The following is a 72,089-nucleotide window of genomic DNA, read 5'->3' as shown; positions in this document are numbered from 1 at the left end:
CTTTTGTTGGCAAAGTTTCCTCTTTCCCTCTGTGTATTTCTGAGGTTTCTTCTCCTCTCAACTTACAGTTAGAGATCTATCACTTTTGTACCGAAATTGGAACTCTTTTCTACTACTACACCAAAGAGTTCCAGGGGAAGGATCTTCCATATGAGAATATATATATATATATATATATATATATATATATATATAATATTATATTATATTATATATATATTATATATATATATATATATATATATATATATATATATATATGCTTCACATAGGAGGGATGTATACACTTTAGGGGGATACTATATATTAAAGGACCAGGTCACCTCTGGGACAACCAGATCTTATTTTATTGTTGATCAACACAATTCTGAGTTAATTTTTGTGTTCAATCTGTGTTTTTAGATATTTTAGTATTTCAGCCGATTTCAGCATGCTACAACTGGTCATATGATGCAAGATGCATCATATGACCAGTTGTAGCATGCTGAAATACTAACATATCTAAAAACACAGATTGAACACAAAAAATATTCAGGATTGTGTTGATCGTGTCCCACACAACAATAAAATAAGACCTGGTTGTCCCAGAGGTGACCTGGTCCTTTAAGCTTAACTACAGGTCTTAAATTGTCCATTTCAGATTGCCTTTTGTCGCTCTGCTCTAATTTAAGGTGTGTGTGTGTGTGTGTGTGTGTGTATGTGAAAGGAGCTCAGGAGAGATGGAAAGAAACCGTAGTAGTCATAATAATTAGGTAGGTTAGGCATGAGGTAGCCCTGAATACATGACTCTCATATACATGAGAGTCATGCTCGAACTTTAACATGAGGACCAGTGGGTAATCGAGCCCTCAACGGTTTGCGCTAGGAACATCAGATTTCAAAAATAAAGTGCTTACCCAAGCCAACTCTGCTAACGATTTGACGCCGCACAACGTTCATTACACGCCGCTCCCCGGTTGTTGAGTAAAAAGCATTTTTGTCCGAAATTATTTTGTTTTCCATTGGACTTCCTCGCTTATCCCAAATGATGATCCAACCTGCGCCTCACTTGTGCCACAGCGCCCCCACATGCTTGGTAGGTGTATTTCGCTGTAACAGGTAGGTTTTCACAGCTTCACTTGTTATAATTCTTAGCTTCTTGATTCTTTTCCCTTCTCCTCCGGTGTTTGCGCTCATGTGTCTCTCTCAAGTAGTCAAGTCAACAAGTGAGAAGATGTTCGGCCGCAGGGCGTGCACTACAAGACAATGTGTTTAGATTCAGTTACAGCCGATAGAGGGCGCAGTTGCGCACTTTGGGGGTAAGCGAGGAAATGACCCGGATGTCCAATGGAAAACAAAATAATTTCGGACAAAAATGCTTTTTACTCAACAACCGGGGAGCGGCGTGTAATGAACGTTGTGCGGCGTCAAATCGTTAGCAGAGTTGGCTTGGGTAAGCACTTTATTTTTGAAATCTGATGTTCCTAGCGCAAACCGTTGAGGGCTCGATTACCCACTGGTCCTCATGTTAAAGTTCGAGCATGACTCTCATGTATATGAGAGTCATGTATTCAGGGCTAGGCATGAGGTCTACTGTATGCATTTATATTTCTCCTGCCTTCCGTCTCCCCTGTACGTTCTATGCACGACTACTCCTTGGAACGTCAGAATACACCAGGGACAAAGATGCGAAGTTGGTGCTGGGCGACATGGCTTCAAATCAATATCATGATTAATTCAAGTTTTTGTTATGTGGAAATGGCAGATCTACATGCTTACACAACACATTCCCATGCAATACGCTGAGAGCTTGTAGATCAGCTATTTCCGCTACTTTAAGTGGATAATCAGACTAATCAATTTGGTCCGATCGTTTTTTTCGTGTTGATATACAAGAAATGTATATGTATATATATATATATATATGTGTGTGTGTATATACACAGTACACATACATAGACACACACACACACACAAGAAAACAATAAAATTGTTATTCTTTTTAAAGCAAGATTAAGTCTTATTGGTTCATAATATTGGCTTTCAATGTATTTTCGGGTTAATTGCCCAGCCCTACGCCGTAATAACATGAAAAATACCTTTAACACTTAGATATAGCTCTACTACTTTTGATATTTAGAGCAATCAATTGAAATGTGCACAATAAGTAGAAACAAGCGAACCATCTAGGTTAAATGCGATCCTAGTCACACAGTTGTCACATAGGTGTGTTTGATTAGACTTACTGGTGACTTCCTGTAGAAAGTCCAGACAGGGCCGGCTGATCCCCGACATGCTAACAGAGACGGCCAGTGGCGTCTGGCCCTCATAGTTCCTAGTGGTGGTGTCTGCCCCGTATGTGTAGAGCATCTGGGCGCACTGCACGTCATCCCTGAGGGCGGACAGGTGCAGTGGCGTCTGACCGTCCTCCAGACGCCCCAGGTTGGTGTCCGCTCCCCTCTGCAGAAACATGCGGCAGTACGAATGGTTGCCTTTAATGACGGCGTACCGCAGCAGGAAGCCATTCTGAATGTCAATGTTTGCGCTGTGGTCCAGTAGGATCCGCACGCAGCTCGAGCGCTCGCGGATTATGGCGAGCTGCAGCGGGGTGGTCCCTTTGTCGCTCAGGGGGTCCACCTCTGCCCGGAATTCCAGGAGCAGACGGACGAAGGAATCTCTGCCGTAGTGGGCCGCCACGTGAAGGGGAGTCCAGCCGTCGTTGCTCTTGGCGTTGATGATGTCGCCGCGGAACTCCGACTCCAACATGAGCCGGGCGATGCGGGCTCTGCCGTGCATGGCGGCGTAGTGGAGCGCTGTGAAGCCGCCTATGAAGTCCTTCACTGTAGGGTCAGCTGTAAGGAGATGAGGAGGTTGTGTCAAAAAGAATTACGGGGAGACCAAATTGAGGATTCATGAAAGGTTGAAACATGATTGAACAGCATCTAAGATCCGATATTCTCTCATGATAAGTTTAACATTTTTAATCATAGCTTATTTATAGTGTGATATTAAGATTACAGGTCAACTTCATACTGCTGTCAATAACCTTTTTTTAAAGTCATCAAACTTGATATCCTGATATAGTGTGCCCTCTGGATGTCATTATGCACTACTGCGTGCACTGTACTGGCTGCAAATATAGATTATTTTCTTGGTGATTATTCTATGGATGATATATTTTTCAATAACCCCATTTGATTGAAAAAAATGTTTTTGGCTAGTTTGTAGGCTACAGAACATTTCTCCCACTCTTTTACACCTGTAAACTTGTTATGCAACATTGAATCCATAATATTAGAATATTACACGTGAGCAAGGATTTATAAAACAGAAATGTCAAACTTCTGAAAGGTTATGTTAATTTATGCACTCAGTACTTGGTCTGGAATACTTTTGAACAAATGTCTTCATCAATGGGGCGTGGCATGAAGGTGGTCAGCATTTGGTGCCGAGTTATGGAAGCCCAGGTTTGCTTTGATAGTCTAGTCTGAATCTAGTGTCTCTCATCTTCCTCTTGAGAACACAACACAGATTCTCTGTGGGGTTCAGGATAGGCCAGTTGGCTGGTCAGGTTAAGCCCAGTAATACCATGGTCTGTACACCAGTTACTAATAGTTTTGGCTTTGTGGGCAGGTGCCAAGTGCTCCTCGCTAAAGGAAATTGTTAACCCATTTAGGCCTGAACACATTACGACGCAATATTGTATGCTTTAAATATAAAAAAATAGCAGATATACAAGCTCACAGCGCGGCACCGAGTGCCGCGCTGCGAGCTTGTAGATCTGCTATTTTTGAAAAATCGTGAAAATTAGAATTTTGACCCGATTCTATAAGTGTCTTTTGAATCCTTCTAAGATTTTTGGAAAAAACCTATGTTTCTATTGTCAGCAATCTGGCCAGCCATCGTCAAAGAAAAGGTCCTTTTCACTTAACTGGAGCTCAGTTAGTATGTTCTCGAGAGACTACTATGTCAGTGGTGCTCAAACCTTTTCATGTGAAGGACCCCCAAAATGATATCTATTTGGCCACGGACCCCCGTTTCAAAATATTTTGTTCCAGGGACCACCCAGAAGCAAAATTTGAGTTACAAACGTTCGCTTTAAAAAATACATATATTCAAAGATTTGCACACATTTTCACGACTTTTTCAAAAATAGCAGATCTAGCTTGTATATCTGCTATTTTTCACTGGTTAAAGCATTCAATAATTCTAGGCCTAAATGGGTTAACAGACAGAAGCACAAAGTACTCTAAAGTCCCCAGGTATTACTGGGGTCAACTGACCAGCCAGACCTGAACCCCACAGAGAATCTGTGTTGTGTTGTCAAGAGGAAGATGAGACACTAGACTCAACAAACACACTACAGATGAGCTTAAAGTGATAGTTCACCTATTTTTGACATAAAGCTGTGTGAAATACTTGCCATTAACTCATTCAGAGCCCCAGACATTAACGGATTATAATGTCCAAAGTGCCTCCTTCAGGTCCCATTCACTTGCGTTGTCTTATTTTGAAGGCCAGAAGTCCACCGCGCAATCACTTCCGGTCTGACGTCATCGGATCGTGCGCCGGAACCGATCCGTGTCCACGTGGAGTTGTGTAATGGCCGACCGGGAGCTTTTATAACTGTGTAACATAAGCGAGCATCTGCCTCCATCCTAGCTTCTAAAGTGTAGTTTTGAGATAATGGACATTAAAGATGAGATCCCCCGTCCACCTCAATGTTATGGATGGGACTATTTTGTGCTCGTGGAGCCGTGATGATGCGAAATCAGCGACGGATTTTGTCTCCGGACCGCCGGTCATTCTTCTCGGTAATGTACTCGCTGTTACAGTAATCTATTACTTTTCCCGAGATATCCCGTGAATGGCACTACAGATACTCGAGTACATTTCGCGAGACATCTCGCGAATGGCACTAGATGAGTTAAAACAGTGGTTAAAAATGTATTAATTGATTACCAGAGTCCCGTGGTCAGAGTTCTGGTCAGTTTTAGATGAATATTAAGTAGTTCCAATGGGGTGGGGGCCATTTGGCGTGGCCCAATCATTGAAAATAAATTAATTCACAAAACTAGCGTCATTTGTATTGTTGGCCTATTTCTACCATATAGAGCGAGGTTTCGTTCTGATCAGCTGACTGCAAAGCACCTTGTTTTGGGGAAATACGTTGCAGCGGCGTAGTGATACTGGACACAAAAAATAGTACCATTTGACAGAGGGGTCAAAGTTGAACGAAAGTTGGTCTATTTGGTAGAAATAGGTCAACAATACAAATGACAAATGTTTTGTGGATTCATCTATTTTTAATGATTGGGCCATGAGCCCCTGCCAAATCACCGGAACTACTTTATATTCATCTAAAACTGACCAGAACTTTGACCACGGGACTCTGGCAATGGATTAATACATTTGTAACCACTATTTTAATGGCAAGTATTTCACACAGCTTCATGTCAAAAATAGGTGAACTATCACTTTAAGGCCTCTATCAAAGCAAACCTGGGCTTCCATAACACCTCAGCAGTACCATAGGCTGACCACCTTAATGCCACGCCCCACCGAGGAAGAAATGTGTTCAAAAGTATTCCAGACCAAGTGCATACATTAACATTACCTTTCAGAAGTTTGACATTTCTGTATTATAAATCCTTGGTTGCATGTAATATTCTAATATTTTGAGATATGGGTTTTTGATTTTCATAAGCTGTTTGCCATAAAAAAACTAAAACTAAAAGGTTTTGAATATTTCACTGCATGCACAATGAATCTAGAATAAATGAAAGTTTAAAAAAAGTTTTTTTTATGGATCTGTATATAACATGCATCTTAACTTTATGTTCTGAAATCATCACAGGGATTGTCTGTATGGACCTTGACAGGAGAACAGAATTGTCACTCTTTCAGACTGGTAAAACACTGCCCTCTAGTGCAAAAAAGAAGAACCCTAGAATAAAAGGGGTCAGCTCACACAAAATACAAAAATCCACATTTTCCTCTTTCCCAGAGTGCCATCAGATAGTTTCAGTCAGTGTGACATGCCAATTTCGGAGATTTCTGCCATCTAATATAACTGAGCTCAATGGCATTTGCTTTGTGGTGTGCAAAGCCCCAAAACAACTTGCATAATTATGACAGAACTTGTTAACCATTTCATTTCAATTCAATTTCATGAGCCAACTGTCCATCTCTGTGAGATTCTGCAGAAGGAAGTGAAGGAAGTTTTACTGAGAACCATTTTCTACCCAAATAAACTTGCCAACCGTCAAATTTCAGCAATGAAGTAAACAACTGAAACCTTTTTCTTCCCCTAAATTTAGAGTAGCCAATAATTTTTTACCCCCTTTTACCATCCAATTTAGTCGTTATGCCAATTACCGGTAATTCTTCCCCCAAACATTTGTGTTGTCAGTTGTCACTGCTGTTGCATCCTACTGACTCACCTTCCAGTGAGGAGCCCCCACCGGGAAGACGTTGAGTCTTCGCCCTACTCCTCCCACCCAAAACTCCCCGCTGACAGTTGCCGACCCAGCCTGTGGGAGTACATGCAATGACCAATATCGCCCACGTGTTCGGGGGAAGGGAGGAATGCGAACACCAATTGTGTTGGCATTGATGCAGAACAAAGCTGGATACACGAGCGGTGGATTTGATCAAACAACTTCCGCGGTGGTGGGCAGGGAGCCAGGGACTTAGCCACTGCGCCACCCAAGCTCCAAATGAGCGAACAACATTTCATTGAGGAACTACTTTCTATCCACATGCACCTGCCAACTGGTCTTTCTCTGCAGAAAGGTCTAGAACAGGGGTTTGTCTGCATGTTGGTCAATACGTATTTATATCTAAGCATGAGGAGTATCCATCGCGCCTCTAGCCTAGTTCAGGCCGGTCCGGTGCATCTCAGAAATAGGACTTGAATGTGTAGAAGGAGCGTACTGGAGCAAACGCAGACCTTTTTTATTAATACAGGGTGCAGGCAAGAGTGACTCTTGCCTGCACCCTGTATTAATAAAAAAGGCTCTAAAAGTCTGTGTTTGCTCCAGTACGCTCCTTCTACGTATTTATATCTGTTCCTCAAAGATCCAGCCGATCCAAACAGAGCCTTTTTCGAAGCTGCTTCAAGCAGCCCACTGTGGAAGCACAAACCCGTGCACTGACCTCCATGCTCCAGAAAGACCCGGACACATCTCTCTTTTCCTTTGGCAGCAGAGAAGTGGAGCAACGTCCAGCCGTTGGCATCGCGGATCTTAGGAGAGTATCCCTGCTCCAGCATTCTCCTGACTGTGTACACATCTCCCGCCGCCACCGCAGCTTGGATCTGCAGCTCCTCTTGAAGCTCGGGGTTCCTTCTGCAGTGATGGTTCAACATCCTGTCACATTTCGTTAGGGGAGGGTTCGTCCACATCTATCCTCTGGTTGGAAAGAAGGAAGGCCCAAGAACACATTTTTTTGCTTTAGTCCAGTTTCAGTGAAGTTAACCCATTTAGGCCTAGAATTAGAAGGATTCAAAAGACACTTATAGAATCGGGTCAAAATTCTAATGTTCACGACTTTTCAAAAATAGCAGATCTACGAGCTCGCAGCGCGGCACTCGGTGCCGCGCTGTGAGCTTGTATATCTGCTATTTTTGAGCGGTGGTCACAACGCTCCTATACGTGGCCGTGTGTGTGGGTCTGTCTGTCTGTCTGTCTCCGTGTCTGTCTGTAGCCTGCAGTAACCTTTTCTGACCACACATGTTAAGGGAGGGGCGCTGTTGCACACACACGCGCACACACACACACACACACACACACACACACACACACACACACACACACACACACACACACACACACACACACACACACACACACACACACACACACACACACACACACACACACACACACACAAGTGTGATTTTTCAATAGTTAAAGCCTAAAATAATGATACACAAAATGTGTACCCGTTCTAAATGGGTTTTTAATCCTGGCCCTGAATTGAGGGTGTGTTTTAAAATAGCTGCAGCAGTTCAGACATGACTGAGCAGAAAGCAAACCTAGGAAGATGCATTAATGTGAAAGGTATATAAAGTGAGCAACATTTCTTACACAGTTATGGTAACATTTTCTGACAGCTGAAATTATCCTGCACAAACATTTTCACATCCAAAGTAATGTTAACAATAAGGTAATTTTATCATGTTAATCACTTTAAGAACTTAATGCATTCCATTATTCTGCATGCCAGTCTAAAAGCCCATTCCCACTGGAACAGATAAATAGATAAAAATATATATTTCTCCATTCAAGTGGATGGTAAAATACTGATAAAAAGAATATATCTGTGACCGATATTTTTTATCAGTATCATCCACTTGAATGAAGAAAAAAAAAAAAATCAGTTTATCTGGCCCAGTGGGAATGGGCCTTTAAGGCCCGTGCACACTGGGCCGAGCCCGGGGCCGATTCCCCGGGGCCGATTGTCGGGATGATCCCCCGGGAAAATCGTTCGGTCGGCCCCGGACTCGGTCTTGGGTTTGTACGGTACCCCGACACGATCGGATTATGTTAATGGGATTTTTATGGCCTCGGGACTCGTCGGAAGCTCTCCCGAGAATATCAAAAAAGCTTGATATTCTCGGGTCATCGGGTAGGAATCCTTTACAATTATTGTCGTCTGAATGAGCACACGGGACTGCTTCAAATTATATGAAGCCAGATCCTCCTGACCTCCTCCCTTTTTTTTATGCTGCGCAGAGTGTAGGCTATTCTGTCACCTCACAATAGAATAGCCTACACTTTTATTATTATTATTAGCCTACTTACTTTTTACTTTAGCCTACTTTCTCCCTAAAATGTTGTAATCACTTGTTCAAAAACGTTATAGCCTATAGCGTTCTTTTTTTCCCGTTTTTTCTTCTGCGCAGTCGTTTGGCGACAAGGCATGCAGTGTAGGCCTATTCTATCACCTCACGAAAGCCTTTCCCCACGACAACACTTGGGGATATATAATATATATTTTTTATATTTATAAAAGATAATATATTGGGCTATCATCATGGTGGTTGATGATGCTACTATGCCACATTATTCATATAATGTAATACTCAAAGTCAGAGACATTCCATTGCATTCCTTTTTTTTTTTTTACTTTTACTAGCGCCTCTCGTGCTGTCAGTTTGTTCATTGGTCCTCAAAGAGGACCGCCAGTCCTTGGGGAGTTCCAGGGGGTCCCCAGCTAAATGATATTGAGGAACCTAGGCCTGTCCCTATTCTATATGCTTGGATGAGGTGGTGGGACAGTAAAAAAAAGCGAGAGGTTAAACTTTTTTTTTTTCTGCGACTGCACGCAGGTTTGGACATTCATAATTGCTATTAGCTGATTAAGCTCATGTCTGTTTAATGTCTGGCTGGTTGCCGTTAAAATGCTGGTTGATGCTATATGCCACATTATTATTCATATAATGTCATCATACTCATGCATTGTGAGCTTGTAGGCCTATCTGCTTTTTTGGCTATCAACGAACGCGAAGATGGATATTACATGAAAAAGGTTCACGACTCAGCCTAATATATTAATAAATTAAAAGGGTTCTAAATCGACCTATACAAGTGCTACTCTGACAGTGTTGGTTGAAGGCGCTTAAGGTGGGACAGTCACAGACTGAGTTCAAGTTTAAACCTCTCTTTCTTTTTTTGTGCGGAGAAAGGCTCACTTTGATGTAATGGGCAATTTCCTATATTGAACATGCACACCTGCAAGCATTCTCAATGATGAGAAGCTTGGACACTTTTGAGAGCGGACCACCACCTGGAACTGTTGTGCTAATTATTTATCTGGCCTAGTTTCGCGCAATGATGTAATGATTAATTTGAGCTCCATATAAGTGAGTTCCAACCTGCATCTTCGAGGTGGCTTTTGATGGCGTTTCACCTCGCTAAAAAACCTCCATGATTTTCACCTTCAACAGATTGGCAGCACTGCAGGACTCATTGCATATGCAAACAGAAGGTAATAAAATGGATTTGCGAGCATAGCCTAATTACAATGCGTGTCTCATAAAAAACAATATATATTTTATAGTTGAAGGGCAAATAGACGTTATACACAGTAGGCCTAGTATGGTCGTCAATGTGCGAGCCCATGGCACCTTCCGCGACCCCACGTTGGGTCGGGACACATAGTTTGAGAACCGAGGCTGGAGCCTTGTTTCTTTATTCAATCAACTGCCAGAAAAAATAAAATAAAACTTTTTCCCCAATCAACTCTGGCCCGAGATCGCTAGGGGTGGTCATCCAGGATATCTGGCTCATTTGTAATGGTCTCAGATATTTCACTTGGCACAGCGGGATATACCGGGCCCGAATATAAGACAGAGGATCGCTGTCGTTTGAAATGAACACCGATAAACCCCCGGCTCCGAGTTCTGATCTCATAATCAAGCAAAATCGCATCTCGTCTAGGGGGCCTCTTAGTGTCAAAACATCAGAGCCTCCAAATGATCTGCAACTTACAACTGCTAGTGCCACTCCACTACTAGTGCTGCTAATTATATTATGTGATTAGTTTACACAACAAATCAAGCAGGACACACCACTCATATTTGAACTTCAGGGAATGGGGTTGCTCTGCTGTGCGGCTAGTCTGACAGCAGAGCTTAAACAAATATTACAAGTAGACGATAATTGTTCATATTTACCTTTTGTTAGGCAAAAATGTCTTGAGCATATCTCAGGAAAACATGTAGTTATACAGCTTAAAATGGCAGAGGGTTGACCCTGAAAGTGGGAGTGGGAGTTGGAGTGAGAGAGAGCAGTTGTCATTAATATGTAGCAGGGGACAACTGCTGCTTTGTCGAAAATCAAAACACTAGCCATTTATTGACAGACCATCTCAATTGTTAAAACAAGTGAGTCGAGTTAGCAGTGAGCACTTGGAAGGAATGTCTACCAATGACTAACAAAAGAAGAATGTTGAATAACGTTATTTGTCAATTACAATCCTATATTAAACAGGCTAGTGATTAGAAACATTTAGCTTTCCAAGATCTAGCTAGCTAAACGCTACAATGACCAACATTTGACACAATTACCAAAATAACTCATGTCAATCACGTATCTTGTTATGGTTGCAATACACAGCATGGTGGCTGACATTAACCAGTATTTCACCTGACGTTGTTGGATTGGATTAGCTTAGCAGACAACGAACAATGGAGTGGCATTATTTTGCTAACGTTAGCTAACAACACACACACACACACCATACAAAAATACATTGTAACGTCAAGTAACGCTGGCCAGGGCAAACACACCAGCAGACAGACAAAAGGCTCATGGGCAGTGAATCAAATTGACAGAATGCTAACAGCATGAGCGCTAACTTACCTGGAGCAAACGTCGACAGCTGCCTGGTTTAGTTAGCAAAACACTGCTAGCCAACAAGCTAACTTCAGCTAACGTTGGCTAGAACCAAGTTTTATTTTGTTGTGTCGCCGTGATAAAAAACAAGAAACGAAACACAGCGACACACGACAGGTGGATTCGACAACAAACAAACAAAAAGTTGTGGTCGCTGCGCAGAAAGAGCGTTTCTCCGGCGCAGTGATAAAACAAAAGACTTAGTTGAAATACGTTAAGTAGAAAGACAACGACACAGGCAGCAGTCACACACGGGGCGTTTAGCCAATCAGCTGCCAGAAGGGAGCATGCTGCGTCCAAGTGATCTCCGGAAACTAGGAACTTTCTTTTCTAGCCCTAGATAGATGGAAAATCAGTTGCCCAGAGGCAGCACAGCAGTCAGTGTATAAGGTTATTTACAAAGTTACAGAGAAATAAGAAAAAGATAAAAGAAAAACAAGAACAGAGTACAGTAAAGAGCAAGGAACATGAAGAGAGGGAACAAATAATATACCAGTAAAGCCCGGATCAGAGTCTACGGTGGAGAGCTATCCACCGCAAATTTGAGGTGGAAAGCTTTCCACCTCAAGTCAGAAAATAAGTGCAGGCCATCATAGTCACGGCCCACGGTGAAGTCCTTTACCCCGTCTAGACCGGTTCAGGTCGACCAATCAGTGAACGGGGTGTAGAGCCTGTCTGTCTGATAGTAAAAACAGAGAGATGTGTTGGGACTCACGGTGGAAAGCTCTCCACCGTGAGGAATGATGTAACGTTGTAGTTTCATGACTCAAAAAGACTCGAAAAGACTACACTGACTATGATCCGGGCTTAAGACTCCCTAATCAGGAGATAAGCGACCATCAGGTCACAGTATACACAAAGAGGCCTGTAAGTGGCATTGACACCACCCACAAGTGTGTACGACAAACGGTTGATGAGTAAAGCCAAATAAAGTTTGGGCCAATCAGAGGAGGGGGCAGGGCAAAGTTAAACCAATTAAGGTGATGGACTCTTAATCAAGTCAATTGACACCACCCACAAGTTTGTACGACAAACGGTTGATGAGTAAAGCCAAATAAAGTTTTGGCCAATGAGGGGAGGGGGTGGGGCAAAGTTAAACCAATGAAGGTGAAGGACTGTTGGAGCAGCAGGAGTTGGTGGTCCCCGGGAATTCCCCGTGAGCAGCCCAGTTGGGGTGTTGATTTGGCCATTTTTACACTATTTGGCGGCGGTGGCAGGGGGTCCCTGGGGGTCCGTGGAGGTCCGGGGGTCCTGAAAGTTGTGGTTTGGCAGGCAAGGAGTGTAATTGCGACCGTCAGGTTGCATTTACTATCAAAACCTCCACCGGCTGTCTGTCACGTCACGTCACGTCACACTTTTGCCCTACTCATATCTCCGCCATCGTTGCCCCTATCCATGTGAAATTTTCCACACACACTCCTTGACTGCCAAACCACAACCTTCAGGACCCCCGGACCTCCACGGACCCCCTGCCACCGCCGGCAAATAGTGCAAAAATGACCAAATCAACACCCCAATTGGTCTACTCACGGGGAAATTCCCGGGGACCACCGACTCCTGCTGCTCCAACAGTCCTTCACCTTCATTGGTTTAACTTTGCCATGCCCCCTCCCCTCATTGGCCAAAACTTTATTTGGCTTTACTCATAAACCGTTTGTCGTACAAACTTCTGGGTGGTATCAATTGACTTGATTAAGAGTCCTTCACCTTAATTGGTTTACCTTTGCCCCGCCCCCTCCTATGATTGGCCGAAACTTTATTTGGCTTTACTCATCAACCGTTTGTCCTACAAACTTGTGGGGGGTGTCAATTGACTTGATTAAGAGTCCTTCACCTTAATTGGTTTAACTTAGCCCCACCCCCTCCTCTGATTGGCCCAAACTTTATTTGGGCAATAATTTTAGGAGCTGTGTCCATAAATGTGTTTTGCAAGAACCGGCCTCATGGTGGCGCTAGAAGAGGGTCATGTGAGAATTGATACGTGTGACGTGAGACAGACGGACTGACGGACAGCTTGTCGAGGCTGATTTTTCCAAACACATTTTTGGACACTGCTCCTACACATTTTGCCCTAAAATCACGCTGCGACAGTCTGACGGTCGCTTATCTCCCGATTAGGGAGTCTTACTGGTGAAATAGAACAGAGAACGCTGCCAAATGTCCAATTTATTATGGACACAGAGTAGAAAAGATTTAATTTTTATTTGCGTATAATTTCACCACTTTAGGCACAATTTCGCCTCTCACATCTACTGCCCGAGTTATTCATTTTATAAAGAATGGACATGAACATGCAGCTCGGACCGCTGTATGCATGGCAATATAGTGATCGTGCACAACACTCACTCACATTAAAAGGTAAGAAAATCATAAAATAGCGTGGCAGGATCGTGGATCGTCATTCAATGTTATATGAGATACTTTAATGCAGTGGCGAAATTAGACCTTATTCCCCATGGGTTTTCAGATCAAGGGGGCCCTGATCAAAGGGGCCCGGGTCTGTTGTCTTTGCGCGATTTAAGCGCAAACTACAATGATTAATCCACAGATTAGGAAAGTAGGGCCCTGGGACCCCTAATATATTGGAAATTACAAAATATATATAATATCCTAGTATGAATTTATGTAGATATGGGCGCATTTTTTTATTTAGGCCCATTAAAAACAAAATTTATGTTCGCCACTAGGGGGGGGCCCTTGGGTTTTTAAAACCCAAAAACCCTATCAAATTATGCTTGTGCTTTAATGGTTTCTTGTGCAAATAAGCCAAGTGCTTTCTAGGATCTCCTTTTAGTTGACCTTGTAGTGAACAGTACCGTCAATGAAACTGTACCTTTTTCTATGCAAACTTTTAATAAAGTCTTCAATCAATCAATCAATGAAAATGTACACACACACATCTAATAAAGTCAATCAAGGCTGCTCAACAGCGCCATTTGGTCACCCAGCCGTATTGCAGCTGTTGCGGTTATATTGCAAACATAGAGAGACAGTTACACACTCGCAGTCAAGCATGGGAGCGTTTGCACCGCTCAAAAACGGTCGGAGCAGTCGGAGCTCAATCGTCCAACAATACAGTCGTCACCTGAACGCAGCGGGATTGGAGGAGTTGTCAGCAACTCAGCATACTGCATGGACCCAACTCTGTATAAAAATAAATTCTCAATTCGCTTGACTGAATCTATTGCCACTGTGGTTAATCGTCTGCATGAAATCCTTTGTAAATGTTATTGTTTTTATAACGTCCGGGAATGACCGTTGGGCCTTTCCGTTTAGATAACAAAGTTGAGTAAAGCATAGACTGTAGGGAGTAAAGCCCATAGAGTATAGGTAAAGCCACTCTGTGAACTGGAAGACATTCCTCCCACAGCAGCATCACTTCCTCGTTTTATCACATGGGTCTACCGTCATACGGAAGAAGCATGCTTCTTTTGTTGTTTATCATACAACTCAACTAAAGTAGCTGCGTGTTTGAGCGCATAGTTTAAAATTCTAAGACCGGAGTGAGTGCAAGCTCTCTGATGTGTATGGCTGTCATTTGCGGAGTTCCAGAAGCCACAGATGGATCGGAGAATAATGAAATATCACCTCGATTCACTAACCGATGGCTACAACAGCCTGGAGAGGGGAGTAAGACCCAGCCAAAGTGCTCGGGAGTTGGCTTCTATAATATTCTCAAGTGTATGTAGGCTGTTGCCTGTGCAAGAGAGAGATTCGAGTTATTTTTGCCAATCCAAGGATATCATTGAGTTGGCATATATGACTTTGACACTGATTGAAAAAATCAACTCCAAACTGATGTCTCAAAACATGGCTCCAGAAACCAGCCTCTATTTCTTCGAGATCTGGAGAGAGATGTTTCAAGAAAAGGATCTCGTGTCAAAACTTGTGAGTGCAAGTAAACCATTTTACTGCAAAAGATAAATAAGGGAACACTTTTAATCTCACGTCATATGATGAAAAGAATATTCAAGTTAAAATCTTTACATTGTGTAATTGGTAGCAGGCCTGGAACCTCGTCATTTTAGGGGCAAGGCCACTTGGCCTTTTGAGGGCACAAAGGGCAAATGCCAGGGCAGGAAGGCCATCAAATAAATAACAAGATCTTAGTCCATTGAAATAATGTATTGAATTTAATGGTTAACAATAATTTACATGTTAGGCCCTATGTAGTCTGCAGTGAAATCATTTATGGTATTTATAATGTGATCTATGCTCAGCCCTCAACCCATCAAAGTTACTGGATTGTTAGAAAGATGGGGAGTGGACAGTGGACTGGTGTCCACTTCGCAAGAAGACACTGGTGTTCACATCACAAGAAAGAGACACTGGTCTGGTGTGTACATACGTACCTGTATTGACAAGAAAGAGACACTGTTGTCTACATATTGACAAGAGAGAGACAGAGGAGAAAGTGGTACAGTCAGCTGGGGCAGTGTGGTTGGTGCATTAAGGTCACTGTGGCCTCAGCACATTTTTGGGGGGACCGATCATAAATCCGACCTCTCAATATTCCGACCAGGTTAACATTCAACAGGTTAGCATTCACCAGTGTCGGCAGGTTAGCATTCACCAGTGTCGGCAGGTTAGCATTCACCAGCGTTAGTTTTGCTGAGGTTGGAGTTAGGGTTATGGTTAGGTTTAAGTGGTCGGGTCGGAATAATGGGAGGTCGGAACTATGACATGGCACCATTTTTTGTAGCCTAGTAATAAGTTGGACGTTTACTAGGCTACATTCTTTTAGGGGTATAAGGCCAAACTGAGGGGCAACGACGGCCATGGCCTTAATGGCCTCCCTGAAATTCCTGCCCTGATTGGTAGCCTGTCCAGCTCTCTTTGTGTAATGGCTGGTTTCCGTGCTCTTGAGACTGTGCTGGTAGACACAGCAAATCATCTTCCAACCGCATGTATGGATGTGATGTGATGTGATGTGATGTGATGTGTTGTGTTGTGATGTGATGTGATGTGATGTGATTGGTTTTAAAGGAAGTTAGGGACTTACACTCCTTTAAGGCCTTTGGTTGGAGGTTACACATTTTAGCGGTAGAGCCTATAGCAGGAGAACGAATTTGACCCTTTGTTTGAGCCGAATCTGGGTTGAACATGATCTGTGGAGATGCCTCTGGTGATGCACGCGCAGAACACAAAACTAGAGAAGAATCAGTCAGGAAGGATATAAAAATGTACTGTGGCCGACACATGCAACCCCAAGCTCTTTTTGGGTGATGTTTTGCTTTTGCCTCTCCATTGGACATTTACAACTTTCAGTTGTACCAAAGCAGGTGAAATGGATCGACAATCACTCGTGCTTGTGCTGGTACACTGGACAAATGATATCCCTTAAGTTGATCTGACTTGTGACGATTAAGTGTTCCCTTAACATTTTTATTATCTGGTCTAGTCTATGACCACAGCTAAGTTGGTTAATCACACTGTTGATAATGGATTTTAGTGTCTTATTTATTCATTTTACTTCTGGTGTTTCACGTTTGATAGCACCCTCATATGAAAAGACACTTGATGAACTGGATTAAAGCGTGTCTTATCTCTTTTTGGTGCAATCACACTTTTGAACAGGTTCAGCATTTCCAGGCTGAAGACCAGATGATATCTCACCTGGCTGCAAAGAGTGTATCAACATCTGTCATCTGTGAACTTCAGAACTGTGTACGTATTAAATATTGCTGCTTCACTCCACTCTGGGTTCGATTAAAACATTGGGACCCAATGCCTCCCTGCTTGGGGTAAGTCCCTGTGATTTATTAGCATCTCTTTCCAGGGGGTGTGCTGTGCTTGTACAGTACATCAAGCTGCTCATACAGAAACAGGAGATGGGGCCTATGTGCCTCATGGCTCGGCAAGGCTACTTTCAGTACCGCTGTTGATTAATTTAATTTCTTTGGGTAGAAAAACACTCTCTTTCAGACTTTAAGGGATGAACAGCATCGGTTATAGTGAGTGCTTATGTCCCATGAGTTTTCATTGGCTGAGTTTATGTTGGAATATACTGTAGTTTGCCAGAAACTACTATCAACTGGGGTGAACCCTTGGAAACATATGCCTCAAATGTGTCTGTGCACTTTGTCTCTAGTCTGCACTGCTTCAAAGTATATATTTTTGGTCAGTGCTTTTTTAAACATTTTATATTTGTTATTATACATCAACAAATGAGCACAACATTTTTTCAAATGGATTCTTTTATTAATTAACATCAACTTGATTAGTCCGATTAACTTAAAGGAGTAGTTCACCCCAAAAAATAATTATTTTCTATCAATTGAAACACCCCATGAAGCCTTGAATTCTGGGAGACTTTTACGCTTTTGTCGCATTACAAAGCCAAACATTTTATGACCAAAAGAGTCAACTACAGAGTCTCCCATTCACGATTCTTTTTCACCCGGTGTCAGTTGTCTAATCCTGGGCGCTACACTCCCTCCACCAACGTGGGGAGAGCAACAGACTGACCTCATGCTTCCTTCCATCCATGAGGAGTCCTAGCCGCTTCTTTTCACCTGACAGGGGGGGAGATTCCCTGGTTCGACGTACGTAGCGCGTGGAAGGAACACGTTATTCCAACCAGTTCCTTTTCCCTCCACCATTCCCCCGGCTGGCCAGGGGGAGGCAGTATAGAGACCAGGATTACTACAGGTTCCTACCCTAGGGGAGAACATGCAAAACCAAGTCTCCTATTGACCGATGATCCGTCATCAAATTATTGGATTAGGAATGCGACAAAAACAAAAAATAAGCCCCTTTTTTTTGTGAACTACTCCTTTGAGACCTATTTATACTTTGTTGTACACCAAAAATAATGAAAACAGCTGCTATCATAATCAATCAGCAATTTGATTAAAATGTATTTGTTTTTATAATGTATTAAACCGATTAGCTGTTGCACCCCTATAAGTGATTACCTTCATACTGTGGTACAGCTTTTCTATTTTAATGAGTGGCCTCTTCCAGAAGAACAAAGTTAGACAGAGCAAGAGCAGAAGTGCTTGCTGAATGTTTGATGAGCATGAAAACAAAGAAAGCAGTATAGTATCTATCTTTCTGAACTGTCACTGAACATTTTGGTACTTGATTCTGACGGTGTGACCCATGGATATCTCCTGCGACCAGTATTCAATCAGTCAATCAATCAAACCACCTTTTAAAAAATAATGGAATTTCTCACTTCCTCTCTCACTTCCTCTCTCACTTCCTGGTGCTTGTAGAATATTTACCAAGGTGCCAATGTGTTCTGGCAACCTCCCATTTAAAAATATTTTTTACATTTTCATTTTCTTATCTTGCTACTTGACTTGTATTTTGTCTATCAAAGTCTTATCAGAAATATTCATAGGTGTGATGTTTCTTAATTGCCTTCTTTATACAATGGATTATTTTCCTCCCTCACTTCATAGGATGCGGTTAATCCAGTGTGGCAACGGAAATGTGTTGAGGCGTTTCAGAATCCTTGCCCCTGTGACGAATTGGATGCGTGCATGTGGTCATTCACCAGTGTCTTGAAAACAATACTCAAGGGATCTCATGAAAGTAAAACAGGTTGGTCTTTTACAAAACTCTGCAAGGCCTATTACAGTATTTTCATACTTTCCTTAAAGGAGGACTTTGCCACTTTTCAACCCATCTTCATATAATAGGTCCTCACTAATGTTCATAATAAAATAGCACAATTCTTTTCTACTCCAAGTCTCTTGGGAGAGCTGTGGGAAGTTCAGAAATCCATCGTCTTGTGACATCATCATTTTCCCCAAAAAATAAATAATAATCAATATTTTTGAAAATAATATTTAGATTTTTATTATCGCGAGAACAATGGCTTCCACTTTAACATTGCAACTTTTCAGGAGTAGAAAGCCTGCATTTTCTATTAGCTTGGATTCCCAATCGATGATGTCACAAGACGATGGGTTTCTGACCTGCCCACAACCCTCCTCTGAGAAAAAAAAAAGCTATTTTTTTAGTGAGGACCAATTATATGAAGATAGGTTGAAAAGTGGTGAAGTACTCCTTTAAGTCTCTAGCTCACAGTTGAACACATAATGTGTATAACCAACTCTTTACTTTACCAGACAACCTGGAAAAGCTACTCGTGGCTTTCAACCCTGCCCTAAGTGCTCTGTTCTCAAAGCTCCTCCCAGAAGATACGAAGGGTGAACATAGGTCTGCTGTGTATTCCAGCAGCTCTGCGGACTTCGGGGGAACCGTAGCCATCTTCCTGGATCTGTTGGAGGTGCTCAATGCATCCAGGTTGATGTGTCCAACCACCAACCATCTACACTGTCAGAGACTGGTTCACACTCATACCACGGCACTCCTGAGAATAGTCGACTCGCCCGTCGAATATTTTGTGAAAAAGCGAGTGCTGCTGCTTCTGAAGAGAGTCCTGCTTCAGAAAGCAGGGGAAGACATGGCTTTGGGAGTGTTGTCATCCACCCAGCTGAAAGACCAACACCTCTGCACAGATATGACCACACTGGCTAATGGCGTGCTGCAAACAGTGGCCAGTGGTTGGCTACAGTGTCTTCCAGTCTTGGAGGCATCTTCTTTCTTTGGAGGGACCTCCGGCGGTCAGCAATCTGACTATGTGATGTTACGAGCCGTTAGCCTGGTCCTTGTCAAGTCAATGGAATTCAGAATGCAGTCCGATGCTGCGGCAGGTAATAATTCATCATTTGATTCCCTTTTTTACAAATGTCAAGCAGTTATGATTTTGTCGACTAAAACTATGACGAAAATTGTTTGTCGACTGGGTTTTTTTCACTGACGAAAACTAAATAAAAACAAAATAAAAACTAAGCTGTGATGACTAAAACTAAGACTAAATATATTGACAATTTCGTCAACAAAATAAAAACTAGACTAAAACATTAGGGAGGGACTAGTGGAGAAGAGAGTAATTTTATGTTTGGTTGCTCTCAGGTGTTGTGTGCTGAAAATAGCAGATCGGCTATTTTCAGCACACAACCCAGTGTAAAATCAGTCATTACGATCAAGGCCTGCCAAAATACATTTCATTTGACTAAATCAACTAGATTTAGTCGACTAAAATGAGACTAAAACTAATACTTTTCAGGTGACTATATTATGACTAAAACCAAGTTACATTTTATTCAAAAGACTATGACTAAAACTAAATCAAAATTTGCTGTCAAAAACAACACTGCTGATGTCAAGTTTTAACAAGATAAGTGCTGGCCTAATCAGTGGTCCTTTGCATTTTACAGTTTGCTCAGCAGGGGGCAGTCTTTCCTTCCATACAAGAATGATCTACTGATCTATCCAGTCTCTCTCTGTCCCCTCATGCTAGGTGTGGACCGTGCCATGGAGGTGAATGGGTATCAGCAGGCTCTGCTAGGTTTCCTCCAGCGACACGGCGTCCCTGTGGAGGAGCGGGGTCACCCCTGCTCCTGGCTCAACCTGGTGTTTGGAGAGCAGGATGACGACATGATGGAAGCTGCCAAAGCCCTGCTTCTCCTGTTCCTTTATCACGGGTACAAAGACTGTGGCTAGAATACATTCAGTGTTATTGGATGCTTTAACCATTAAAAAATAGCAGATATACAAGCTCACAGCGCGGCACCGAGTGCTGCGCTGCGAGCTTGTAGATCTGCTATTTTTGAAAAAACGTGAAAATCAGAATTTTGACCCGATTCTATAAGTGTCTTTTGAATCCTTCTAAGGTTTTTTTTTAATAACCTATGTTTCTATGTCAGCAATCTGGCCAGCCATCGTCAAAGAAAAGGTCCTTTTCACTTAACTGGAGCAGTTAGTCTGTTCTTGAGAGACTAACTATGTCAGTGGTTCTCAAACCTTTTCACGTGAAGGACCCCCAAACTGATATTTATTTGGCCACGGACCCGCATCTCAAAATATTTAGTTCCAGGGACCACCCAGAAGCAAAATTTCAGTTACAAATGTTTGCTTTAAAAATACATATATTCAAAGATTTGCACACATTTTCACGACTTTTTCAAAAATAGCAGATCTACAAGCTCGCAGCGCGGCACTCGGTGCCGTGCTGTGAGCTTGTATATCTGCTATTTTTCACTGGTTAAAGCATTCAATAATTTTAGGCCTAAATGGGTTAAAATGTTGGTAGAATTGCAAACAATTGGCCACATTTATAATTTTTAACAATTAATTAATACTGTATGATGAATTTTCATTTGGATTGAAAACGTGAATTAATACTTTAGTTCACTTCCCTGCATTACATTTCTTTCATGACGTAAGATGTAAGATAATGATATACAGGGTTCCCATGGTCATGAAATTCCTGGAAATATTTTGAAATTAGAAAAATATTTTTCCAATACTGGAAAAGTTTTGGAATTGATCAAGGGTCCCGGAAGGTCCTGGAATAAATAGCTATGCATTGCGTCTTTGGTTATTGATTTTATTAATACCTCTGAAATGACAAATTAAACATTGTGAAAAAAGCAGATTTACATGAGCATGTAGATCGGCTATTTTCACAATAAAACCGTGTTATACAAAATTCCCCAGTTCAAATATGATTATTTCGGGGGTCACAGCCTGAAAAGGTTGAGAACCACTGGCATACACTGCCTGTCTTTGGGCTTGCGCATAGGAATAAGTGACTCGTTATTGAGCTGAATTATTGTTATATAATCCTGGAAATTGGGTTCAATATTCTGGAAAGGTTTTGGAAAAGTTTTGGAAATGAATTGGTAAAAATGTGTGGGAACCCTGGATATAAATTGATGTAAAAGTGGGTTTTTATAATGTGTGAACTTCAAACGAGTAACCTCAACTATGTCCCCTACTATGCTATGCACTACTACTGTATTCTAGGTTGCCTGTTTTACTGTATTTTAGTGAGCGCTAGAAAGGTGCAGGTGACAAACTATAATAGTCGTCAGTTTATAATAAAGTACACTTAAAGCAGTAAAGGTTGATCACACTGCTGTACAACGAATGCTGTATGTAAAACAACAATTAAAAATACAATATATGAGAATAAATAAATAAATAAAGGCCTAAGAATCCTACAAACATACAAATGCATGGCAAACATGAGCCTTAAGCAAATTTTTACACAATGGAAAAAAAGGGTGTGTCTTTAGATTTGAATGTGTTGATGGAAGGGAAATACCTATTCCACAGCCTCAGGGCAGTAGTGAAAAATGCACAATCACACTTGAACTTTAACCAGGGCCAAGGAATAGACTAGAGCAGGGGTCTTCAACGTTTTCAGGCCAAGGACCCCTTAGTTGAGAGAGAGATGAAGCAGGGACCCCCATAACCTGTTAATAGATTCCATATAGTTTCATTCTTTGACAGCACAATGTCTGTGTGTGTAATGTGTATTTTGGATTTATGTCAATGTGTGTTTTCAGATATTTAACCACTTGAACCGTCAATACTTAATAACCTTGACCTTTCACTGTGTACTTAGTCTGCTCTTTTTCCCCTCTACACCAAACCTTTGCCAAAAATAGCTACGAGCTTGTAGATCTGCTATTTTTGTCTAAAGTTCTCAGAATATGGACACTAGGTTTCAAGTGGTTAATATAAAAAAGGAGAAAAAAAAGTTTCTACCACACAAAGATTTGGAGGACCCCCTGTAGTAACTCTGAGGACCCCCTAGGGGTCCCGGACCCCCTGTTGAAGACCCCTGGACTAGAGTAATTGGTCAGATGATCTAAGATAGTATAGGGGCAGAGAAGGTATTTAATAATGGTAGTAGTAGTAATAATAATAATAATAAGGGTAATAATAATAATAATTATACATTAAAAATAGCAAACAGTGAACCAGTTTGCAGACACTGATTCAATTAGGTTTGTAAAAACACATTAATTAATTTCTTTCTATCTGTGTCTACAGTCAGTCTCCGGGGGCGTGTGACGCTGTTGCACCTGACAAAGCCTGTACCTCCGGTTCCAACCCTCACTGCCACTTCCTGCTCTTTCTGCAGAGCATCTCCTTCGATCACAGCATCCTCCTCGACTTCCTCATCTCTACAGAGACCTGCTTCCTGGAGTACTTTGTGCGCTACCTGAAGCACCTCTGGGCTGACTGGGAGGGCTACTCCCTGGCATGCCAAAGAACGGAGACGTTGGATGATCCTGGACGAGTAGGGTGTTCTCATCCGGCCCCACGTTGCAGCGGTGCACCAGCCAGCGCGGGTCCGCACCAAGTACAGCCTGAGGTGGGCGCACCGTTAGTGGGTGGGGCCCCTAAGGTTCGCCTGGTGGATTATGGCAGCTCCGAAGAATCCGATACGGACAGCATGGAGGTTTCCGAAGCTTCACAGGACACCGCGTTGGGTGACACAGAGGTTGCTGTCTGTGACGATAGATTGGCTGGCTCGAGTTTGAAACGGGGAATGAGTGGACTGACTGTCGACACCCGTGTGCATATGCAAACAGAGTGCCCCTCGTCTGATTTAACAGCACAGTTGCAGATGGGGTCTGTCTTTAGACAGAAAAGACCTCTGAGTGAAATCGTCAGAACGGTCTTATGTCTCTCAGAGCTCAGGCGGCTGGTGACGAGGTTGCATGCAAAGAATCTTTTCCCATATAACCCCACCTCCCTTCTAAAACTCCTGGCGCATGTTGAGACCGTGAAGACATCAGCATTGACAATAGAGCCTGACCGATGGAAGATATTTGGGTCCGATGCCGATCCTGATTTTGGAGACTCCTAGCCCATTGATTATCTAAGTTTTGACCGATATTTTGTTCAAAAGTACAAATACATTCTAGTGAATTAGAAGGGGAAAAAAAAGATTTGATAAATGTTTACAAAAAATATAAAATTCCCAAATAGTTGATCTACAAGCTCACAATGCGTTATGTGCATCATTTATAATAATGACATGCCCAAAATATGGACGGCAGATTGAAAGTGGCTAAAGATCACTCAGGACACATCTGCTGCATAATCGTTGATACCAATGTCAGCACAAAAGTCAAATAATGGGAGATATATCTGCCAAATCAGTCAAACTGATATTGGTTGGATACTGTCAAAATGTAATAATTAAATAATGGTAAATTCATGGACATGAAGATATTAGTCATATCTAATGTCTTAGATTTCCATGTTTCTTTGCTGTCCTATTGGGATCTTGACTTTCAGCTGATTTGTGTGTGGGCATCAGGTTAATCATTGCTTATGAGAGAATGATGAAAGAGTGCTATTGATCTGGCTTTACATCAAGCACCATATACACGTACAGTATATCCTGTTGAGCCACGGACTGTTTGTTCATCGTAGGCAAACACACCCAGTCCCTAAACCAACAACACAAATGCCTATTTGCTCCTATCAAACTCTTATCAAATATCATTTAGAAATGTCAACAACATGGGCTCCTTATTTTTACACCATCACCCTTGACCATAGATCTTTTTTTTTTTTGCTTTCTTTTTTTTTTATCAGAGAATGTTATGTGGGAGAGTGTCCCCCTTTGTATGTTATCAGAATCAATACAAACAAGCTTGTGATCATCCCTTGAGGGCAGTGTGTGTACGCGCAAGAGTGAGCGAGAGAGAGAGAGAAAACATGAGCTGTGGTAATCTGCTAGCCTACCTCTATGCCTGCTACCTGGAGGGGTAAAAAAAAAAGAAACACCCAGGCAATTGTGCCTTAGCTGGGTGTAACCCTAAAGAATGTCAAACAAAGGGAGAGTGTCTGCCTACCTACCTAGGAGACTTGCTGTGTAGCGGAATAGAGGATTTTGTCATGCTTTTTGATTCCCCACAGCAAACACTAGAACAACAGTCACCTGGTGTTAAAACAGCACTTCTCACCTAAGCTTCTGCCTGGCATATACTGTGGCAAGGTAAGCCCTGATTTAACTATGATGACCTTGAATCTAAATCTATAATTCTTCCCCTCTGCTGTCCTAGGTTGTGTATACGTTGCTGTCCTTTTGTCACAGGTATCTTGTCGGAAATAGATTATATTGATACAGTATGTCCTGTACTGTTTAGGCTGCCTGGATTTGGCAACTTGAAGGTAAGCTAAAGGTGGCAGAAGTACTAGCGTTGGAATTTTCAGTTAAGTGAAGTTTTCTCTCAGGTGTAAGCTTTGTCATGGCTGAGTTGGGATGAATAAGGCTTCTGTTCTCAGTGGGGGCGGCGCACAATGTACTGACCCGCAACTGTCCACAATGGTGTGTACTTCTTTCATGTGGAAAGCTTTGGATTATAATCGTGTTTTATTTTATTTTGTCTATCTGGCTTTGATTCTCAGTTTGAAGGCTATATCTGTTGCCAGATAAGTGTTGACTGCCATTATGCTAATTAACCATCTGTAACTGATTCTTAACTAGTTTTCTGCTCTCGCTTTTTTCCTCTTCTCCCTCTGGACATGTTTGTGTCTGTAAAAGCTCAGCTGGCAGCTTTTGATTGTTAGCTGATGTATTTGGTCTTAATATGTTTCATTTGGCCTCCCTTTGTCTCACAAAAGAATCCATTAACTCCCACCAGAACGTTATTGTGCATAATAAAGGCTGACACTTCCATAATCTGAATTATTCAGTGATTATTGTCTGCCAATCTTTTCCCTTCATATGTTTTTTTTCTCTCACTTTTACCATACAGTATGAACTATGAAGACGCAATATGTTTTGTCATTTATCACTGAGGGATTCCCTGGTGAATTAGAAGGCAACAATAAAAGCCTAGTTATCAATGACTGAAAGTATTGTTCTGCTTTGGCAACAGAACAGAAAGCCATCGGCTAATTAAGCGTCTATCGTGTTGGCAACGTGTTAGTCATTTAGTATTACATTATCCCACAATGAGGAACAAAGACCCATATTATATTGAAGTGCTGGTGATAATTGTATAGTTAGATTTCATTGGGTTTGGTCCTGTTAGAGCATTCGGGTCACGTTGTTCCACTATGTTCCACTGTGTTGTGATGAATGCTTACTCACACTCTGCCACTGAAGGTCTGTATGTGCTGACATAAGCCCTACACATCATGTCCCAGTGAATGCAAGCCCCCCACTATAGCTTCCCCTGACCCTGACCCATGCTATTAGATACTGGTAAAAAATGGTGTTGAAGTTGCTATGTATACCTTATACCAGTGGCTGTCAAACCTTTTCATGTCAAGGACCACCAAATTCACCCTCCATCAGAAAATGTTTAGTGTGAGAGACAGGATTTGTGTTGTTAAAATGTTTATAAAATAGTCAAAAATGTTCACCTTTTCACGATTTTCTGAAAATTGCCAAAATTACATAGCCTACAGTAGGTTTAAAGTGGTCAAATTGATGTTGATGCTATTTTGCTGGGGACCCCCTGGAACCCCCTCAAGGACCAACCACTGCCTTATACTAATAAAGATGTCAAACCATGTCACATTTAGCCAACAATTGTTTTCGAAAATGTCAAATCTTGCTGTTATTTTGTCATTCGTTGGCTGTAATGAGACAATTGTGTTTTAGAGAGTTCTGGTCATTACCTCTGTAGGAAGGCAGTCAAGGCACCACTGAAGTCTTTTTTTATTTCTAGCTGATACAGTACTGTATGAGTGTATGTACGGAGCCCCCTAAAAAAGGGACATGGTACAGAATCGTAGATATGCCCCCATTCTACTGCAATACATAGTGACAGCTGTAATGTTGTCATTATGTCATTGTCGGAGAGACCACCTCTCAACGGACTTTAATATCCACCTACAGTGCTTTCAGTAATCAGGGCCTTCACCCAGGGACGTGCTGGCCATTGGGAAAAGCGGGACAACTCCCGAACGGCCGGTTCATTCCCGGCCGGTCCAGGTCGGCCATTAGAAAAAAAGAAAAAAAAAAGCAAAGTTCCATTTTGGGAGCTGGGCGGCCAACAAAGTAAATTGTCACTGTCGGGCAGAAACCTAGTATCTCCAAGTTTCAAATTTGTACATTTTTTTCGCAAAGCAAAGCCCTGCTTCATCATACAAGGCTGTCGCACAAAAGTAGTGAAAACAGCAGATCTACAAGCACACAACGCCTCGCAAGTGTAGATCGGCTGTTTTCACTAGTTTAAATCATTTTTTAAATGGTTTTGGAATTTGGACGTACAAGGTTTCCACCCGACAATGACGAAATATAACTCTAACCTAATTGGCCCACTGGCTCATCACTTGTCATGATCTGAAATGGCAAATCTTTGAGTAGCAGCAGCGCTATAGAGAGAGATCTCTCTCTATAGCGCGCAATGAGGGCCTCTACAACTCTTTTTCCCGGGCTGAATCAGGGGCCCAGCATGTCCCTGCCTTCACCTTTACTCCACTGTTCGTCAATGACTCCCTGATTCAGTGTCTCTGTTCAGGCAAGATTGAAAGGTAATAGATAGTCCCCTTGTGCTCTGGTTGTTTTGGATTGTTGTCCCGTGTGGGAGATTGAAGAACTTATCTTACATTAGTGGCTGACAAAAGGAGTAAATGGGCCTCTTATCAGCATGACTCAGCTCAGGACCCCTATAGATGTTGTTGACTGTTAAAGCAAGGAGTGTTTTACCTCCAACCATGGATGCAAACGCACGTGCACACTCACTCTCTCTCACACACACACACACACACACACACACACACACACACACACACACACACAATGTTATTGTTATGCCTGATTTACACTTGCTTGCACAACACCGACATGCAGCAAAGTGTAAATCCCCCGTTAGCCGTTACTAACCGGTTTGTTCTGTGGTGCGTTGCCAGACCCAGGACACAGACTTTCTGCCGGTGCGGGTTTCTCCCATTCTTCTTTTTCTCCCATTCTTCCTTGTTCCTTGTGTGTTTCTCTGTGCGTACGTGGGTGTGGAATGGGATCTCAAGGAAGAGGGTGGGCCGCCGCGTCAATATTTGTTTTGGAAACTTATTCTGCACTTAAACGGAGCCTCTATGATCAGAGACTGTGCACCTGCTGTAAAGTTGCCTGAATCTGTAGTCACGCCCAGTAAACAATGATTTACAGTGCCATTTGTTAAGATTAAAGGGAGGGTAAGTGATATGTTTTGGTTAAAACAACCAAAAAAAGTTAAAAGGCTAAAAAGCACTTTATTCTGATAGTAATCAGTGTTATAAAGTGTTTGTTCGGTAACAGAGACGTCCCCATCTGTCTTTTATAAACAGAAAGTCTTCAGGAGGGTTGAACTATTTCAGACAATCAGGACAATACCCGTTTGGAGTGCTTCCGGGTCACGAATGGGACAGTAGTGTGCTTGAGGAGCTGCTGCTCCCACTTTCTTTTAAAAGTTATTTTTCAAGCCTCACTCGCTTTTAAACTTCACTAAAAGTTTAGTAAGAGCATCCTTTACAACTTCTCATCAATCTGAACCGAGAAAGAAGTTGGTAAAATGTCGAACTTGCAGAAACCAGCGGTCCCTACAAAACCGCAGACACGCCAGGTCACCAAGAAGGACGACCCGCCGACGCCATTAACCACCGCGGACTTGGCCATTGTTCTAACACGGTTTGACGACTTAAATGCATCCATATCCTCCGAATTCAGGACAATACCCGTTTATCAGCTTCATTTCCATTTCCATTTGTTTCATTCTGTGCAAGTTCTCTTGCCTGATTGGATAAAATATAGGTATCCCGACCTTAAAGGACAACTCCTCCCAAAAACACTTCTAGGCAAATTTTCCTACTTATTTTGATCCCAAGACTGTCCATGGGGTCTATTAGGCAGAAATTCCCCTGTTGTCCAGTTTCCCCAACAGAACCCAGCAGCTCTCATAGCATAGAGTGGAGCCTATAAGCCTATCACTGTTACACTATTTGTTGTGTTCAAAAGTGATTTTCTTTTTCATGAATGTGTTACTATTTGTCATTACAAACACATCCATGTCATCGTTGTCCCACACAAGCCATCTCACTCTGCTAAACGGATGTTAGGCTTTTATGTGTTTTGCCAAGTCCCGGAAAAGATGCCCAGTGATTGGCCAGTACAGTCACTTTGATTGGCAGTTGTGCCAAATGCTCACCTCAAAACATTATTTATGAGATTTTGGTGGCTTGTGTGGGACAACGATGACATGGGGATGTGTTTGTAATGACAAATAGTAACACATTCATGAAAAAGAAAATCACTTTTGAACACAACAAATAGTGTAACAGTGATAGGCTCCACTCTATGCTATGAGAGCTGCTGGATTCTGTTGGGGAAACTGGACAACAGGGGCATTTCTGCCTAATAGACCCCATGGACACAGTCTTGGGATCAATATAAGTAGGAAAATGAGCCTAGAAGTGTTTTAGGGAGGAGTTGTCCTTTAACTAAAGAGACAGGGAGACTCCTGCTACTGGACAAACACTCCATATCAATGAGTACTATGAGAATATAGATTTATTTAACGCTTAATATTTGAATGAAAAAATCACACCCAGTGTGAACTGTGAACTGAACGGTGCTATTTATAATTTAAGTGTCCCACGAAGCTTGGCCAATGTGGGATGGGCGGGACACACGTACACAAATACAAATCCAGTCTCCTTGTTCCTATGTCTTTGTTTCCGGTGTTTCCTTCTCTACCGTTATGACTCTTTTGTCGAAACGGCAAAATGTGTCCCTCAAACCAGGATGTATATCACAGCTAACAAATCTCTTAAGACAAGTGACAAGCTGTTCATAACTTAGGAGTAAGACTCTTGCACATAGGTGCTATCTTTGATTCACTTCTTTCGATTCGATTTTTGAGCAGTGGTAAACCGCTCCATAGAGTGGCTGTGCGTGTGTCTGTAGCCTTTTTCCTCAGCGTTTTGCCATAGCAAAACGTGTGTGTGTGTGTAGCATAGCCTGTGCATCCTAGACTCAAATCCTAGTCTGAAGACGTTATGCAAGCACGATTTTTGGAGCTGTGTGCAGCTCCCTATACGTGGCTGTGTGGGTCTGTCTGTGTGTCTGTGTGTATGTAGCCTGACTTCGGCGCGTAACTAGTGCCGCACCATTTACGCCACTCGCGCAATATATACATCAAAATGTGCGGCTAGGCCGGGAATGGTGTTCTATTACCTTTCGTTCCGATCCGCCTTACCATGCCGACGTAATCGGCAAAAAACGACGCTTAATTGTCCCCATTGACTTATAATGGGACAATGCAAGAAATCACTTTCAAGTATTTTTCTCTCGTAAACCATAGGAGCTACAGTTTCAAACCTCGGTGAGGAGATTCATAATGATTTTAAGAATGAATCGAAAAATAATTACATCACTCGGCCTCATGGTGGCGCTATAACGGCCCACTTTACGTTTTGCCCCGTAACTCTTGAACCGTAGATCTTCTAGATTCTTTTTTCCCTGGATTCCTTGGGTCAAGACGCATCTCCCCATATAGGCCACGCCCATTTGCGCCAGGATAGATTTTCCGCCATCTTGAATTTTCTCCAAAACACACGTTTTGCTCCTTTTCCTACATATTTTCTTCAAATGTCACAAAAATCGGTACACATGATCTACACACACACACACACACACACACACACACACACACACACACACACACACACACACAGCTCCACTTCACACGGGTGTGATTTTTTAAATTATTATTCCCATGTCATTGTTTTATTATTATCACTGCTGCTACTACAATATCTGAGGAAACCAGAACAAAAATATTTTACTGTACTTCTGTACACAAGATAACAATAGAAGAAACCTTGAAACTTGAACCGTGATCTTATCTTTATGCTACACAAATACAGGGACGTGCTGGCTATTGGGAAAAGCGGGACAACTCCCGAACGGCCTTCGTTCCATTTTGGGGGCTGGGCGGCCAACAAAGTAAATCGTCACTGTCGGGCAGAAACCTCGCATCTCCAAGTTTCAAATGTATACATTTTTTCGCAAAGCAAAGCCCTGCTTCATCATACAAGGCTGTTGCACAAAAGTTGTTAAAACAGCAGATCTACAAGCACACAACGCCTCGTGGTGCGAGGCGTTGTGTGCTTGTAGATCGGCTGTTTTCACTAGTTTAGTTCATTTTTAAAATGATAAATACAAAACAAACGGTTTTGGACATACAAGGTTTCCACCCAACAACGACGAAATATAATTGGCCCACTGGCTTGTCACTTGTCATGATCTGAAATGGCAAATCTTTGAAGAGCAGCAGCGCTACAGAGAGAGATCTCTCTCTATAGCGCGCAATGAGGGCCTCTCCAACTCTTTTTTTCCCGGGCTGAATCAGGTGCCCAGCACGTCCCTGTACACAAATACCATGCCCAACGTTACATCACCCAACTTACCCCTCCTCTTGTGTTTATCTGAAGCCGGTCCCGTATCCTGCCGGCGTGGTAGGAATGTTTGACGCGCTGTACGAGTGGTTCTGGTGGGACCGCATCTGGCTGCCGGTCAACCTGACATGGTCCGACCTGGAGGACAGAGATGGACGTGTCTACGCCAAGGCCTCGCACCTCTATGTCACGTTCCCTTGCGCTTTGGCCTTCTTACTCATCAGATACCTGTTTGAAAGGTAAGGCACCGCCATTCCCACAACTCAATATATCAGACATTGTCAAATATTATACCTATAGTTTTTGTTTTTGAAGCAGTGAAAGCCGCTTCCAAGGAGTGGCTTTGTCTGTCCCGACCCGTACCTGTTTTTTTGAGGATTCCCATAGATTCTCAAGGAGTGAGAATCTCTGTCCCGTACATGTCCCGTGCATGCAGAATTGAGGATTGGTCAAGCTTCACATGACAATTTGGCCCTCCAGACAAAATCATTCATTCATTCAGAATTCATAGAAAATATAGAACCTAAAGCACATAGAAAGTATAGATCTAGAACACAGAATGTATAGATCTAAAACACAGATTTCATAGCTCTAGAACACATAGAATAAAGATTCACCACTTCACTTCGAACCGAGGTTTGATTTTTTGTTCTTCTGAATTCCCCCTGTTGTGTAAACTTGTCACTGCTGACCCCTATACTGTTTGGTCGTCCGACTGGTTGGTTCATTGGCGTGGTATTGAGGCTACATGGAATCGCCTGCTGCTTTGTTCACCTGCCAGTGTGGAGCCTCACTGGGAAGATGTAGCTACTGTGGAGGAACATATTCCTCACAGTTCAGACACCCTTGACCAACTTGTAGGAGTTGCTAGTGCAGCGACAAAGATTTCTCTCCTCGGTCCCCACCAAGCATCTCTCCCACAAACATAACTGCTCATAATTATGGCCGGCCAAAGGATTAGTCTCCACCGTGGTGGACATAAGACTGCTTTTAAAAGTTGGGTCTGGGAACCACCAAGGGTCTTTAAGGGAGGGGGCTTCTAGGGAGTCCCCAGCCAAATAAGGATATTACATTTAACTACACCTAATTGTCTCCACCAGCCAAAGGCAGGGGGAGAGTATGTTTTCGCCCCTGTCCGTCCGTCCGTGTGTCCGTGCGTCCGTCCGTCCGTCCGTCCGTACCTCCCGAGTTTGTGTACAGCTAATCTCCGGCGACGTTGGCCCGATCGCTGCCAAACTGAGCACACACATTCCCTGGATGCCAATTCAGAACCTCTGCCCCACATTTTTCAAATGGCCCTGTTCTAGCGCCACCATGAGGCCGATGTTTGCAAAACACATTTCTGTACACTACTCCTACAGATTTTGTCCAAAAATCCTACAAATCGGTAGACAGTATCTCTACAGTCATGTGATCATCATGGATACGTCCGATTTCCCATATTCCATCCTGATTGGCTACAATTGGCTTCCAAAGTTTGCAGGATTGCTCCGTTTTGAACAAAATGCCTCAAATCATGAACACAGCGTGCAATCTTGGTGAAATTGGGCGTGCACGTTCCCACTAGGTAGAGGAAGACATGCCACTTCAAATTTCTCAAATCAGCCTCATGGTGGCGCTATAACAGGGCAATTTGTGTGGCCTGGTGGAGACCTGTGCTCGGAAGAGCACTGCTTCTAGTTTTGTTTCAGTTGAGATTGAGAAAAAAAATACAAAACATTACGAGTGACTATTACTACTATGTTAAAAGGGGTTGCTAGTTGCTACACCATACTGTACCTTCTGTTGGCATTGTTTCATAGCTTCCAGACTCCAGCTTTATGAATCAGCACTTTATGTGGCTCGTAAAGCAGGTCCGAACCATTTCTAACTGATGAGTTTGTGTTGTGTTTTTTAAACAACACTATAAGTTGGTGTTTCAAGGGGGAACATTGCCTTAAATGACCACTGTTCACACCAGGAATGAAAGTGTGTCTCTTATCCATAACATTAGTTACTTTTTTCTGCCCCAGGTTTATTGCAACACCCCTTGCCACCAGTGCAGGCATCAAGGAGAAGGTTCGATTGGGAGTCGTGGACAACCCCATCCTGGAACTGCACTACGTTCGCCATTCCAGAAACCCTGGCCAGGTAATCTCATCCTAATCCACATGCTCCAGTGAGACCAATGGTGAAGACACTGCCTTGGCTTGCTCTTGTATACAAACTCTGTGAAATCCCTGTAAAACAATGTGGGGTCTCTAAGAGACGGAGTACACAACGTTTGATGACGTATTCATGGTAGACAGGGCACTTGGCTTGATGGAGTGGATGGGGGGTAGAAGAGGTTAACCAATTTAGGCCTAGAATTATTGAATGCTTTAACCAGTGAAAAATAGCAGATATACAAGCTCACAGCGCGGCACCGAGTGCCGCGCTGCGAGCTTGTAGATCTGCTATTTTTGAAAAAGTCATGAAAATGTGTGCAAATCTTTGAATATATGTATTTTCAAAGCGAACGTTTGTAACTCAAATTTTGCTTCTGGGGGGTCCTTGGAACTAAATATTTTGAGATGCGGGTCCGTGGCCAAATAAATATAATTTTGGGGGTCCTTCACATGAAAACGTTTGAGAACCACTGACATAGTAGTCTCTCAAGAACAGACTAACTGAGCTCCAGTTAAGTGAAAAGGACCTTTTCTTTGACGATGGCTGGCCAGATTGCTGACATGGAAACATAGGTTTTTCAAAAAAAAACTTAGAAGGATTCAAAAGACACTTATAGAATCGGGTCAAAATTCAAATTCTCCCGATTTTTCAAAAATAGCAGATCTACAAGCTCGCAGCGCGGCACTCGGTGCCGCGCTGTGAGCTTGTATATCTGCTATTTTTCTATAGTTAAAGCATAAAATAATGATACACAAAATGTGTATCCGTTCTGAATGGGTTTTTAACCAAGAATGTTGCCAAGGTAATGGACTCTCCCTCCTGCCAACATAGATTACGTTCTGCTCTCTCCGTTCTCACGCACGCTGACATTCATGCCTGTGATGCAGATGTCTATGGACAGGTCACTAATACCGAGGCTATGCGCGATGCATACGATCGTAGTCCCTCATGAGGTCATTAGGGATGAAGTGGGGTGTAGTGGTGTTTACACATATGACTCACACATGACTAATCTCTCCTTATGGGGTGTTTGACAGCGAGGGTATGTGTGTGTGTAGTTTCATTGCCCCCTGTTGTGTGTTTTCTTCAGAGGGGTCTAGCTTTTCTTTTGATGGGATTACCGAGGTCTCACGAAAGCAGACGTTTTTTTTCTCTTCTCTTTTCTCTGCTAATAATGCTTTGATGTTTTCTATCTAGCCAACGTCCAACAAGATATGCTATTTAGAGTTTAAGGGCATTTATCAGACACTCTTGTCCAGAGCGACTACAACATGCAAGATCTACAGTAACACTTTTAGTTACTTAAAGAGACATGAACACTAGTCAACAAACTAAGGGTAAATGCCATGGTCAAGATCAATTCAGTTCTATGAAGTAATTTTGATACCAAGTAAACTGTCTAAAACATGCTATCTAACAACATATTTGGCATTTGATTATGCTATTGCTGTACGTTTATATTTATTGAATATATGTTTACTCATTCACTCGTTCAGTTATCCGTATCTTGGGCCAGTACCTTTATATTCTTTTTTATCTTTGGTTTATTGATGCAGGCACCAATTCAGGTTTATCTTATCTTCTTTTTAGTGCTCAATCTAGCTGTGTAATTGTCCCTACAAGTACAGTAGGCTTGATAATTTGACACATTTTGTGGTCTTCACAAATGAGATGGTTGGTTTATGCTTAAACAAAAATACTTTTTGTGTTAGGCTTATAATTGGGAATATTTTAAGGTTTGGATCAGGCATTTAGATTTTGGGTTTAGGGAAATTGGAGTTATGCCTGATTTATATTAACTGCGTGCTTGTGTTGTGCACAGAAAATAGAAGATCTCCAAGCTCATGTGTCGTGCTGTGAAATAGGGTTAAAAATAGTGACAACGAAAACATTCCATTAATACAATCTCTGTCCTAAGATGCCCTCACAAGTACTGTACCTGTGTGTGTGTGTGTGTGTGTGTGTGTGTGTGTGTGTGTGTGTGTGTGTGTGTGTGTGTGTGTGTGTGTGTGTGTGTGTGTGTGTGTGTGTGTGTGTGTGTGTGTGTGTGTGTGTGTGTGTGTGTGTGTGTGTGTCTAGCTATCGGTATACTTACATGGGGACTAGACGCATGTTCACACAGTCACCTGCAGGGGACCTCTGACAGTGTGGGGACAAAAATAGTAGGTCCCCACAATGTTTAGGGTTAGGGTTAAGGTTACGGTTAGGGGTTAGGTTTAGGGATAGAGGTTAGGGTAAGGCCACAGGACTTGCATAAAAATGAATGGAAGTCTATGTAATGTCCCTACAAGTGATGTAAATATATTGTGTGTGTGTGTGTGTGTGTGTGTGTGTGTGTGTGCGTGTGTGTGCGTGTGCGTGCGCGTGCGTGTGTGTGTGTGTGTGTGTGTGTGTGTGTGTGTGTGTGTGTGTGTGTGTGTGTGTGTGTGTGTGTTGTGTGTGTGTTCACTCCTATCTAGGCAGACATTGATGGGCTGTCTAAGAAAAGCAGTCTGTCCGTCAGGCAAGTGGAGCGCTGGTTCAGGAGGAGACGGAACCTGGACCGCCCTGGCGTCCTTAAGAAGTTCAGAGAGGCCAGGTGAAAATCGCATGCATGTGTGTGTGTGTGTGTGTCAGTGTTGATTTTGTCGACTAAAACTATGGCGAAAAATGTTTGTCGACTGCGTTTTTTTCACTGACGAAAACGAAATAAAAACTAAGCTGTGATGACTAAAACTAAGACTAAATATATTGACAATTTCGTCAACAAAATAAAAACTAGGCTAAAACGTTAGGGAGGGACTAGTTGGAGAAGATAGTCATTTTATGTTTGGTTGCTCTCAGGTGTTGCGTGCAGAAAATAGCCGATCTACAAGCTCACAACGCGTTGCGCTGCGACGCGTTGTGAGCTTGTAGATCGGCTATTTTCCGCACACAACCAAGTGTAAAATCAGTCATTATGAAGTCATCAAGGCCTGCCAAAATACATTTGAGTTGACTAAAACAACTGTAGATTTAGTCAACTAAAATCTTATGATATTTAGTCGACTAAAATAAGACTAAAACTAAAACTTTTCAGGTGACTAAATTATGACTGAAACTAAATGACATTTTATTCAAAAGACTATGACTAAAACTAAATCAGAATTTGCTGTCAAAAACAACACTGTGTGTGTGTGTGTGTGTGTGTGTGTGTGTGTGTGTGCGTGTGTGTTGTCTGTGTGCATGCATGCGTGCCTGTGTTTATGCTTGGCTAGATAAAACTACATTACTACTAATAACCATGGTCCATTCATATTCCCCTCCAGCTGGAGATTTGCCTTCTATCTGTTTGCACTCATCGGGGGAATAGCAGCCCTCTATGATGTAAGTAATGTGATGCTATAAGTCCATTGATTGATTGATTGAGCACTTGAACATGAATTCAAAGGGAGAAATACACAAAGAAGGCCTGAAGGCTTGTTTCCATTGTGGTCAAGGACGTGCTGGCCATTGGGAAAAGCGGGACAACTCCCGAACCGCCGGTTCATTCCCGGCCGGCCATTAGAAAAACATTAAAAATAAAATGTCGGCCTTTGTTTCCATTTTTGTGGCTGGGCAGCCAACAAAGTAAATCGTCACTGTCGGGCAGAAACCTTGTATCTCCAAGTTTAAAATCTGTAAATTTTTTCGCAAAGCATATTCCCTGCTTCATCATACAAGGCTGTTGCACAAAAGTAGTGAAAACAGCAGATCTACAAGCACACAACGCCTCGCGGTGCGAGGCGTTGTGTGCTTGTAGATCGGCTGTTTTCACTAGTTTAAATTATTTTTAAAATGATAAATACAAAACAAACGGTTTAGGACATACAAGGTTTCCACTCAACAACGACAAAATATAACTTATGTAATTGGCCCTTGTCATGATCTGAAATGGCAAATCTTTGAGTTGCAGCAGCGCTATAGAGAGATCTCTCTCTATAGCACGCGATGAAGGGCTACAACTCTTTTTCCCGGGCTGAATCAGGGGCCCAGCACGTCCCTGATTCTGGTCCTTCTAATGTAGGGAAACATCATCAGTGGTTCAAACAAGTCATTTGCGACGTTGTGACTAAAAGAGAAGATGCTCGTAAAAAAAATAATTGTGGGCTGTTTTTCTCTTTCATGCAGTAACATAGCAGCATTCATTTGGTGTGAAAAAGAGTAGTTGTCATCTGAAAACTGGGATTTTTAGAACTTGAATGCTTAATTCTATTTACAGGGTTCCCACGGTCATGAAATTCCAGGAAATATTTTGATATTTTGAAATATTTTTCCAGTACTGGAAAAGTTTTGGAATTGATCAAGGGTCCTGGAAGGTCCTGGAAAAAATAGCTATGCGTTGTCTTTGGTTATTGATTTTGTTAATACCTCTGAAATGACAAATTAAACATTGGCCAAATTGTCGTTGTATTGTCACAAGCAGAAATTGTGAAAATAGCCGATCTACATGCTCACAACGCCTCGCAAAGCGAGGCGTTGTGAGCATGTAGATCTGCTATTTTCACAATAGAAACGTGTGATAGAAAATTCCTCAACTCTTAGTGCTCGTCAGGGTGCCGGGTCCCCAGTTAAAACATGATTATTTCGGGGGTCACAGCCTGAAAAGGTTGAGAACCACTGGCATACACTACCTGTCTTTGGGCATTGCGCATAGGAGTAAGCGACCTGTTATTGAGCTGAATTAGTGTTACATAGTCCTGGAAATTGGGTTAAATATTCTGGAAAAGTTTTGGAAAAGTTTTGGAAATGAATTGGTAAAAATGTGTGGGAACCCTGATAGCAGCATTCATTTAAAAACAAGGGGCTGCTGTCTGTGAAAAAGAGTAGTTGTCATCTGAAAACTGGGATTTTTAGAACTTGAATGCTTAATGCTATTTACAGGGTTCCCACGGTCATGAAATTCCAGGAAATATTTTGAAATTAGAAAAATATTTTTCCAGTACTGGAAAAGTTTTGGAATTGATCAAGGGTCCTGGAAGGTCCTGGGAGAAATAGCTATGCGTTGTCTTTGGTTATTGATTTTGTTAATACCTCTGAAATGAAAAATTAAACATTGGCCAAATTGTCGTTGTATTGTCACAAGCAGAAATTGTGAAAATAGCCGATCTACATGCTCACAACGCCTCGCAACGCGAGGCGTTTGTGAGCATGTAGATCGGCTATTTTCACAATAGAAACGTGTGATAGAAAATTCCTCAACTCTTAGTGCTCGTCAGGGTGCCGGGTCCCCAGTTAAAACATGATTATTTCGGGGGTCACAGCCTGAAAAGGTTGAGAACCACTGGCATACACTACCTGTCTTTGGGCATTGCGCATAGGAGTAAGCGACCTGTTATTGAGCTGAATTAGTGTTACATAGTCCTGGAAATTGGGTTAAATATTCTGGAAAAGTTTTGGAAATGAATTGGTAAAAATGTGTGGGAACCCTGATGGCAGCATTCATTTAAAAACAAGGGGCTGCTGTCTGTGAGAAAGAGTAGTTGTCATCTGAAAACTGGGATTTTTAGTACTTGAATGCTTAATGCTATGTTAGCACTGAGCTCCTCCTATATCTCAAATGAGTTGGATGAAAACCAAAACAGGCTGTTATCACGGTCAGTCAACTTTAAACTTATTGCGCACCAAAGATAGTGAAAATTGCCGGTCTACTGTGCAAGCTCACAGTGTGTCCCACCAAGACGCCTTGTGAGGTTGTTGATATTCAGTCCTCCAAATGGCAGGCAACTTAGTAAGGGTCAAAGATGTGTAATGTTTCCAAAGTAGCAGTAAAATAAAAGAGTAATTACAATTCCCTAAAAGGTTTTTTATGTTCATTGGAGTTTCACCTTTATATTACTTAAGTAATTATACTTAACTTAATAAAGCCAGTAATTATATGTTATTGTCATTCATAAGAATGCACAGTGGAAAAATGCAGAAAAGTAATGCTTTTATCGTCGTTGTCGGGTGGAAACCTTGTATGTCCAAAACCGTTCGTTTTGTATTTATCAACTATAAAATGTACTAAACTAGTGAAAACAGCCGATCTAAATCGTCTGTTTTCACTAGTTTCGTGCGACAGTCTTGTATGATGAAGCAGGGCTTTGCTTTACCAAAAGACGTACACGTTTGAAACTTGGAGATACGAGGTTTCTGCCACGACAGTGACGTTATACAATCACAACTTAAAGGTTATATACATGCTTAGACTGCCTGAAATATAACTACCCAGAAAGAAATGACATAATTCTATTTTGAATGACACATGTGTCATGGGTACAACTCAAAAGCTGTACCCATGTATTTTTGGCAAAGAGATTTGGTAGGGTGAAAAAAAGAAGACGGCATCAAGTATGTTTCCAGGAAGGTTTTACCAATTGTAGAGGGGTTAAAGGTGATACACCATGAAATTTCACTTTTCCTATTTTAAAACCTTTTTTTGGGGTCCCACTAGCACCTTCTATCCTCACAAAGTCCCATTTCTGACCGTTGTGTCTTTCTCTGGTTTTGGGAAGGTGGAGGTTAAAAGCATCCCACGGGTTCTCAAAACAGGCTGTCCAGATTTGCTGCCGTCGATGACGTCATCGATGGCCGTTTTTGAAGAAAAAAAGAATGTTTTTCAAAAAAAAGAAATTCCAAAAATATTGTTATTTTTTTTGGGGGGGGGCAGTTCAGGCCAAAGGTGGTACTGCAGCTGAAAATCTCTATTCAAGAGTGGTAATTTAGCCTCAAACCTTTTGAAAAACGTTTTTGGGACATAAACAATATGACATAAATACTTTTTTAAATGCATGGTGTATCACCTTTAAGTGGAACAAAGGTGAATTGATCCCAGAGTATGACAGAGGACACTTTTAATCCGGACTTGCAAGGCGTTGCTTTGATCCGCAACAAACTTGGCACACTGTTCAGGTCTCTGCCATGTCCTCATGACAACAGTCACACCAGGGGCCACATGATGACAGGGGAGTGACTGGACCTAGAGTAGGGAACAATATGTTGCACCGTTCTGTTGCAGCATCTGCTTATGTTGTTGGAGACGAAGGGCAGGTCTGGGCATGTCCACGTGCCATGTCTACCATAGTCAAAGGGTCTGGGGTCCTCGTAGCAAATGGCAAGGGAAGGTTTTTGAGTGGTGGTCTCACCGCCACTCCTGTAATCAGCTTTCACAATGTTACTGGCCGTGTATGTCTGTCTGTCGCCTGTCATACCTCTCATGACCACACACACAGACCACAAACACACACACACGTTAAAGGAGGGGCGCTATTGAGCAGGCAGACTCAACACTCTCTCTCTCTCTCTCTCACACACACACACGTAGCAAGGAGGGCACGCGCGCGCGCGCGCGTACACACACACACACACACACACACACACACACACACAAAATAGTTGGATTTAAGCTCACAATGCGTCCGTCCGTCCGGCCGTCCGTCCGGCCGTCCGGCCGTCCGTCTGTCTCCCGCCACTGTTGAGCATGAGCAACCTTGCAATCCATGTATTTGACTCTTTTTATTTGACTATTTTTATTTGACCACCACTCAGTTCACAAGGTGTGATTTTTATTACTTTCAGACCGGTCTCTGGTTTAAATCCACAGAGACAAATGAGTTCACAGGGATGGTGGGAGGAAGGATATTTCCAACTCATTAGGTGATGCCAGGGGCGTCACACCAAATTCTGGGCCCTGGGTACAAGAATTCACTGCGGGCCCCCCATGAATGTTAACTTTTGAAAAATAGCAGATATACAAGCTCACAGCGTGGCACCGAGTGCCGCACTGCGAGCTTGTAGATCTGCTATTTTTTTTTTTTATGTGAAAATGTGTGCAAGAAACCTATATTTCCATGTCAGTGATGGTCAAACTTTTTCATGTGAAGGACCCCCAAAATGATGTGAATTTGGCCATGGACCCCATCTCAAAATATTTAGTTCCAGGGACCCCCCCCAGAAGCAAAATTTGAGTGACAAATGTTCACTTAAAAAATACATATATTCAAAGATTTGCGCACATTTTCACGACTTTTCAAAAATAGCAGATCTACCAGCTCGCAGCGCGGCACTCGGTGCCGCGCTGTGAGCTTGTATATCTGCTATTTTTCGATAGCTAAAGTTACTAGGGCCCCTCCACCTTGGGCCCTGGTAACTCAGTCCCACTTTCCTACCCCTTGTGACGCCCCTGGAGAGACGAGAGAGGGAGACGAGAGACGAGAAAGAGACCAAAAATCGATAGGGTCGGGGGAGGTAAGGGCTGGGTTAGGAGCGTTGTCATTGTGAGTCTGTCTGTGCGTGTGTGTGAGAGAGACTTGTTTTATTTTTTTCATTTTCGAAATACCGTGTGGCCTTGTCGAACTGTTGTCGTGTCGGACAGTTGGGATTCGAAACACCGGTGCCCTTTTTTTTCGGAAAACGGTGCCGCCGAAAGAGAGGCGCCGGAATCTCGCGATCCCATAGTCGAACTATCGCCGCGTCGAAGTTGCGGGCCGTCGAACAATTGACACGTCGAAAAAGCGAGATTTCCCCATGGTTTGCAGGTGTAGAAGGTGGTGCCCATGGCATATATACTAGCACACCATTCAATGGCAGAGTTGGTCCTGCATTTTTTTCCCTGTTTGGTATTGCAGGAATGAAGTCGATGAGGTCGAAACCATTGATAAGTAGCCTGTCTTCATTAACACAGTGGCTCTCTTGATTTTGGTTGGCAATGTGCTAGATGAGATCACGCTTAGACCGCGCTTCAGTTTTAGCCACCACGAAGCTTGTCTTGACGAGGATGCGTTACGCCTAGTGGGTACTGTTTGAGAATGGAGACCTGCTGGTGTAGATTTGTGTTGCTCTGATGTTGTGACTGGTTTTATTGAGTTCATCGAGATCGTCAAGATGGTCAGAATCCGTAGCAGGGCTACCACTCCCCGCGTGGTGCCAATCTTGACCCCAAGAGTTTGTTACTCTGACTGACATTGATTAACAGGGACGTGCTGGGCCCCTGATTCAGCCCGGGAAAAAGAGTTGGAGAGGCCCTCATTGCGCGCTATAGAGAGAGATCTCTCTCTATAGCGCTGCTGCTACTCAAAGATTTGTGACAAAGTGACAAGCCAGTGGGCCAATTACATGAGTTATATTTTGGCGTTGTCGGGTGGAAACCTTGTATGTCCAAAACCGTTTGTTTTGTATTTATCATTTTAAAAATGATTTAAACTAGTGAAAACAGACGATCTACAAGCACACAACGCCTCGCACCGCGAGGCGTTGTGTGCTTGTAGATCTGCTGTAGATCTGCTGTTACAAATTTTATTTTTATTTTTTTCCTAATGGCCAGCCTGGACGGGCCAGGAACGAACCGGCCGTTTGGGAGTTGTCCCGCTTTTCCCAATGGCCAGCATGTCCCTGTTGATGAAGCACATAAGTCAAACAGAAGTTATTCAAGTTTTTACTTTTTTCTTTCCCACAAATATTTCTGGGTAAAAAAAACCCCGCTAAAAAGTTGAGTGATCTAATATTATATTTATACATATTTATTTTTGTTAGGTTAAATTGATAGCCTCCGGACACCAAATGTACTTCTTTGACCCATAAACAAATCCATATAATTGTGATACAGCTGTAAACACACATGCTCGCGTGCACGCGCCTGCGCACACACATGCACTCACTCACACACACACACACACACACACACACACACACACACACACACACACACACACACACACACACACACACACACACACACACACACACACACACACACACACACACACACACACACACACACAGTCACACACACACAGGATGTTGCAAGTAGGAACACAAATTTCGACTGAAGTAGAGCACCACAAAAGAGTACAATAAATGAATGTCAGCATTGGTTCTCTAAGGCTGCTTTAACATTGAAGTGTATACTAAAACTGTATTGTGTCTCTGTGCTTTTCCCCCCTTATTTCTTTTCCAGAAAGAATGGTTTTATGATACTCGAGAAGTATGGACAGGCTTTCCAAAGCAGGTGTGTACCGGTATATGTGAGGTTATGTGCTTTCAACTATTTATGAGTCCAATCACCTTCACAGAGCTCTGCCTCACTCTGTACACACATCAGCCTGTCCACCTGTACGAGAATGTACTCACGCAACACCCTTAATGGCCTCCCGCTCTCGCCTTGATAACATTCTCAAATGCAAATTTCCAGATTTATGGCCGCTTTCTGCCTCATAAAACCTCTGATCATTCGCACCTCGCGTCCAAGCAAAACAACCCCACGGGTCCTTATTTAGAAGCGGGGGCCTGCGTTCTCGTTGTTTTCTTTACGAGCGGAGGAATGCATGTCTGGATTAGATCCCTGTGGTCCTTAGCTTGTGCCAGGGACCTTAATCAAAAGAGAAGATGATGTCACTCAACCCTGGCACACTGGTGTGAGGATTATGTATGATGCCAGAGACCTACGTTATCCAGCAGCATCGAGCGAAACCGACGATGGTGGTGGGGGTACGCTGTTGATGGTGGGGTAAACTGATGAGGGTGGAGGTAAGCTGAACATGGAGGGGGTTAAGCTAGCATAACAAGACAGGGACTCATACAGAGTCACTCATTCCCTCCCCCGGTTAGTGGGGCCTCAGACAAAGAGCATGGCCTTGGGAGATCCGTCTTTGTTTACAGTCCTTTTCTGTATGACCGAGATTCAATGTGCGCTCGTGTTACACCCTCCTCCATAACTCTGCAGCTCTCTTTCTCTCTCTCTCTCTCTCTCTTCTCTTTTCATGCTTCTTTACACAGACTTTTATGAATATTAGACATAAAACACTGCAATGCTGCGGTGACCTTTGGCAATACACAACACTCTCTCTCTCAATTTAAATTCAAAAGGGGCTTTATTGGCATGGAAGTAGGGGTGGGCGATATGGTGATAATTATCGTTGAGACGATACAATGTCTCCACGATATGCCTTTTCAGAGGTATCGTATATATCGTGATACAATTGAGGGAGCCTTGTAAAAAATCCTGTTTAATCATTAATACAGAGATTCATTGCAGAATTCAATTTAAACCTGCATTTGGTCTAAATCTGTAGTTTTCAAACTTTAAAATGCCAAGGTCTCCACTTAACTTTGACAGTATACAAATGAAACCAAATAGACCCGGGTTTCATTTGTATACTGTCAGAGTTACATACTTGTAAAGTTCAATTTAGACCTCCCAAAAGGAACCCAGAGAGTCTAGTTTTTGTAAAGTAACTTGAAAAATAACCATAAAAGCCAACGTGAAAAAGAATCATGATAAAATCGTGTATCGTGATACAGCTTTGGGAAAATATTGTGATATTGTATTTTTCCATATCGCCCACCCCTACATGGAATACCTTTACTGTACTTGCAAGTGTGAAGTAGAACAATCAAATCAAAATGTGTCTCTCTCTTTCTCTCTCTCTCACTCTTTACCTCACTGTCTCCATGTAGTCCATGCTGGACTCTCAGTACTGGTATTACATCTTGGAGATGAGCTTCTATGGTTCTCTACTCTTCAGTGTCACCTTTGACATAAGGAGGAAGGTGAGTACAGTGTGAGCTGGTAAATCCATCTTCCATGCACTAATCTATTCATAATTTTCCACCTCATTATAATGTGTCTTTTTTGCTTTAGTATATACAGTACTTTAACCCATTTAGGCGTAGAATTATTGAATGCTTTAACCAGTGAAAAATAGCAAATATACAAGCTCACAGCGCGGCACCGAGTGCCGCGCTGCGAGCTTGTAGATCTGCTATTTTTGAAAAAGTCGTGAAAATGTGTGCAAATCTTTGAATATATGTATTTTCAAAGCGAACGTTTGTAATTCAAATTTTTCTTCTGGGGGGTCCCTGGAACTAGATATTTTGAGATGGGGGTCCGATATCATTTTGGGGGTCCTTCACATGAAAAAGTTGACATAGTAGTCTCTCAAGAACAGACCAACTGAGCTCCATCTATACTATAATTTTGCGAATGTCTGTCTGAGTGAGTGTCTGTCTGTATGAAACAGCGTTTCTCCTCGGTGGCTGGAGCAATTGATCTGAAATCGCATCACCATCAGCATATGAACACACCTGACATAACTGTGAAGCCCGTTTGTCACTTTCACAAATCGTATGCTGTATAATAGCATTTTTATGGTGTATCTATATCTATTTAGCCTACAGTACCTTTTGTGACCACACATGTTAAGGGAGGGGCGCTGTTGTTCAGGCCATGCACAATCACACACAAACCCACACACACACACACACACACACACACACGGGGGGGGGGGGGGGGGGGGAGTGTGTGTGTGTGTGCAGGCGGGCAGGCGGGCGGGCGGGCGGGGGGGGGGGGGGGGGGTTTAGCCATTAAACGAAACGGGTATTTCTTACATTGATGCTCCTACATATTATCATGCAAGCACCAGTTAAAGTTACTTTCCATCCCTCATATACTGTATGCACAGTGCACATCCCATAACCCACACACTGCACATCATTTTGGAGCTCATATCTTTGAACGGGTAAGGGCTAGTTTAAGTGAAAAGGACCTTTTCTTTGACGATGGCTAGCCAGATTGCTGACATGGAAACATAGGGTTTTTCAAAAAATCTTAGAAGTATTCAAAAGACACTTATAGAATCGGGTCAAAATTAAAATTTTCACGATTTTAAAAAAATAGCAGATCTACAAGCTCGCAGCGCGGCACTCGGTGCCGCGCTGTGAGCTTGTATATCTGCTATTTTTCAATAGTTAAAGCATAAAATAATGATACACAAAATGTGTACCCGTTCTAAATGGGTTAATCCAGTGGTTCTCAAATGTTGAAATGTCAAGGTCTCCCCTTACTCTGACAGTATACAGATGTATACTGTCAGAGTTACAGACTTGTACGGGTACATTTAGACCTCCGCAAAGAAACCCACAGAGTCCACTTTGAGAACCACGTCAATCAAACTTTGAGAAGCACTGCAATCTACATACGCGCACACAATAAGTAACAATAATTAAAAACAAAATTGTGCAATGTACGTACATGTACATTACATACACACATTCATTCATTCAAGATTTATTTATTCTCTTAAATGACAACTGAGTCGTTAAATACATCACTGCTGAACAACATCACTGTTGAAAACAGACAAAACAGAAACAATAACATTACATCTAGAAATTGAAAAATAGTAAGTAGTAAAAGACATATGTGGCATATAGAATAGAAACTAAGACCAAATTAGAAACAATTACATATTGTGTGGCGACGGGTTTGGTCACCAGAGATCTAAAACAATTTAAAACGAGAGTAGTCAGTTTCAATGTAGTCTGCAGATCATTCCATGTGGTAGGGCCACAGAAGCTGAAAGCAGATCTATCCAAGTCTGAGTTAACCGTGGGCAGCTTAAAGGTACAAGATACACGCACACATATAAATTGTATACAATAGCAACTCATACAACGCTCGTTCTGTTCTTCAAAGTGATCCTCAGCAGTTCTCAGACTAGATTTAAGTAATTACTTCTACAAGTGTTTCATTCTAATATGAGACGCACTGCTTTGAGGTGCTGATATATACGGTGCGGCGCTAGTAGTGACAGCTGAACCACTCTTCCAGAGTTAGGATATTAATGTTAACTTTATGCTGTTGGCTTTGTCCAACGTATTTATCAAATTATCCAGTGTTGCTGGCCACCACATAATCTATAACGATAACGATAATCAAAAACTTGTGGCGAGCGAAGGAGAAACAATCTCTTTGTAATGTACATGTAAACCCGGTATATTTCATTTTTGTTTTGAATGCCTTGTCTTTTAAATTAAACTAAAGTCTTTGATCTGAAACCATGGTTGATAAAGTGACACCTTATCTGGGAAGTCACACGGCAATCACTTTGTCATCTCTGTCTGTAATGAAACATTGAGGCGGCTTTATTCAAGTATAAACATTTAGTACAGGGTTCCCCAATTAGTTTTCCCCAAGGGCCGAATCATGTCTAGGGTACCAAGCCGAGGGCCACAACATTGCAGGGGGCGATGGTGGCGTTCCTGCTACTCCAGCGACAGTTCAGATATTGTCGTTGTCGGGTGAAAATCTTGTCATTTCAAAAATGATTTAAACTAGTGAAAACAGCCGATCTACAAGCACACAACGCCTCGCACCGCGAGGCGTTGTGTGTTTGTAGATCTGCTGTTTTCACTACTTTTGTGCGACGGCCTTGTATGATGAAGCAGGGCTTTACTTTGCGAAAGAACTTACAAATTTGGAGATACAACATTTCCACCCGACAACGACGATATAATAGTGTTGTTGCTGCTCTTATTACTGGGGTTGGTGGGGGCCAGACAGTAGCCCCCCGTGGGCCGCAAATGGCCTGCGGGCCGCCTATTGGGGAACCCTGATTTAGTATGATACAGTTGCTGTGTCCAAGGCTTGTCGTGTCCTGTAACTGAATCTCTGCGTGCACGCGTGTCCCCTGTATATCTTGCGAACCGCCTGACCAATCAGCCAATCGATCCGAGGCATTGTGAAGTCAACACTCCACGTGTACACTTTTACAAAGAAAAAGCCCAAATGCCTGTCCCTACACAGGGGTTGACACTAAGGTCTCAGAGGCACTTGCCCATCGGGCAAGTACAGATAATTTTCTTCTTGCCCAAAGGTCAAGCCCACTTGCCCGAAAAGTAAACCCCCCATTAGAAAATGATAAGTAAAATGTAACACTTTAAAAATGTCATAACTCAATCTTGATCAAAATACCTACATAGTTATGATAGAATATGACTATGGGTTCACACCTATTTGATATTTTTAAGTGTAGCAACAGTGAAAACAGCACATTATAGGTTAACAGTGCTTTTATTTTACATTCCACAGACCAGAAGACAGAGCGATGTGGCCGTGTTCAGGTGTTTAGACAGATATCTCGTACTGTGTTTGCCCGAAGGTTTTATTTACCTGCCGGGGGCAGGTGGGCAAGCCTTAGTGTCAATGCCTGCTACATCAAATGTAATGGAGCAGGCATGTGGTTGTCTGCAGCCGTCTCTCCAAGACCAACCAGTAGCAATCAGCAGTGACAGGCACTACAGTACATGAGTGGAGAATGGGAATTCACATAATGACGAAATTGGGAGAAAGAATTAAAAAAACTGAAAATATTTTAAAGAGAAATAAATCTTATCATGTACCCATTTAGGCCTGAACGTATTACGCAATATTTTATGCTTTAAATATTAAAAGAATCGCGGATATACAAGCTCACAGCGCGGCACCGAGTGCCACGCTGCGAGCTTGTAGATCTGCTATTTCTGAAAAATCTTGTTTTGCAAATCTTGAAATATTTTGACCCGAAGTGTCCTTCTAAGGTTTTTTAAAAAAAATAAAAAAAATAAACTATGTTTCTGTCAGTGTGGTTCTCAAAATGTTCTCAAAATGTTTCATGCCAAGGACCCCCAAAATTACATGTATTTGGAGACGGACCCCCATCTCAAAATATGTTGTTCCAGGGACCCCCCCCCATCTCAAAATATTGTATAAGGGACCCCCCGGAAGCAAATATTTGAGTTACAAATGTATGTATGTTTTTGTAAATGTATTTTAAAGAGATATATTCAAAGACTTGCCAAAACAACGTTTTTTTCAAAAATAGCAGATCTACAAGCTCGCAGCGCGGCACTCGGTGCCGCGCTGTGAGCTTGTATATCTGCTATTTTTCAATAGTTAAAGCATTCAATAATTCTAGGCCTAAATGGGTTAAATTCAGAATACATGTGGGAATGCCGCGGTTCAATGTGGATCTTGCACTTTATGTGGGCCAGACTTTGATGTAATTCGTCTCTGACGTATGGCTCCAAATATTTGGGCAACGATTCAGCCCTATCCAAGATCCATTCTGACGTCCGCGATAAAATATTTCAAAAAGTACAAAACTTGGAAGTAGTGAAGGTTGCCTTACTGGCAATGCATGCACACAAGAAATGTGGCACTGATCGTGATCGGTCCAAAGCTGTAGTTTTCACAATTGAGGCTGGCTTCAGAGCTACAGTTTTACAGACTGATGCAGATAACAAGGTTGGATTAATGACCAGCTCTTTCAATTTTTTTCTGCCAGTGTTGATGTGCCATATTCCATATAGGGAGAGTGTTTTCTGCTGGTGTTTCAGTCCGAGTGTATCAAAGGGTGCGTTGCGGAAATGCGCACCGGGTGTGTGCTCAGTGTAGTGAGTGCCTAAACCTAACCCTAATCCTAACCCTAACCTCAGTAAAACTATGCCTAAACCCAACACTAACCCTAACCTTAACCTCAGTAAAACTATGCCTAAAACTAACCCTAAGCCTAACCCTAACCAGAACCGGTGCGCATTTCCGAACGCATCCTTTGATACACTCGGACTGAATCACCAGCAGAAAACACTCTCCCATTCCATATAAGAATACCACTGGGAGATTACACAAGGAAGTACTTTGTGCTCCATTATAGGATAAAGCATAAATAGAGATGAATGTTGTCTCTCTCCATCAGGACTTCAAAGAGCAGATCATCCACCACCTGGCCACGCTGACCCTTCTGTCCTTCTCCTGGTGTGTCAACTACATCCGCATTGGAACCCTGGTCATGCTTGTACACGATGCCTCCGATGTGCTACTGGAGGTCAGTCACGGCCACACTCCACCTTTAGACTAGAGAAAGTGAGGCAAGGAATTGACGATCGATATGGAAAAGCTTAGCGCCGGCGGAAGATAGGGGCCCTTGGTGTAGAGGGGAGAAAAGCAGGGGACCAGGGATAATACTGTATTCCAGGGTTCCCCGATTAGTTTTCCCCAAGAGGGCCGAATTATGTCTAGGGTACCAAGCCGAGGGCCACAACATTGCAGGGGGCGACGGTGGCGTTCCCGCTACTCCAGCGACAGTTTTCGTTGTCGGGTGAAAATCTTGTATGTCCAAAACCGTTCGTTTTGAATTTATCATTTTAAAAATGATTTAAACTAGTGAAAACAGCCGATCTACAAGCACACAACGCCTCGCGGTGCGAGGCGTTGTGTGCTTGTAGATCTGCTGTTTTCACTACTTTTGTGCGACGGCCTTGTATGATTTGCGAAAGAATGTACAAATTTGGAGATACGAGATTTCCACCCGACAACGACGATATACTAGTGTTGTTGCTGCTCTTATACCACCATTATTACTGGGGTTGGTGTGGGCCAGACAGTAGCCCCCCGCGGGCCGCAAATGGCCCGCGGGCCGCCTATTGGGGAACCCTGCTCTATTCTATAGAAACAGACAGTCCACAATCACAAGGTGAATTGTCTTATATTTTTCCGGCTACTCAGGCATTCATCAGCATTAAATAATAGAATGTCTAACTATAAAGAATGCAAGCACAACTTTGATGCTCACATATTAGCATACATTATCACATTATTATCACACAAGTCATAATGTGTTTTAGCGGTTGCACGGCTCAGAAGAGTTCAGTAATAGCAGGAAAATGCCAGCACTCACGGAAGTGTCCTTCGTATACTGGTTTTTCAAGTAGGCGCGCCATCACACAAACGCATTTCGGGTTTCGGCAGAGCCTTCCTCGCGCTAAAGGAAGGCTCTGCCAAAACGTGTTAGAGTGATGCCCATGACTACTTTAATAAAAAAGTACCTAAGGAACACTTCCTTGAGTTCTGGCATTCTTTGGCTTTAAATAACAGAATGTTGCACACCAATTGGTTTCTATCAGTCACACACTGGCTACACCCATGCATTGTAGTATTAACTCATTCTGTGCCAAATGCCAAAATGGCTCCAACGTAGCTGTGCCAGGATTTTTTGATTTTTTTTTTAAAAAAAATTGAAAAAAAAAAAAAAAGGGTTTTTTTTCTATACAAAAAACACAAAAACCGTCAAAACCGTCATTGGCACCCAGGGCTAGTGAAAAAAACCCGTCAAAAACGGTCATTGGCACAGAATGAGTTTTAATTACTGTTCTATTCTGAAGAAGGGCCCTGCATCCTAAATTCACACTTCACTGAGTTTAGCGCATCCGGATGGATGGATGGATGGATGCATACATATCGTCGTTGTCGGGTGGAAATCTCGTATGTCCAAAACCGTTTGTCTTGTATTTATCATTTTCTTTTAAATGATTTAAACTAGTGAAAACATCCGATCTACAAGCACACAGCGCTGTGTGCTTGTAGATCGGCTGTTTTCGCTACTTTTGTGCGATGGCCATGTGTGATGAAGCAGGGCTTTGCTTTGCGAAATAATGTACAAATTTGAAACTTGGAGATACGAGGTTTCTGCCCGACAACGACGATATGTATATATCCTGTAAAGATGTATAAATGGTCGATTAATTCAGTGACTTTTATGCATAACATTTTTTGTCCTTCTTTTAGTCCGCAAAGATATTTAACTATGCCAAATGGGAGAAGACCTGCAACACACTGTTTGTTGTGTTCGCTACGGTGTTTATGGTAACACGGCTCATCATCTTTCCGTTTTGGTAAGCCAACAAATTAAGTGTGTGTGCATGTTTGTTTGTTTTTTATATAAACATATGCAGTTTCTGTATATGGTAGTGGTGAAACAATGCAAGTTCAAGGACAAGATGTTTCAGTTTTTCAACACTGAATTATTTCAATAAATCTGTCTTTTTCCACATTGATTCGTACAATGTTGATAAAAGTTTATGAAAATAGATTGTACGACCTTTTCATTCTCTGCTCAGTTGCCTGTGTTAGTTTTGCTGTAGAATCTCTGTGAGAATGAGATTTCTTTTTTTACTATAATCTAAATCCGATTTTCATTGGCGGTTTGTATCAACAAATACAAACATAACAAGCATATCTTAGGTTTTATGTTAAATGCCAAAGCACAGGTACATTGTGTACTCTGTGATAATAGCTAATATTTTACCCCCATATTTATTGAAACCAGATTTTCACTTCACATTTTTATCTTCAGTATTACACTGCTGACACATGAAAAGAAATGTATCTGAATACATCCGTTTTTAGTACTGAAATAAATTATTATTGTCACTGACGCTCATTTCCCTCAAGAGCAGTTATACCTGAAGTCAAACTACTGTATTCTCCTTTTTTTCCCCTAGGAAACTTTGAAATGTAATGATGAACAAATATATCAACATGTTAAATGGTGGATATATATTGCTTTTATACAAAGCGCTTTACAATGAGCATCACATTCACACATTCACGCACACATTCACACACAGACAGCGGAGGAACTATGCAAGGCACCAACCCGCTCATTGGGAGCAGTTAGGAGTTCAGTCTCAAGGACACTTGCCGGCCCAGTAAATGTCGAAAAATGAGAAATGTTAACATTTACAGCTAAATGTTAACATTTCCCTGCAGATCAGGAAATGTGGATAAAAAAAAATTAAAAAAGCACACCCAGTATGAAGTGAGCAGTGCATTTGAGCAGTGTTAAACTACATGAATTCTTCTGTTGTCCATTAAAATATAATATATCGTCACTGTCGGGCAAAAACCTCGTATCTCCAAGTTTCACATTTGAACGTTTTTTCGTAAAGCAAAGCCTTGCTTCATCACACAAGACTGTCGCACAAAACTAGTGAAAATAGCCGATCTACAAGCACACTGTAGATCGGCTATTTTCACTAGTTTAGATCATTTTTAGAATGATGAATACAAAACGAACGGTTTTGGACATACAAGGTTTTCACCCGACAACGACGATATGAATTCTTCTGTTGTCCATTGATGTCAAAGCTGCTCAACAGCGCCACTCACCCAACGGTATTGCAACTGTTGCTACTCATAATACGAGGCGTATGAGTAGCCTATACTGCAAACATAGAAAGAGACATATAGGGACCAGTGTTGTTTTTGACAGCAAATTTTGATTTAGTTTTAGTCATAGTCTTTTGAATAAAATGTCTTTTAGTTTCAGTCATAATTTAGTCACCTGAAAAGCATTAGTTTTAGTCTAATTTTAGTCGACTAAATATCATACAATTTTAGTCGACTAAATCTACAGTTGATTTAGTCAACTGAAATGTATTTTGGCAGGCCTTGATGGCATCGTAATGACTGATTTTACACTCGGTTGCGTGCTGAAAATAGCCGATCTACAAGCTCACAACGCGTCGCAGCACGGCGCGTTGTGAGCTTGTAGATCTGCTATTTTCAGCATGCAAAACCTGAGAGCAACCAAATATAAAATGACTCTCTTCTCCACTAGTCCCTCCCTAACGTTTTAGTCTAGTTTTTATTTTGTTTGACGAAATTGTCAATATATTTAGTCTTAGTTTTAGTTATCACAGCGTAGTTTTTATTTCGTTTTTATTTAGTTTTCGTCAGTGAAGAAAACGCAGTTGACAAACATTTTTAGTCATAGTTTTAGTCGACGAAATCAACACTGATAGGGACATATACACTCGGTCAAGTATGGGAGCGCTTGCACCGCTCAAAAATAAGCACACTGATACCCACCAGAGACCGGCCCTTCAGACTGCTCTGAGGCGGTTAGTGCTACATTACTTCATACATCATACCGGTACATTACTGACACATCACTTATCAGTGTGTGTGTCAAATGCGCTTATTTGCTTTTATATCCACATTTCCCACCACACTGAGCAATGCTAATATTTACCCATAAATGTTAATATTTCCACATTTACACTGGACTTAAAACCTCCCTATCCCAGGATTTGGATGTGCACATGTCAATAAAGTTTGAGATGGTTTTGAGCGGTGGTAAACCGCTCCATAGAGTGGCTGTGCGTGTGTCTGTAGCCTTTTTCCTCAGCGTTTTGCCATAGCAAAATGTGTGTACGTAGCATCATGTTTGTCTAGTGATGTCATATGTTTATGTCTGTAGCCTTTTTCCTCAGCGTTTTGCCATAGCAAAACGTGTGTGTGTAGCATAGCCTGTACATCCTAGACTCAAATCCTAGTCTGAAGACGTTATGCAAGCACGACCACCGCTCACTTCACATTGGGTGTGATTTTTTATTTCAGGCTGATTCACTGTACCTGGGTGTACCCCATTGACCACTACCCTGCCTTCTTTGGTTACTACTTCTTCAACGTGATGCTGGTGGTTCTGCTTTTCCTGCACATATTCTGGGCTTACCTCATCCTCTGCATGGTCAGGAAATTCCTCTTTGGCACTGTAAGTCTACTTGTATGGTTGGTGCAATATTTGCTAGTCATATCAAATCAAATCAAATCAAACTTTATTTATATAGCACGTTTACAAACAGGCAAGCTGAACCAAAGTGCTGTACAACATTTAAAAACACAGGCAATACAAATCATCAAAGCAGTTTAAAAAGGAAACAAAGATGCAGGAAAACAATTAGAAAAACAACAAAACAAAAGATTACTTAAAATGCAATTAGGAGCAATTAAAAACAACTAGGTGGGTTGGATTTAAATGCAATTAAAAGCCTGGGAAAACAAATGGGTTTTTAATAAGGATTTAAAAACACCAATTGACTGGGCAGATCTAATATTAAAAGGTAGACTGTTCCAGAGTCGAGGGGCCGTGGCCGTAAAAGCCGGTAACCCCTGCTCTTTTTGAATTGTTGTTTTGGGACTTCCAGTAGTAACTGGTCAGCGGACCTTAAGGCCCTGGCTAGAGAATAAGGTTCCACGAGGGCAGAGAGGTATAATGGAGCCAGCCCATTTAATGATTTGTACGTAAATAAAAGCATCTTAAAATCTATTCTAAAATTCACGGGAAGCCAGTGAAGGGAGGCAAGGATATGGCTAATATGTTCGCGTCTTTTGGTACCCGTGAGGAGACGTATAATGTAAGTGTACTTCATATACGTATCTGGGATCTGATGGAATCCTGACTTGTTAAGGACTTGACTTGACTCCTGACTTGTTGTTAACTCACCTGCTGGCTAGCCAGGGTCCTGGACAGATGCAGGGTTACATGGGTCAGCAGTTGCACTGGTACTCCTGGCGGACAACTTTCTCAAGTTTCCTCTACTTGTCTTTTGACAAAGGTTGTTTAAGTACATCAGCCAAACATCTTGAGAGTGTCAAGGGATTAGGAATTTAACAAGGCCCTTATTAACATACTCACTGGAGCTGAACGTAGTACGCTTGTCCTCCGTGATTGGCTGTAGTTGTCATGCTACTGGTAGGGACAACTCTCGCCCTTTGCCAGTGCATTTTGATATCTCATCTAAATTTGAGTGCTCACATTGTTCTTGTTGTTCGTTCTCTAGTGTTGTCCATCTGTGCACAGGCTGGGCTGCTTGTATGGTGGCTGCTCAGAACCGTGTGCTACTCCGTTAGAAACAGCTTGCCTGGCCCAGCTCGGCTGCCAGACACAATTACAGCAGTGCAGAGGCACACAGACAACAGCTTGTTGCCATGGGGACCTAATTATTTTTGACTTAGTGTTTAGAATTATATTTGTGAAGGAACAATGCATGTGCGAGAAGTTAGATTTACTAGAGAAGTAAACATTATTATGGGGAGTTTGCGAACGGTCAACGGCACTTGATTGACAGTCGCCTGGTGTTTGTTGCCACAGCTCAGATTTCAAACATGTTTTTCAGGTGAACGTCTTGTTCTCCTTGCCTTTGGCTACGGGCCACATGCTGTGCTGTCTGTTGGCATTTCCAAACGGTTGAATACTTCCTATCTGTCCCAGGGACGTGCTGGGCCCCTGATTCAGCCCGGGAAAAAGAGTTGTAGAGGCCCTCATTGCGCGCTATAGAGAGAGATCTCTCTCTATAGCGCTGCTGCTACTCAAAGATTTGCCATTTCAGATCATGACAAGTGACAAGCCAGTGGGCCAATTACTGTACATGAGTTATATTTCGTCGTTGTCGGGTGGAAACCTTGTATGTCCAAAACCGTTTGTTTTGTATTTATCATTTTAAAAATGATTTAAACTAGTGAAAACAGCCGATCTACAAGCACACAACGCCTCGCACCTGTAGATCTGCTGTTTTCACTACTTTTGTGCAACGGCCTTGTATGATGAAGCAGGGCTTTGCTTTGCGAAAAAATGTATATATTTGAAACTTGGAGATACGAGGTTTCTGCCCGACAGTGGCGATTTACTTTGTTGGCCGCCCCGCCCCCAAAATGGAACGAAGGCCGACATTTTATTTTTAATTTTTTCCTAATGGCCGGCCTGGACTGCCGGGAATGAACCGGCCGTTCGGGAGTTGTCCCGCTTTTCCCAATGGCCAGCACATCCCTGATCTGTCCCTTCATCTCTCCCTCTCCCTCCAACTCTTTCTTTTTCTCGGTCTTTCTCACGTCCCCTTATCCTCCCCCTTTCCTGCTGCAGATGACCAAAGATGAGAGGAGTGACAACGAAGAGGAGGAGGAGGAGGAGGAGGGAGAGAGCACGCCGACAGAGGACGAGGAGCTGCATCAGAAAGTTGGCAACGGGTTTGGAGCTGCGCGGAAGAAGGAGGACAACAACGGCGGGCGCTTTGGACGCTTATCTCCTCCCGAGAACGGCTGCCAGTCAAAGACCGTGTACTGACCACCAGCCCCCCGGCTCACGCGTCCTTGGTTGCCGCGACGGTCGTTGCACCCAGAGGCGAGGAAGGGCTTCGGGGTGAGGAATGTGAGGAAAGCAGAAAAAAAAAACGCTAAACAGATTTCATCCCATATGGAGAGAGAGGAAAAAAATAAACAAAACATTTGATTTATTACCGCAGCACTTGGACCGGCGCCTAGTCCAAAAAACTGCTGTGCTCATCAGGGGCATCAGCAGTTGCTTTGAACAATGCACACATACAGAGAGAGAGAGAGAGAGAGAGAGACTCAGGGAGACGCTGTTGGGCCTCATGTCTCCTACATCCAAGCTCCTCTCTTCAGTGTCGATGGCACCGCTTCAGTGGGAGAGAAAGACCAGAGAACCAAACAAGCAAACAAAACACAAAGCCCAGTGTTTGCTCATCATCGCTCGTCTAATTTGTTCCGTATTGTTCCAGAAACTGCAGAGCCAGTGTGTCGTCGAAACATCGCCCCAGCTGCTTTGCTTCAGTGTTTCATCCATCAGGGCCTGCTGGCTTTTATATCAACCTTCTGCTGGCTCACGGAGGTTATTTATGGTCACTGGGAGACGAATGGGATCCAGTGTCACCGTGGACTTCTCCAGATGAACGGGGGGGTGTGTGGGGTGTATCTCTTTTCTTGCCTCCTTGGGATCCCTGCATGTGTTCCCTTCTAACTATTATACAGTGAGTGCATCAATGAAGGAATCTGTACAAGAGCCTCCGTATGAAGTTACTGTACTCAATACCAGGGCTAATCCACCATACTGCGCTACGTAGGTGGGGTGCAGCCATAGCACATTATAGTCACGGGGTTAGTTGCATGAAGCATCTTTAAGATTTCCCTTAAAATATCGTCGTTGTCGGGTGGAAACCTTGTATCTCCAAGTTTCAAATTTGTACGTTCTTTCGCAAAGTAAAGCCCTGCTTCATCATACAAGGCCATGAGGCGTTGTGTGCTTGTAGATCGGCTGTTTTCACTAGTTTAAATCATTTTTAAAATGAGAAATGCAAAACAAACGGTTTTGGACATACAAGGTTTTCACCTGACAACGACGATATATACACTCACGGTTTCCTCTTAGGATATTGCTGTCTTAAATTCTGCATGAACTTGAGTGATATATTAATCAGAAAATAATGCGGAGGTTTGTGCAACTAGCCTTAAATATGAACCCATGGCATGTGGTTCATTGTTGCGACCGAAGGTCGCAGTTTAGTATGAGAAACGGCACATCATGTCTCCTGTCTGTCCGTGTACGCTTACGGTCTATGGGGTTGCCGCTCTGACATCACTGTGATGCCAGGGGAACCACACTAACATAATCCCTTTTATGCCCATATATGGATATCGCTGATGGCATCAATATTAAGCCCATATCTAACAGGACTTCATATGGGAATGCCCATATATGGAGGCCACATCGGCCACATACCACACTAACAGAATCCATATATGGCCAAGACAGATGGCCAAGACAGCCCATATCTGTGTGGCTGGTTCTACAGACATCTCCATGTATGGGCATAAAAGGGATTGTATGTATGATGTCAGAAGTCATAGACGTCATAGGACTTTCACATAACGAATAACTGAGTAAGCATGCTTGGGCTCTCACAGCATATCTCCATACAGTACATGGATCTCCATATATGGGTACCAGGGGTCTCCATATATGGGTAACTGGTCCGATATACATCACTGGCCAGATGGCCAAGACATTTTTGTCGCCCGCGGTGTCTTACTAGAGCTATAGAACACTGTTTCCCAAACACTGGGTCTGGACCCATTCGTGGGTCACAGACACATTTTTATGGGTCCCTTTATTTTGTTTCCTACATTTTGTTTTTAATTATTATTATTATTTCATAACATTCCCAAAAAAAGCTAAGATCTTCATGAATTAAAAAAATACAATCTTCTATTTTCACTAGCTCGGGTCCCAGGCAAAGTCTATTTTCTCTTTTGGGTCACGGGCTAAAAGGTTTGGGCACCCCTGCTATAGAAGAACAACAAATAGAAGTCCACCTCCCTTTTGCAGATTGATTTCAAAGTGAGGTTTTGAGCAGACATGTTCTTCAAACTTGTCTCATTGTTCCATAGATCATATGTGGCGGAGAGAGTCGCAGCCCCAGCCTGAAGCCTCAAAAGTCTAGTATCTGCCCTCATTCCATAGGGTTATCCCTTTGGAGTAATGGTTAAGATATTGGACTTTCACACGGGAGACCCGGGTTGGAAGCCGGGTGGGGAGGTTCGGATGACCTCTGTTACATTCGTGCCATGACCCGTATCCGGGCTTCCCCGTAGGAGGAGGTCAAAGGGGGGCGAGTGTGGTGGAGAGAGTCGCAGCCCCAGCCTGAAGCCTCAAAAGTCTAGTATCTGCCCTCATTCCATAAGGTTATCCCTTTGGAGTAATGGTTAAGATATTGGACTTTCATATGGGAGACTCGGGTTCGAAGCCGGGTGAGGAGGTTCGGATCACCTCCGTTACACTTACAGCACATATAACATATAACGCTGTCAATATCTCATAATATACTGGTAATATAGGCGAGGCCTTACATTCGATTGTAAGGGCTCCTTTCATTCATATGATATCTCAACCTTTGCCTTTTAATGCCATGGCTGTGTTCGAACTCAGTGAAGTATGGGTGCGTGCGTGACACTGTGTCCTCACAGACTTGATGAAACCAAAATTGCTAGTCACATTTAAATGTTCTAAAACATTTAAAATGTATGTCCACATTTTTTTCCCAAGTATATTTATTTTATTGAAGTATTTTGAGGGATGATATTGGTGTGTAAGGGATGACAGACAGGCATGCTGCTATACTCCTCCCTCTCTAATCCATGGAGATACATTTCAGATTAAATTGATATATTTCGAAAAAGTCTGACCTTTATTTGTGTGAGGGAAAACTGTTTACACAGGCATTGATTGTGCCTTTGTGGTATGTTGAAATAGGTAACTTGATGTACTTTTCTTTTAGTCTGAAATGCATAAACATGATTAAAGGGGAAGACCACCCATTTTCAATATTGAAATATGTCATTAATATACCTTAGAGGAGTTGTGTGGAAATAGAAAAAAAGTTCCCCCCCCTTCTGTGTTGCCTAGAACTGGAGGATTGATTTTGGGGTTTGTATTGTAAATTACAACTTGATGACATCACACATTGTACTTTACAATACAAACCCTAAAATCAATCCTCCCGTTCTAGGAAACACAGAAGAGGGGGAACTTTTTTTCTATTTCCACACAACTCCTCTACGGTATATTAATGACACAGTTCAATATTGAAAATGGGTGGTCTTCCCCTTTAAGGTCTAGTATATGTTGTATGAAGATTTTTTATATAGGACGGAATGCTCATTGGCCACTTCAGTGAGACAATGTTGTTGCTGTATTTTGTATTTCATTTTTTGATGGTACAGCAATAAAAGTCAGCGGGCCATAGACTTATTATGTAATGGTTCATGCTTCTGTTTTTATTTTGTCCAAAACATAAGCATAGCACTCATCCGGGGGCTGTTCCGTTGTTGCCCTCTAGATGGAGCACATCACCATAACCCTCCATAAAATCAATAGGCAAGACAGGACTGCTCACAACAGCTTGTGAATAGTTAAATGTCATCCCATTGGTGCCTTTGCCTTTGAATGTATTTAATTAAATAACTTAGTGAGCATTCATTCAAGTATATGAAAGTGCATTAGGTAAATATGGGTGGTGTTTTAAGATTTTAATTGTATTTATATTTAGCAAAAATATAGGCCTACTAAAGTACACACACGCACGCGCGCACGCACGCACACACACACACACACACACACACACACACACACACACACACACACACACACACACACACACACACACACACACACACACACACACACACACACACACACACACACACACACACACACACTTGCAAACTGTTGACCAATCCAAGATTGTTATTGCTGGAGTGAGTAAGAATGAAAACAGCATGTGGATCATCATCATCATCATCATCATCATCTAGAAAAGTTTGAGTTAGACAAGTTACTCAGCATTGGAGGAATTTGCATAATGGTATATTGGAATTCATATGCATTGGAATATGTCTGGACTGACTGACAACACATACCTTTACATAGTTGGATACACTAGTAGAGGCCTATGAAAAGGCTTCTTTCAAAAGTGTTCCTAAACATTTCCTTGCAATTATGAGAAACGTGCAATGTAGAAATTACTCTGGATGTCCAGAATTCAATATTTACTTGAATAAAAGTACAAAAGTATTGATATCAAAATGTGCTTAAAGTACCAAAGGTATAAAGAAGTCATTATGCAGAATGTCCCATTTAAAATGTAATGTAAATCCAAAATGTATATAGGGCTGAAGTGGTTATACTGTTTTTTTTTTTCTTCTTTTTTTTTGGAGGTGTAGTAGAAGTAAAAGTGTAAATACTCCAGTAAAATAAAAAATACCTCAAAATTGTCTACTCAAGCAGCTAACAGTACTTGAGTAAATGTACTTAACTTAGTTACTTTTTGGAGGGGCGGTACTATGGAAATGGACCCTGGTGTGACATCACACCAGTCCACTTTTCAGGAGAGAACCAATCGGACACATGCACCCACTCAGAAAATCACAGAAATGAAAACCAACCAAACAACGCTCCTATACGTGGCCGTGTGTGTGGGTATGTATGTCTGTCTGTCTCCGTGTCCGTAGCCTGCAGTAACCTTTTCTGACCACACATGTTAAGGGAGGGGCGCTGTTGCACACACACACACACACACACACACACACACACCACCGCTCAGTTCACACAAGTGTGATTTTTTTGTTGTTGTTTTTGTCGCATTCCTAAGCCAATAATTTGATATAATATATTCATTTTGGGGGTGAACTATTCCTTTAACCAATTTCAACCAAGCAACTGGGCAAACATTTCCAAAAATAGCAAAACTTGTAGACATATCGATTAAGTATTGCGCTTCTAGAATAGGCTATTTTCATCACACAACAAAGTGCCTAAACTGAATTCTCAGACACAGCAGAAGAATTGCTGTTTCAACCAGAGTGTGGTTGAGATTAGAAAGCCACACAGCAGATCATAGAGCCAGGGGCGTCACAAGGGGGAGGAAAGTTGGACTGAGTTACTAAGGCCCAAGGTGGAGGGGCCCTATAGTAACTTTAGCTATTGAAAAATAGCAGATATAAAAGCTCGCAGCGCGGCACTCGGTGCCGCGCTGCGAGCTTGTAGATCTGCTAAGTTGTGAAAATGTGTGTAAATATATGTATTTTTAAGCGGACATTTGTAACTAAAATTTTGGTTCTGGGGGGTCCCTGGAACTAAATATTTTGAGATGGGGGTCCGTGGCCAAATACATATCATTTTGGGCGTCCTTGACATGAAAAGGTTTGAGCACCACTGACACGGAAACATAGGTTTCTTGCACACATTTTCAAAAAATTTCAAAAATAGCAGATCTACAAGCTCGCAGCGCGGCACTCGGTGCCGCGCTGTGAGCTTGTATATCTGCTATTTTTCAATAGTTAACATTCATGGGGGCCCCGCAGTGAATCCTTGTACCCAGGGCCCAGAATTTGGAGTGACGCCCCTGCATAGAGCCATGCTCTAGTTATCAGCTTGGATAATCGCTTCCTGCTCGCTATCAAGGGCTCTCTGTGGCACAGTTTGGATCAAGAGGTGAACTTTGAGCACAGATCTAAAGATCAGACAATAAAGCCTAAAATCTTAATCTTGCTTGTTGAGAGGAAAACACACATGGCTGACCACTGTGATGTGGTAATGTGAACAGGTAATCTCATATGGCTGCTCTATTGTCCCGCAGAGGAAGCTGAGACCCACAGGAGAAGAGTGAGAATAATGCAGTCTCGATTTGTGGATTAAATCGCATGCACACCAAACATTGGTGTGTAACTATATGCACTAGGGCTGGGCCAAATGAACAAATCAAATATCACAATACTTTGACCAAATACCTCAATATCGATATTGTGACAATGTTGTGACATCATCAATTTTCTTTTTTCTTTTTCAAAATCAGAAATAGCGAAACTACAATGTCTCACATTATGTTGCATTGCAAGACATTGTGAACTTGCAGATCTGCTATTTTCACAATGTTTGTACATTTTTGAAAGCACAAAATAAGGTTTAAGTGAAAACCAGGCAAAGTAAACACTTTTGCAGTATAGTGATATTCCCAGGCGATACGTAGTCTGATATTATGATTGCGACCGAAGGTCGCATATACTCTGAAGAACCATGTCGCTTGAGTGACCTTCCGTATCCTCGTGACCGTCCTTCCGTATCCTCTGTGATGTCAGTGTGATGTCAGCAAGTTGTGACATCACTTCCTGTACAGGGCGGCTACACGAAATGTGGATAACACTATATATGGAGATAGTCCAGTCCATCATGTCATATGGGACTACCGTCATAGAAAGTAGCCATTGTTAGGCCGGAGTCAATGGCTGTCTGTCTGACTGTCTGTACAGGAAGTGATGTCACATGACATACTTTTTATATATATATGTAAATATGGGGGCGTCTGTGTTAAAAACGTTTCGTTGTCAAGCTCAACGTTGGGCATTTGGACCTATACATGGAGAAATGGAGCGAATCTGTTTGGCCTAAACATGGAGATGTGGAGAACACGTTGACAGTATTAGGCCTGGATCCAACTTTAAGTCGACGCACATGATTCCAGAAGTGTAGTGCTTATTCGCTCTTGTATCAAACCGGTACTCGAAACGTACTTAGAATTTAACATATTTTCTAAAGTAAATATGGGGGCGGCTGTGTTAAGAACGTTTCGTTGTCAAGCTCAACGTTGGGCATTTGGACCTATACATGGAGAAATGGAGCGAATCTGTTTGGCCTAAACATGGAGATGTGGATAACACTATATATGGAGATAGTCTAGTACATCATGTCATATGGGACTACCGTCATAGACAGTAGCCATTGTTAGGTCGGAGTCAATGGCTGTCTGTCTGACTGTCTGTACAGGAAGTGATGTCACATGACATACTTTTTATGCCCATATATGAGTCCTTCTGTACCACATCTCCATGTTTAGGCAAACTCCACACAGAAAGGCCCTATCGCCAACCCAACCTAGGGTGTGAGCGATAGGGCCTTTCTGTGTGGAGTTTGCGTGTTCTCCCCGTGTCTCCTAGGGTTGATACCCTCACAAAAACATGAACAAACTCCCCCCAGAATGACAACAACTAATCGTCAGAGAAACGCTGTGGTTGGCCAGATTGTCAAGAATTGGCGCGACCTCGCCTGTTGCATGTCACCCTGAGGTTGCATTCCACCCTCGGGTGTCTTACTAGTGATATAGGCCTACCGTAATATTTCCCAGCCCTACTGTGTACACACTTTTGTCTGTGTGTGTGTGTGTGTGTGTGTGTGTGTGTGTGTGTGTGTGTGTGTGTGTGTGTGTGTGTGTGTGTGTGTGTGTGTGTGTGTGTACGTGTGTGTGTGTGTGTGTGTGTGTGTGTGTGTGTGTGTGTGTGTGTGTGTGTGTGTGTGTGTACGTGTGTGTGTACGTGTGTGTGTGTGTGTGTGTGTGTGTGTGTGTGTGTGTGTGTGTGTGTGTGTGTGTGTGTGTGTGTGTGCGCGCGCGTGCGTGCGTGCGTGAGTGCGTGAGTGCGTGCGTGAGTGAGTGAGTGAGTGAGTGTGTGCACGTGCGTGCATGTGTGTATGTTTGGGAGTCCTAATACAGCACAGGGCACATTGAATACAGAGTTTTTAAGAAATTATTGATTGTTATTATTAATTATTAAGTTTACTATTGAAAACCGGAACATCTTGTGTATCTCTGAAGGTCACGCCGGACACTGTGGTTTCCCTGACACATCACTGTGACATCACAGGTGATGTAAAAGTCCATATATGGGTATTCCCCAGAATCCCTTTTATGCCCATATAAGAAAATCCCTGATGTCATCGATATACAACACTGGCCAGATGGCCAAGACATGGCCCATATCTGTGTGGCTATAGTTCAGATAGGGATCTCCATGTATGGGCATAAAAGGAATTGTATGTTGTGATGTCATGGGAACCACTCCAACAGACTCCCTTTTATGCCCATATATGGAGATCCCTGATGTCATCAATATTAAGCCCATATCTAGCAGGACTTCATATGGGAATTCCAGCCCATATCTGTGTGGCTGGTTCAGACAGGGATGTATGGGCATAAAAGGGATGCACCATATACAGTACATGGATCTCCATATGGGGTCTCCATATATGGGTAACTGGTCCGATATACATCACACTGGCCAGATGGCAAGGGCGAGGTCGCATGTCGACCCCGAGTTGTCTTACTAGTAAATGACCATATTGTGCTGGGCTGAGACTGCATTATGGATAAACAAGGAATGCCCTGCACACAATCTGACCTGACGAAGACCCCTAACAGCATTGAAACACTGTTTTTGGTTCAACTTAAGATGTGTGTACAGGGGATTATACAGATCTTTTGAACACCTCAGGTTTAGAGCAGCCTTGTGGAAGATATATTGGCTTTTACACAGGTTTCTTTCTCATGCAAGTCCAACCCAATTGTGACATTATTGACCAAACCCCAGCATTTTTATTCTATTCTCGGCATAGACTCATAGACATCAGGGGAATGGGACATCAGGGGAAGAGGCCAATTCTTCTGTTTGTCCACTTTCCTGAGACGGAACCACAAACACACACAAAATAATGGATGTGCCTAAATAAACTATAACACAGGGGTTACTGACTTTGACTCACTGTTGTGTCACACACACACACACACACACACACACACACACACACACACACACACACACACACACACACACACACACACACACACACACACACACACACACACACACACACACACACATACAGAGGTGATCCTATTTGTTTTTTGATTGATGCTCCAGAGTATGGTCCACAGCTGCTGGAACAGTAAACGTAGTCAAGTGTCCCTGGTGGTGCTGTTGAATAAAGCCAGCCATATATTTATGTTTGCTGTGTGAGACTCTTTGAAATGAGTCCATCCGTACCTGGTGGCTCTATCTGTTTAGATAACGCAAGGTCATTCAGAGGGCCGCTCTCCACTGCTGACATCTGTCATACAGGGGTCATGCTAGCCTGTGGTGGACATTTGTGTCAAAATTAAAATGTTTCCACAGACATCAGCAATTATTAGATAATAATATCAGAGAATGTTAGAGAGGCAGGGGCTCAAATTTCTGAAAGGGCCTTTTTGTGAAAATATCGAAAATAGCAGACCTCCAAGCTCACAACGTGTCGCGCTGTGACGCGTTGTGAGCTTGGAGGTCACTAAACTAAGCCTATAATCAAGTCATTACTGGAGTAACAGCATGGATTTCTACACAGAGAGGGCAATTCTTTCAACATAAGATGCTGCAAGTTCAGGAGAGTTTGGATGATCATCATTTTGGATGATGCCTTCAGGTATGGCATGGAAAGAGGACGTTTGCATTTCTTTCACCATAGTGAAAACTGCATTCATGGTCTGGGGAGGGCACTTTTTTCAGACAAGTAAAAGGGCAGGGGCTCAAGCCCCCTTTGATGTGTGTGCACGTGCCTAATCACCAGAAACATATAAAGAGATATGCTTGAATGACCATGTCTGTAACATGTTGATGACCCCTGGTCATTTGATGCTGTTTTGTGTTAGTTTATTTATCTTGCGTGCCCTGCCACAGCTGGTCAAATTCATCTCACACCCACTTCAAAATGAGACAGAGCTTGAGGCCACAGCCCTTCTTTAATTGAAACGCATTTACATCCCATTTGAAATTAGAAGCTGATGAGCTTATATAGCAAAGGCCATTTAATCCAAGGACGTCCAGAATCTAAATGTAGCTCATTTGTGCTTTACCAAATCATGTGTAGGCTCTACGCTTTTTGGAGGCTAATCAATGTATCTGAGGCATTGGTTCTCAAAGTGGGGTCTGGGTTGCCCCAGAGGTCCTTGGGGGAGTTCCAGGGGGTCCCCAGCTAAATGATAGTTATAGGAACCAAATGGACCCTTATGGGTCTGTAACTCTGAGAGTGTACAAATGGAACCAAAAGGACCCATAGGGTTTCTCAGAGTTGATTTTACACTATAAATTGGGGTCCCAGTCCCAGAGAAAGAAATACCAAAATGGGGGTCCGTGGCCTAATGCATGTCAAACTGGGGGTCTCTGAAATTCCTGAGAATCACTGCAAAAGAAATCTCTTATGGGGGTCCCTAACGCATATCTTGAAAAATACATGAAAATGTTTGAGAAGCAGTGATCTGACTCACTGAGAGTTAAGATGATATATAGGTCTATCTCTGGGGCTACAATTTATATTCATGTGATATAGGCTACTACTTCGTGTTTTCTATTGTAGGCTATAAATGAACGGTTTTAGTTGCCTAAGCCCATATAGCCTATGGTTTGGCAGGGTTGCAATATTTGACTAAAACTGAACTCCCTGCGTGGAAAGAACCCACGATTTCTTTACACTTCATTCTCCACTTGAAACCACGTGTAGGGTTTCAGCCCCCTAAGGTGACGGACAGCGTCGGCAGCCAATTGCCTCGCAGACATTTGTCGGTTAGCACGGAAAAGCCAATCACGCCGTCGGAGAGGCAGTCACAGAGATCGGTAGGCGTATCGATCGCTTCAAATTCACTTGGGCTGAGTTGTAACTAACATCTCAAACTTTAGAGAAGTTGTCTGCAGCAGTCCGCTCCCGGCTTCGCAAGCGCTTACATCCCTCGCAGTTCTTCGGGTGGTCTTTTATCATGCATGACAGCCATGCTAAAACGCTTCTCATGCTCCTCTCCCTCATCTGCAGCGGATTGCAAGCGATGACTGGTGAGTAAAGCTGTAATAAGAGCCACAGTCACTCATGGGTTATGTGCTTTTTTTTGTGACTTCGTTTCCAATTGTGCTCGAAAAATAGCAAAGACTGATAAACGGCAGCAATGGTTAAAGTTTCTCACTGCAGCGATACTGCAGGCTATAGGTCTACTTTAAAGGTCGCTTCCATTGAAAAATGGTGCACAGCCTACTGTCATATTGCTGTTAAAAGCGGCGACTGCTTGGTTGGCAAAGGTGGACCGAATAATGTCTTGCATGCTTCTTTCTTCTAGCTCAGTGGTCCTCAAACCTTTTCATGTCAAGGACCCCCAAATTGACACTTATTAGCCCGCGGACCCCCATTTGGAAAGATGTTCCAGGGACTCCGATCTAGCAGTGATTCCCAACCTTTGTAATTTCAAGGACCCCCAGTTTGACATGCATTAGGCTATATGAACCCCCCATTCAATGACATTTCTATCTGAGACCCCAGTTTATATAAAATAAATGTTTTGGTTCGATACGTACAATTTCAGTTACATAGCCATAAGGGTCCATTTGGTTCCTAACTATCATTTAGCTGGGGGACCCCCTAGAACTCCCTCAAGGACCCCTGGGGGTCCCCGGACCCCACTTTGAGAATTATGGTTCTATAGCTGATTTTGGCTTAGGGTCCAGTCAGCTTCCCTTGTGGTTTTAGAGCAGTCACATTCAGTCCTGAGTATTAGAATATGCTGTACTTCCAGACTGTCGGCAAGTACAGTCAGTGACCTATTTGCACACCAGGTTGATTTAGGACACTGGTTCCCAAACAGTGGGTCGGGACCCATTTGTGGGTCGCTGAAACATTTGTATGGGTCCCTTCATTGTTCTGTTTCCTACATTTAGTTTTTAGTTATTATTTTCAAAAAACATTCCCAAAAAAAGCTAAACATTTCATGAATTCAAAACAAAATTCATTTTTTTCTCAGTAATTTCATTAATAACAAAAAGTTTTTTTGTTTTGTGGAAATTCCATAAATTAGAAAACAAATGTTTAAGAAGTAGTGAAAATAGCCGATCTACAAGCTCACGCCGCGTTGTGAGCTTGTAGATCTGCTGTTTTCACAGCAGATCCCGGGCAAACGTCTCTTTTGGGTCTAGAAGACTAGAACTTAAAAGTTTGGGAACCACTGATTTAGCAAGGAGACCCAATAAAACAGGACTTCAGATAGTTAGGCTATACTCTCACTCTCACTCTAGAATGCCTATTGAACGGTTCTGTCCCTCCTCCTCTCCCCCTCAGCCCACACTGAACTGGAGACAGACGAAGTGGTTCCCATGGTGCTATTTGGAGAGGACACACACCTGTTGCAGGACCAGTCGCCGCACAGCTTTGTGCGTGGCCGCGACCGGCGCTCCCTACTAGACTCCCCGGCGGGGGGTCGTCACTCTGGCAGGGGGGACCATCTACTTCTGTCGCTGCCCGCCTTTGGAAAGAACCTGTACTTGAATCTCAGACGGAACGACGCGTTTCTCTCCGACGACTTTGTGGTGGAGTCGAGGGAGGGGGACAAGAGCACCGCCAAACTGTCGCACATATCCAAGGAGCAGCTTTGCTTTTACTCGGGATGGATTGTCAATCACACAGACTCGTTTGCCTCCCTCAATACCTGCGGCGGCCTGGTAAATGACCCGTCTTATGTTTTGGATTAACTTCTTTTTTTTTGTGTGTGTGGTTGTTTTCTTGGGAAGTGTCAAGCATTTATTTAGGAGGCCTGCACTCTCTTGTTTTTACACTTAGTTGTCTCTCAGGGGAACCACAAACGCGCGCACACACACACACACACACACACACACACACACACACACACACACACACACACACACACACACACACACACACACACACACACACACACACACATACACACTGAGAGTCAAGAGGGAGGCACTTGGGGTTGAACTTAACAATTGTGGTGGGTTTTGGGGCTTTATTTCGTAATAAAAGCCTTGTTGCTGTTATTGCATCGAAAACACCCAGCATAGCTGAGGTTAGACGTTCTCTGTGCACTGTATAGGGTCAGTCAGACTCAGTTCTCTGAGAGACTGTCACCATTGTGGACAATAATTTGGGCAGCTGATAGGCAATAATACATGCAGAGTCACTGGCACACGCACACTCTACACAACCCAGACAGCTGGACACAGACAGACACAGAGACAAACATGCATAGCAGAGTTGCTCGGACCAAAAGCCTAATATCTCCCCCGACCAAGGAGGGACGTTCCCCTTTAGACCAGTGGTTATGATGTTAGCATGCCTTTCTGCACAGGGTTTGAATCCCGGGCGTAACAAGAACACATGGGTTGATAATGTATATATAAAGATATCCATATAGAGACACACCATTGCATGCTCTCTCTTTGTTTATTCTCTCTCTCTCTCTCACTCACTCACTCTCTCACTCTCTCTCTCTCTCTCTCACACACACACACACACACACACACACACACACACACACACACACACACACACACACACACACACACACACACACACACACACACACACACACAGAGAGATAGAGAGTACACAGGCAATATACTGTACACAAATACATGTACCAGCTGGGCTGATTATCCAATCAGACACGTAGACAGACATTCCTTAGTGCTTGTGTGTTTAGACTTATACTTCTGTGTATTGTTGTGATGGGACTCTCTGCAATTGAGTTACAGGACTCTGCACATAAACTGCTATCTACTATTATGTGCTTGTATTAATAGTGGATGCACACACAGACGCACGCACCCACGCACGCACGCACGCACGCACGCACACACACACACACACACACACACACACACACACACACACACACACACACACACACACACACCTATTGTGCTGTGGAAGCATGCCCCCCCCCCCCCCCCCCCCCCGCTGAAGGTCTGTAAAAATGAAGAAAAAACAAAGACATGCCTGATCTCTTTTCTTGGCATCTCTTTCACTCTTAGCTAAGTACATCTGACATTATTTCTCTTCCAGGCACAGGCATTGGATGTTATTATCTGGGAAAATAAGGTCATGATTGTTTTAAATGTTATATCCATTTGTGGGAGCTGTAACTAGGTCAGACTCGGTGACACCTTGAGCGGGAGCAGAACAAAAAGGGTCTCGCGGAGCCGAAAATCTGCACACCTCCGAAATATTATGACTAGCGCGGGGCTGACACTGATCCCCAGAGCAGGCCAGCCAAGTAGCAAGCACTATCCAGACACAAACCCCTGAACCTAACCAAACACGGTCACATTTAACCCACGGGCGTACAATGTGTTAATTTCTCAGTGTCGCACAGTGGCTCCTCCGTCCAGTTTTATTTGTGTTGTTAAATCGCAGTGTTGTTTTTGGCCGTGGTTCAGATCCGACAAAGCCCCCTGACACCAGGCCTTGTGTGTGTGTGTGTGTGTGTGTGTGTGTGTGTGTGTGTGTGTGTGTGTGTGTGTGTGTGTGTGTGTGTGTGTGTGTGTGTGTGTGTGTGTGTGTGTGTGTGTGTGTGTGTGTGTGTGTGTGTGTGTGTGTGTGTGTGTGTGTGTGTGTGTGTGTGCGTGCGTGCGTGCGTGCGTGCGCGTGCGTGCGTGTGTTTGTTTGTGTGTGTGTGTGACTCAAATACTATACTTGTGAGGGCAAAATGTCTCGACAATTTGAGGAGATCTTTTCAGGACATTTCTCCCTGTTCTCACAAGAGAAGTGGTTGTTTTATGGTTAAAAGGCTGTGTCAGAGTTACAATTAGGAAAAGATTGAGGTTAGGGGTCTCAAGGATTAGGCATTTAGTGATTACATTTAGGGGTCAGGAATTATGCCAGATTAATTGCGCACAGCTTGTCCGTATACGTGTAATGCCTGACACTGTGGTTCGGCTGATTCCTCTGACACATCACTGTGACATCACAGGTGACATCACAGTGATGTCATATACTCAGA

General features: G+C 42.7%; 3 protein-coding genes across 3 annotated transcripts in view; 2 read left to right on the top strand and 1 right to left on the bottom strand.

Moving 5' to 3' along the window:
- Positions 1-11,545, bottom strand: part of asb7 (ankyrin repeat and SOCS box containing 7) — a 16,333-nt gene extending 4,788 nt beyond the window's left edge. The window contains exons 1-4 of the mRNA XM_080729505.1: positions 11,349-11,545; positions 10,661-10,739; positions 7,138-7,391; positions 2,226-2,831 (exon numbers count right to left, since the gene is read on the bottom strand). Coding sequence (XP_080585631.1) covers positions 2,226-2,831; positions 7,138-7,384 — 853 coding nt within the window. The 5' untranslated portion in view covers positions 7,385-7,391; positions 10,661-10,739; positions 11,349-11,545. The remainder of the gene's footprint in view (positions 1-2,225; positions 2,832-7,137; positions 7,392-10,660; positions 10,740-11,348) is intronic.
- A 13,577-nt stretch (positions 11,546-25,122) lies between these two features.
- cers3a (ceramide synthase 3a) lies at positions 25,123-57,223 on the top strand (the record flags this gene model as incomplete). The annotated part of the gene is made up of 11 exons (XM_080729264.1): positions 25,123-25,206; positions 31,635-31,837; positions 33,611-33,728; positions 36,206-36,324; positions 37,034-37,091; positions 43,681-43,731; positions 45,180-45,272; positions 50,237-50,365; positions 52,105-52,211; positions 54,721-54,874; positions 57,023-57,223. Exons 2-11 carry the CDS (start codon positions 31,665-31,667, stop codon positions 57,221-57,223), a joined length of 1,203 nt encoding a protein of 400 aa, XP_080585390.1. The 5' UTR covers positions 25,123-25,206; positions 31,635-31,664.
- A 10,795-nt stretch (positions 57,224-68,018) lies between these two features.
- adamts17 (ADAM metallopeptidase with thrombospondin type 1 motif, 17) overlaps positions 68,019-72,089 on the top strand; it is a gene marked incomplete at its 3' end in the record, with an annotated part of 224,751 nt that continues 220,680 nt past the window's right edge. The window contains exons 1-2 of the mRNA XM_080730035.1: positions 68,019-68,136; positions 69,407-69,786. Of these exons, the coding sequence (XP_080586161.1) occupies positions 68,064-68,136; positions 69,407-69,786 (453 nt within the window). The 5' untranslated portion in view covers positions 68,019-68,063. The remainder of the gene's footprint in view (positions 68,137-69,406; positions 69,787-72,089) is intronic.

This window comes from Nannobrachium achirus, assembly GCF_963921795.1.
Source record: "Nannobrachium achirus genome assembly, chromosome: 7".
Taxonomy (NCBI): domain Eukaryota; kingdom Metazoa; phylum Chordata; class Actinopteri; order Myctophiformes; family Myctophidae; genus Nannobrachium; species Nannobrachium achirus.
Note: the sequence above shows the minus strand (reverse complement) of the source record. Positions and strands in the feature narration are given on the sequence as shown.